At 36.9% G+C, this 66,305-nt stretch overlaps 4 protein-coding genes across 11 annotated transcripts in view; 3 read left to right on the forward strand and 1 right to left on the reverse strand.

Annotated features, from left to right (window-relative positions):
* LOC110826034 (transcription termination factor MTERF15, mitochondrial-like) overlaps positions 1 to 4,162 on the forward strand; it is an 8,972-nt gene extending 4,810 nt beyond the window's left edge. Inside the window, exons 3-4 of one of the 3 annotated variants that reach the window (XR_002541976.2) lie at positions 711 to 831; positions 3,660 to 4,162. The gene's annotated coding sequence lies outside the window, so the exon portion shown is untranslated. The remainder of the gene's footprint in view (positions 1 to 710; positions 832 to 3,659) is intronic. The other 2 variants (XR_002541977.2, XM_022056613.2) reach the window with 2 other exon arrangements.
* A 937-nt stretch (positions 4,163 to 5,099) lies between these two features.
* On the forward strand, positions 5,100 to 7,260 carry LOC110826033 (uncharacterized). Its single transcript, XM_022056612.2, has one exon. It carries the CDS (start codon positions 5,516 to 5,518, stop codon positions 6,635 to 6,637), a length of 1,122 nt encoding a protein of 373 aa, XP_021912304.2. The 5' UTR covers positions 5,100 to 5,515; the 3' UTR covers positions 6,638 to 7,260.
* Positions 7,261 to 29,886: 22,626 nt separating this feature from the next.
* Positions 29,887 to 50,659, forward strand: ALY3 (DNA binding protein). 6 transcript variants are annotated; one of them, XR_015818020.1, is made up of 21 exons: positions 29,887 to 30,041; positions 31,079 to 31,211; positions 34,227 to 34,325; positions 34,556 to 34,618; positions 35,135 to 35,212; positions 35,997 to 36,177; positions 36,462 to 36,721; positions 36,801 to 37,176; positions 37,705 to 37,782; positions 38,751 to 38,968; positions 39,092 to 39,154; positions 44,588 to 44,911; positions 45,001 to 45,179; positions 45,275 to 45,557; positions 46,284 to 46,526; positions 47,091 to 47,243; positions 48,105 to 48,248; positions 48,338 to 48,565; positions 48,976 to 49,242; positions 49,349 to 49,585; positions 50,099 to 50,236. XR_015818020.1 is itself a non-coding variant. In XM_088216538.1 (21 exons), the coding sequence occupies exons 2-21, from the start codon at positions 31,107 to 31,109 to the stop codon at positions 50,261 to 50,263; spliced, it is 3,432 nt and encodes a 1,143-aa protein (XP_088072664.1). In that variant the 5' UTR covers positions 29,887 to 30,041; positions 31,079 to 31,106; the 3' UTR covers positions 50,264 to 50,659. The 6 variants fall into 6 exon arrangements, 5 of the variants coding, with proteins under 5 accessions (XP_088072664.1, XP_088072660.1, XP_088072663.1 ...); XM_088216538.1 differs by lacking the exon at positions 49,349 to 49,585 and having other exon boundaries at positions 36,462 to 36,554; positions 36,630 to 36,721; positions 50,099 to 50,659; XM_088216534.1 differs by lacking the exon at positions 49,349 to 49,585 and having other exon boundaries at positions 50,099 to 50,659.
* Positions 50,660 to 51,864: 1,205 nt separating this feature from the next.
* LOC110819934 (E3 ubiquitin-protein ligase) lies at positions 51,865 to 54,077 on the reverse strand. Its single transcript, XM_022049288.2, has 5 exons — positions 53,802 to 54,077; positions 53,535 to 53,689; positions 52,535 to 52,593; positions 52,348 to 52,455; positions 51,865 to 52,246 (listed from the first exon to the last, which is right to left on the reverse strand). Exons 1-5 carry the CDS (start codon positions 53,912 to 53,914, stop codon positions 52,193 to 52,195), a joined length of 489 nt encoding a protein of 162 aa, XP_021904980.1. The 5' UTR covers positions 53,915 to 54,077; the 3' UTR covers positions 51,865 to 52,192.
* Between the last annotated feature and the right edge of the window lie 12,228 nt (positions 54,078 to 66,305).

The raw sequence follows: 66,305 nt of genomic DNA on the forward strand, positions 1-66,305 counted from the left end.
CGCGTTTAAGGAGAAAATGAATGTGAACCGTCCATCGTAATTTGATCTTGACCGTCCGATCACATTTAAAAAGGGAACAAATCCGGGCCGTTCACGCGCGCGAGCTCGATCCTGTGTCGTTCGATAGCGAAGGACGCGGATCGGCCGCGTGGCATCCCACGTGACACCGATGTCAGCATGCCTCGTCACGCGGCGTGCTCCAGCTCGTCGAGGTTGCTGAATGGGCGGTTTTACATTGCATAATTTTTTCTATTTGCACTATGACTCTCTGTGTCTAATCTTTCTTTTAAAAACACTCCCCGAACCAAAATTTTTACCAATTTTTTTCAAAATTATTTTCGATTTCATCCATAACCTATTTTTTCCATAAATTCAACAAAAATTAAAATAAATTAATTTAAAAATAAATTTTTATATATTTTGAAATGTTAAAATTGATTTCGGGACAAATTTTGGATCTGGGTATTACACAGAAGGTTAGAAGCTCATCCTTTTGTTGGTATTGCTGGTAATATCTGTATTATCATCCATAGTTACATTATGATTTTTACGTATTAAATGACTTTTAACATTTGGGAGATTGGGAGAGGAGAAAAGTAGTCTAATGAGAAAGCAACTGAGTAGACATTTTTGGGGTTTCTGTTAACATTTCTAGGCTTGAATCTCGTTGAGGGAATTGATTTGCTAATTCTTATTTTTTCGTTTGTCAGATTCCAGAAAATTTAGTAACTCACATTCAAAGAAATCTAGTAATGTGAATAAAAATTTTCCTATGTTAATGAGGTTGCTTCAAGTAAAGATGGAGAAAATGCCGGCAAAAGTAGGCAGCAGGTGAGTGATGTTATTGTTCAGATTTCAGATAAGAACTTTGGTTAACTTATTTTAGCAAATGAAATATTTCTAGCTTTTAATGCTTCATCTTAGGCATAATTATCTGATTTCTCAAGCTTTTTTTGAAAGAGGAATTCCTCAAACTTTAAGCAGTAATTCTCATCGCGATTTAACTTGTTATCTTGAGTTCTTCTCTTTGGGCTTAGTTTCACATGGTGAGCCAAGTAGTGTCTTTGGAAATGGGTTTTCCTATACAGTGCTAGATATAGTTCTTTCTGGGTGGAGTTTCTTTTGCTTCAGAATTTGTTTGTTTTGATAGGCTTAAAGGGGTTTGATTTAGCATTTTTTTTTATGGTTTAATAGAGATTATAAAATCTCTAATTGTTTGCAGTCATGAAGATATTCGTCTACTAACTGCAGAGTACTTAGTATCTTGAAATAGAAATGCTTATCAATCATCTAGAGAACAGAATACTTAGTATCTTGGAATAGAAACGCTTGTCAATCATCTAGAGAGTCAGTCATCTCTTAACTGAACAAGCTCTCCCATTTTTGTTGTGTAAATATGTAGTTTACACTTGTCAGCAAAAAATCCACCACTACTTTTCCCATTTTCCAATATGATTCTATCTATGGCTAGCAGGGTGTTTAGAGATGCCCATTAGCACCTCAGACTGACTCACCTACTTGGTAAACTAAAGAAAGGAACTTATGAGAACATCTTAAGCCCAAGAAACTCCTGTGAATTTTGGCTTTGAATAACATCATAACTTATCATCCGCAGATCTAGAAAACAGGATGAGAAGAAAATTTAACTACATTATGGGACTTACTGTCATTGACAAAACAATTGACAATGTTATCTCTAGCGCTAAATTTTAGCTTGATTGGGTGAATTGATATTAATCTTCGGGTTTTGGAAGTTTGCTATCTCCGAAGTTGGAATGTGGAATATGTTTTTGTGGCTTAATTAATCATGATGAGACAAAGAAGGAAAGAACAGAAAGATTGTAACTGTTCCAGATTTTTTGTAATCATGGTTTGAGCTATAACCAAAGCAAAGAGATAATGTAGCTTCTCTTGATAAGACGATTTTACACAATTCAGGTGTATGTATCCAGTTTATGTGATCTGTACGATCAAATCCCCTATATAAACGTAAAAATATTGCTTGCATTCGCTTCAACATTTAGGCCTTGATATAGGTGTAGTCAACGAGGTTAGCAGATCAACCCATATGCTATACATGTTATATTTTTTTGATAGAGATCTAAATCCCTATGCGGAATAGATAAAGGGATCCCTTGAAAGACATGTTTAGCCCAAAGTGAGGTGAAGAAAATAATAGTGTCCAAAAAAATGTGGTATGGTTGACAATGATGCTTGAAAATTTTTGAGTTCCTTTGCAATCATATAATGTAACTGGTAAACTGCAAAACTGTGTATTCATTTATTATATGGATCATGTTACAATTTTGGATATGTATTTGTATCCAATAGCGAAGTGCCAATGGTTATTACACTGTTCTGCGACCTATTTAAGAATATATTTTTGCATAAATTTAGAGAATGTATCTATTTACATCATTTATGTTATTCAGATTATATAATAAATTTATATTAATACTCCCCGTATAAAATCTCTCTAAGAAATCTCCAACATTCATTCGATCAACATATACTGTAAAGTCCTTTATATAAAACCTATTGGAAGTAGCTATTTCTACCACGAGGCAGCACCATTTTGTATTCTTTTGTCTTTAGTTCATAGTGGACCTGTTAGGCTGTGGTTTATGCAATGGGAGGTGATGTCTCCCTTCTATTGTTGGTAGAGTTTGATCCCAATGATAGTGCATCACAATTCACAAGTTACTTCGCCAGTTAAGCAAATTTGCAGCTACCACATGGAAACAAGATTGCTAACTTTTTTCTTTACCTTTCGCATAGAAAATTAAAATTAGTTAAGTACGAAAAAAGCTACAGTTGAGTGAGTCATGCAAGATTTTGTCAAGGAACATATAACTGAACAAAACGATATCTTAAAACCTACCAATAAATTCTTTTCACCCTAGTTGTTGTTGAAGGTATAATTCAAAATTTATTTTGTTTTTTGATTTTTAGACTATGTTGCTGTGTTGGTTAGTCGTGTCCCTGACTTTTAGCATTTTCAGATGATGTTGTTTTACTACTTGTTTGAGATAATGCCTGTTACATGTGGGTTGCTAATTGCTGAGTATGGTTGAGATTTTTTACCTCTGTCAGTTGTAAGAAAGCCTATATAACAGACACCTTCAGTTCTGAAAAAATATACAACAATTCTAAGGATTTCTTAAATTGATTCTCGCCCTTCATTGATATTTTTGCTTACTGGAATTACTGCAATCATTATTTCTTCTACTTTCACTTCTGTTTTATATTTTGTTGCTGTACAGGTCTTCTAAATTCCCAACAGTTGTGCTTTTTTTGTCAAAATTTTTTCTTCTCCCTTACTTTTTCATTTCCCTTTCTGAACCTTGCTGTTGATTTTTAGTAAATTCATCTTTGAAAGGGTATAGTCACTATAATCTAAGTTACTATAAAAAAATCACTACAATCTAAATATAACTATTAAGTTATTGTTCCATGAAAGTGTCTTGCCAGTCCAGAAATATTAAATGACATGAATGCTTTTGTTCAACGGTTCCATGTTAATCTGTGATATATGCCAATAAGGTTATCAAACAGAGAATTTTGGATATTGCATTGAGTTTTCATTCAGTCAGATGCATGCAAAGTTGGTTTTGGAAGGAATTATTCTAACATGTTAATTATTTTTTTAATGCACGCAGAAGAGAAAATTGTCGGATATGTTAGGACCGCAGTGGAGCAAGGAAGAGCTTGAGCATTTTTATAAAGCATATCGTAAGTATGGGAGAGACTGGAACCAAATTTTTGATGATGCTGCAGAATTTTGTTAAAGATTGTGTATGGGGATAAAACTTCAATTTCACTTGAGAACATGTTTCTGTTGGACAATTTCACAGCTCGATGTTTGAAGCTTTTTCGTATTGCATGGATGGTTATGATGATTATTTATCAATCCATTATTATAGCATCTATTTGTTTTCTTTTTTGTTCTGTTGGGTTTTGCGGGTGGCTGGTAACCGCTCTGCGGAAATGGTAGAAGCCCTGTAATCTGTCTTTGTAAATGGTAGAAGCCCTGTAATTCTCTAACTGCAAATGGGATTTGATTTTGATAGTGGAGGTTGATGATGTTCATATAGAGTTGAATTTGTAATACTACTAGCAGTTTGTGTAAGAATAAGAAGTGCAGTTGAATTACTTCTCGGAATCGTGTTGTTGTTTCTTTCTTTATTATTTTTTCTTTTAAAATTATTCAAAATTCTTTCTAATTATAACAACTAGTATTGTAGAATATGTATTAGACTAATAGTAAAATTAAAAATTCTTGATTTTCCTAATTTTAATTGAAATATATATGTTTATAGAGTTAAATTAAAATATTAATAAAAAATGTATGATTTGTAGAACTGAAGATATGAGTAAATTTAACTTTCTCATATATTGATTATATAAATTATAACTAATTCTTATATATTAAATAATTATGATTTAATAATTAGAGATGAGAGAACTAAATATTAAATTACTTGCATTTTAAACCGTTTGTTTTAAAAAAAAAAAAATAAAGAATAAAATATTTATTAAAAAAAAGTAAGTAGTGTAGTTTATAACCAAAAAAAAAAAAACCCTAAAGATTAAAAATAATTAAACATGTTAAAAAATTAAATATTCCCACTTAATGTAAAAAAAAAAGAAAAAAAAAAGTGCATGTAATTATTTGTTTGTTTATTTATTTTTGCTTAAATTGGATTATTTAATAAACATTTTAAAAGATAATAAAATAAATATTTAAGATTATCTATAAACCAACTTTTTTTTAAATACAAGGATTTAAATAAAAAGATATATAAATAATTAATAAAGTTTAATTTTATTGAAAATATAAAATTTTATTATTTTATGAATGTATTATAAATTTAATAATAATTATCATATATTATTTAATTAAATAAAATTTAAAATTTAATTTATTATTATGTTAATTATCTATTCTGATTATAAATCTATAGATTTATTAGTATTTATTAAGCTCAAGGATTAATGTGGTTCTAAATTTGGTTTATATATATAGAAAAAAACATGGTGTAATCGTCAATCTTTTTTTATTAATTTATTAAATTTCTAGCAAAAAAAAAAAAGTTGGATTAAATTTGAAAACCTAAATCTTCCTCTCAAAGCATCTTCCCAAATGATAGAGGCGATGTTCTGTAATAATATTAAGAATGCGTCTAACTTCACAGTTTTACCTAGGGTTTCTTAACGGTTAGAATCTACGAGACCGTGAGTACCTCTTTAGTTCGCGGAGCGGAGCCCACGGCGTGTCCTCAAGATTCGTAAGTTGCTCTGCTTCAAATCTCAAAAACTTCATGTAAATAAATTTTGATTTGTTGCCGGAAAAGCTGGGAAAATCAGTTTGTGTTAGTCAGTGTAGGTTGTTTCCTGAATACTTGTTTGATCCTCCTCAAGTTAATGTGTAAATCGAAGTATTGCGAAATAGGAGGAGTGTTTTTCTTAATTTCAAAAAGCATGACTCAAATGATTGGTTTTAATTAGTAGTAAGATGCTACTTCAAGTGAGATGTGCACTTGCAGCTTCAAAGATTTATGAATTAACTCGCGTCCCTGTTAAATTCATTTCAAGCAATGTAAATCAGGACTCTTTTACGGTATCTTATCTTGTTAACTCATGTGGTTTATCACCTGCATCTGCATTGTTAGCTTCCAAGAAAGTTCATTTTGAAACCCCAGATAAGCCGGATTTAGTTATCAGCTTTTTTAAAAAGCATGGATTCTCCCAAACTCAAATCTCAAATTTAGTAAGAAAACTCCCGAGTGTGCTGTTGTGTAAGCCCGGGAAGACACTCTTGCCCAAGTTAAACTTCTTTTATTCTCAAGGTTTCTCACGCACTGACCTTGCTAGAATATTGTCAAGGGACCCTATTATCTTGAAAAGAAGTTTAAATGCCTGTATCATTCGCAATTTTAACTTCTACAAGAAATTGATTCATTACAATGATAAAATTATCCAAGCTTCTAAGCGTCATCCGGGCATTCTTTATGAGAATTTTCAGTCAGTTGAGCCTGTTATTGCACTTCTGAGAGAACATGGGGTTCCGCAACTGAATATCCAGGATCTACTGGTTTCCCGGCCTGAATTTTTCAGAAGACGGCAGGATGTATTCAGAAAGGTTGTCGAAAAAGTGAAGGAAATGGGCTTTGACCCTTCGAAAGCTACCTTTGTTTCAGCTGTCCAAGCATTGACTCAGATGAGCAGATCAACATGGGATAGTAAATGGAACCTTTATAGGGATTTGGGTTGGTCTGACAAAGAGGTTGCTTTAGCTTTTGGGAGGATCCCACAGTGTATGATGCTATCTGCAGATAATATTAAGAGAACTGTGGATTTTTATGTGAATAAGATGGGTGTGGAGTCTTCATTTTTAGCCAAGCGTCCCTTTCTTCTCTCTTTGAGCTTCGAGAAGAGAATTGTTCCGCGGTATTCAGTTTTTGAGGTTTTATCATCCAAAGGTTTGATCCAGAAAGGCTTTAATGTGATTTCATTTTTTGAGTCCCCTGAAAAAGAGTTTCTTAAGAAGTTTGTAATTCGGTATGAGGATGAAACTCCTCATTTGTCAAAGCTATATCAGGAAAAATTAGGTTCTCCTAGAGCTTGTTGTTCTTAGGTGGTGAAGTTAGATGTTGTGCTTTGTTTTCACCGCTCAATGATGATGATGATAACATTATTGCTGATGTGGTGGACCACTAGCTTTCAGCTGTAATAATATCTCTTGAGAAGCATTCATGTGTAGAAATCAGGTTTCAAGAGGAAATCAGGAATGCAGGTAGAAAAGGCAAATCAATTCCGGATTATCCTTGAATGCGTGAATCTATTCAGTGAAAGGATTGACATAACGTTTAAAGCAGAAAAGCAGATTTTGTTGTGGAGAATGAATGTTGATTGCATTTTGAGTGCTTATTATACTAGAACGTGGAGATTCTTCGCTGTCCGATGCCTAACTAATCATTAGGAGTGACTCTGTAGAATACCAAATTTCCAAGAACTCTTTTGTGCTTGTCTGTTCTGCTAGTAATTTGATTTTACAGGCATCAAATATTTCAAAGTTCCTCGAGCCTTTGGAAGAGTTGTTTTGCAAATTTTCAGGATAACAGTAAGCAGCATGTATGGCATCTGCCGGCAGATGGAAAAAGATTTATCTTTGTGGTGGCTTCTTATACATGGTAATTCCTCTTGTGATGTTCCAGAGTTTGCCAAATTTTAACAAAGAATAGATTGCTTTGCCTTGCAGAGGTCAGTTCAAGCATTTAATTAAATTCTAATGCATCTCTGGAGTATGGACTGCAATGAACAACTATGTTGGTGAACTTATTTTCTGCCCTGGTTAGAAGTGAACTCCAGGAAAAGTTGTCAAGGAGAAAACAAAATTGAATTGAATCTGGCAGAGAAGTGATACTACACCGTGTATAAATAACAAGGAAGTCCACATCGAAGTGGGCAAAGAAGAAAAGGTCTAAAATAAAGGATCAAAGTTGAATTTTTTCTGATTAAATATTGGATTATAATAGGAAAAAATTGGTGTCTAATCTTGTATTTGTACTTTTTTTTTTCCCCCAAATTAGAATTAGTATAAATAATGTTTTTTTAAAAAAAAAATATGTTGACACAAACAATTAGGCAATCCAAGAGGTGGTGAATTGGATTTTTAAAAAATGTCATTAATGTGAATTTAAATTGAGAATTATAAAAATATGTAGAAAACTAATCCAACTTAACAAGTAATGGATGCTTGAGAAAAATTACTTTAGTGTTATTTAAACTCTCAAATTAAGTGTCCTTAAATTTGTGATGAGATGAACAATTAAATATAATTTATGTTATGATAATAAATTCAAGAATAAGAGCAACTATAATACCAAGTATATTTGACGAATAAAAAGATAAATTCGCAAGACCGAATTAATCACTTCAAATAAAAAAATAATTCCCAAGTTGTAAAAAAAAAAAAATTAATTATGTAAATTTAAGAGGTAAAGGTAGAGAAATTGTGAACTCGATTTTTATAAAGATTCAATTACTTACTTACATGTACTTATATAGTCTCTCAAGTCATCAACTTATATATTTTTTCATTTTCTTGTGAGTGTTTGTTTTTTAGGTGTCTAGTTTTACCAACCTCTTACAAATGTTTGTTTATCTTGATGCTAAACTTCACAATTAAGTGTTTCTCTCAAATATTAAACTCCCAATCTTTACCAACACATCTTTCTACAAAACCATTAAGAATATAGAACAAAACATTCAAACCTTTTTCCCATTAAAAGAAAAATTACAAGTTGGAGATTAAGAAGATATAAAAATATTTTTTTTTTTTTCAAGATTTGCCTCAAGGAATTTTTGATTTTCAAGAGTTTTGCTCATAAGAAATTTTTCTTAATTAAATATCTTTTCAAAGCTTCAAGTATATGAAAGAGTAAAAGTTCAAATGATCTATTCAATGAAGTTAAAGCTTAAAGAGAATAAGAACAAAATTAAAATGATTAATCAAGTTTAAACTCTAAAGTCTCCATATAAGGATAGCAAGATAAAGTATAAAAATATTTTAAGTTATAAACTTAAGATAAAATAAATGATATTTTCTTTTCAAGATTCAAATTTAGTTTATCAAAAATCATCTGAAATATTTTTAGAGTATTAAAATTAAATTAACTATTAGAAACATAAAAAAATATTTTTAAATATTAAAAGTATTCAGCATGATATATAAAAATGTATATCATAAAATATATGTTAATACATATATGATCTTCACATCGTCACATATTTCTTCAAAATAAGTTTCACATTGTCACATACCTTCTCACAATGAGTCTCGCATGTTTGGACATTTGACTTAATGGTTCAATTATTTTAAAATAGTTATTTATCCAAAATTTCTTTCAATTCTTTTTTCTCAAAATTTTTTTTTTAATATTTTTCACATAAAAATTCATAAAATTTTGGCTTAAAATTCTTTTTTTTACAATGTAACTCAAATTTTTCAAAAATTCTTTAAAAGAGTTCAAAAATCATATTTAAAATATTTTTTATATGGAGAACTTTAAGAATAAAATTTATAAAGACTTTAAGTTTGACTTTTTCAATATCCATCAAAAAATTCTTGAGCTAAAAAATTGAAAACACCTACTTCAATTCATATTTTTCAAGTGCATTCATGTAATCTCCAAGTGTCACTTCTTTCATCTTCTCACTTTCTTTTTATTTATATATATATGATATAATACCCAAAATTAATTTGTAATATTCAAATTTTATGTATAAAATTAAAATTTTAATTTTATAAATTATTATTTAATGTAAAATAAAGAAAAAAATAGGTGGAGGATGAAATTGAAAATAATTTTGGGAGAAAATTGTAAAAATTTGGATTATGGAGGTATTTTGGACAGAAAAATCAGAAACAAGAGGTCAAAATATAATTTAAGAAAAATGTGTCACGTAGGATGCCTAGTCATTAGCCCCGATGAATCGGAACGTGTCGCTTGGCAAGGCACGCTGACGCGGTGTCACGCGGGAGGCCATGCTGGCGATCCACGTGCCCGCGATCGAACAGTCCATATTTGTTCTCGCACGCGTGGACAGTCCGGATTCGTCCCCTCCTCAGATGCGATCGGATAGTCACAATGAACGGTTTATATCCACTTCTTATTTAAACACGATCAGACAGCTCAGATCAAATCGCGATGAATGGTTCGGATTCACTTCCTATTTAAACGCGATCGGACGATTCATATTAAACGCGATGGATGACCCATATTAAAAGAAGACGGATATAAATACTTTTCTTCAAACCAAACTCCAACCCTAGCTGCCAGACCCCCCCGCCGGAGAAGAAGAGCCAGTTGCGGGAAAGGGAGTCGATCGCCGCCCGCCGACGTGCTGGAACCACTTTCGACTACCAAAAGACGTAAAAAAAATGTGCTCGAAATTCAATTTTGAACACCCCCATAGCCAAATCGGGGCAAAAAGACTAACGAGTGAGCCGAAAACTGCGGATAAAGTTCGGCGGCGCTGCCGTGGGAAAAAGCAAAAGCGGCCTCCGATGAGACTCTTTTCGATTCTTGTTTCGTGTAATTTTTTCACCATTGTAATCACCATTCCTTTTTCTAGAGGTTGACTGAAGCAAACTATCCAACAACGAAGGTGAGCCGAAGGAACCGCCGCACCGAAAAACTACGCCATTGGTAAGTTTCAGTTTTTCGACTTTTTTCGGCCAACTAAGGCCCCTTAACATGTTTTATCGCAAGGAAATGTATAAAATCGGCCGAAAACGGCCAACCCGAGGTAAATCGCCGTCGTCGCGGGCGACAGTGTCGTTGCCGGACCACAGAGAGCCGCCATGACAAAATTCTGAAATTAGTCAAGAGGGGTTTCTAACACTGATTTTGAATTTTTTTTAGTATTTCTAGGTACTTGAAGCGTGTTTTAATCTTTGAAGAAAAATTCAGGGAACTCGGAGACCGCCAGTAGGTACAGCAGACATCAATTTGAGTAAGAATCCCTCACCTTATTTCCTGTCATAGGAATTAAAGTCTAATTATAAGTAATGTGGTATTTTGCGTAATTTAAAAATATCGATAATTAAAAGTTATTAATGGAGTCAGAACCGGTTATTTATTACTATTTGTCATGTTTCACTGATTGATTGATTTTACAATTTCGAATGCATGATAATACACTATAATTTGATTGTATTTCTTTGATGCATGTATTGCTTGTTTTACGTAATTTATAGTTAAATAGGAAACTGAAAATTAAAGGTAAACAGAAAATTGTTTGATTAAGTGAATGGATAAATGGTAACTTTACTGGATATCCTGAGAGATGGTGAACGGACCAGATACATAGGGAACCCTACCATGAACGTTGACTCATACCGGACGGGTATCGAGGATTGGTAATTTGGCACTCATACCGAACGAGGTATGATGATGACTCGTTTCACCCTCATACCGGATGGGGTATTGAGAGATGGTATTTTTTGGCGCTCATACCGAACGGGGTATGGGGACGGCCTGTTAGTTGAAGATATTGAAAAATAATTCATGAATAGTGGGGACATTCCTATGGACCCCCATAGATACCAGTAGGTTGATAAATGAGAAAGTTGTTATTCCGACTGATTGAATATGAAATTATGATATTGTTTATATTATTGATTCTGTAGTTCGGTTTTGAAAATCTCGCTACGGTAAGTATGCGGTAAATAATTTTATTTATGATAAATGAATTTTACTTAAATTAAAAGCTCCATTAGTTATTTTTATGATTACTACCAACCTTCATTTCTGTGTCGGTGAGTAGTGTGATATTCTTACTGGGTATCCCGAATTATTGTGTAAGGAATGTAAACCTTAATTTATTATTTCGCTTCCGTATTCAATTCATAATTTATTTTCTTTTAAGTTCATGGGTTGTTACATACGAAAATAATATTCAAGTTTTACTCTATTTTTTTATTTTTGATACAAATATTTATTTAAAAAGTTAATTTAAATCAATATTAGTAATAAATTATATATTTGTCATTTCATTAAAATCAATGCATGTCTTAAAAAAAATATTTTTTCTTAAGAAAACTTTTAACAATTGTTCGAGTAAAAAATTAATAGTGAATAAAATTTAATTAAAAATAATAATAAAAGTAATAAAATAATTAATTTGAGTTTGGATTAAGTAGTAAAATTTTCAAAAAATTAGATTAGATGCTATGATACAACATTGTTTCCTTTGTCCCTTACCGCTCTCCATATGAAAGGTATCGTGACTTGGAATCCACTTCTCAGTCGCACAGATGCATTTCATTTGTGAAAGTTCTTACTCCCAAAATATAGGGAGAAATGAGAGAAACAATTCACTAAAAGAACAGGTCAGTTTAGTTAATTCCCTGTTTCACTTTGAATCTGACCTCCGTGCCTAATTTTCTCTACATGACCACTATTATCAACCATGTCAAATACTGTTTCATACCCTTGACCTGCTCTACTCTAATGCACATACGACATTTTCAATTTATTCCCAACACTTCTCAATCTTATCAGCACCGCTCAAATTCGTATCAACTGAAGCAAATCAAGACTCTTTTATAGTCTCTTACCTCAAGAATTCATGTGGATTCTCTTTGAAATCTGTTATTTCAGCTTCAAAATACATCAATCTCAAAACCTTTGATAAGTCTAGCTCTATCCCTGCATTCCTCACCAATCATGGCTTCTTAAAAAGCCAAATCATGAACCTCATCAAGAAATGCTCAACAATATTAACTTACAATTCTGATAATCTTTTATTTAATTTCTTCAATCCAAAGGCTTTTTAGTTATTGATATTGCGCATATTTTTACATCTAACCCTACTCTCTTTCGTGGAAAGTTAAAGGATCAAATAGTCTCTCATTTTGATTTGATTATAGATTTGTTTCACTCTACCGAGGAAGCCCTTGTTGTTATTACACGCTTACCACATATTCTTTTTCTCAAGAAAACTTTTAACAATTGTCCGAGTAGAAAATTAATAAAGAACAAAAATTAATTAAAAAAACTAATTAAAGTAAGTAACAAAATAATTAATTTGAGTTTGAATTAAATCATAACAAAAGTAAAATTTTAAAAAAATTAGATTAAACACTATGATACAACACCGTTTCCTTCATCCCTTACCTCTCTCTGTGTGAAGGGTTTTATGACTTGGAATCCACTTCTCAGTCGCACAGCTGCATTTCATTTGTGAAAGTTCCCGCTCCCAAAATATAAGAAGAAATGAGAGAAGTAATTCTCTCAAAGAACAGGTCAATTTGGTTAATTTCATGCTTTACTTTAAATCTGACCTCCATGCCTTATTTTTTCTACAGGACTGTTATTCTCAACCATGTCGAACATTGTTTCATACCCTTGTCCCGCTCCATCCTAATGCACATACGACCTTTTAAATTTATTCCCAACACTTTCTCAATCTAATTAGTACCACTCAATTTCATATCAACTAAGGCAAATCAAGACTCTTTTACAGTCTCTTACCTCATGAATTCAATGTGGATTCTCTTTAAAATATGTTATTTTAGCTTCAAAATACATCAATGTCAAAACCTTTGATAAGTCTGGCTCTGTCGTTGTATTCCTCACCAATCATAACTTCTCAAAAAACCAAATCATGAACCTTGTTAAGAAATACCCAGCAGTATTAGCTTGCATTTTCAATAATCTTTTGTTTAATTTTTCAATCTAAAGGCTTTTCACTTGTTAATATTGTGCATATTTTTGTTTAACCCTACTCTCTTACGTAGAAGGTTAAAGGATCAAATAATCCCTCATTTTGACTTGACTATAGATTTGTTTTACTTTACCGAAAAAATCATTGTTGCTGTTAAGTGCTTCCCGCATATTTTTTTTTGCGATTTTAAGACTTACGTTGCACCTCGTGATGATGTCCCAAGGTGCAATGACATTTCTACATCTATGATTCTCATATTTCTGCCTTTTCGAGCTGATACTGATAAAGATAATTTTTATAAGTTTAAAGAAATTATAAAGATGGCGAAAGAAATGAGGATTAATACTTTGAAATCACAGTTTGTTTTAGCAATTGTTGCAGTAAGTATAGTGAGAAAGACTAAGTGGGGAAGAAAGGTTAAGCTATATATAAAATGGGTTTTGTCAAATGAGGAGATTTTGTCAGCATTTGGTAAATTTTCATATTTTATGATTGCATCTGAGAACAAGATCATGGCAATAATTGAGTTTGTTGTGAATGAAATGGGGTTTAGATATTCAAAAATCATCAAACAGCTTGTTATTGTTTCATTGAGCTTGAAGAATATGATCATTTGTAGGGTCGCAGTTGTTCAATATATGATGTCTAAGGGGATGATTCATAAGAAGCATCCTTGTAGTCTCACTTATCTAGAGTGAACTAAAAAAGATTTCCTGCAGAGATTTGTTTACTCTTGTGATGAACCTCCTGAACTACTTAAGGTTTATAAAGAGAAGATGGATTTTCCTATTTGAAGGGTAAACTCATGAACAAACTTCGTTTTTTTTATGTTTTATTGTTGCTTTGGAAATGGTCAAATATTGAAATAATGCAGCTACGCTCATTAGTGTACATTTTGATTTTCACTTTGTTCTCTCTTTCTTTTTGACTAGGAATTGCTAGAATATGGTATATGAATGAAGGAAATTAAGTTCATTTAGTTGTTTTGATTAGTTCTTTCTCATATATTGTTCATTTTCTATCTTCATGATATATTTTTGGGCTTAAGGGTTAATATCTTATGGAGATTTTAGTTCTTGGCTTTATCCTCCATGTCATCAATTTCTTCTTCTTCTTATCTCTTTCTTTCCTTTTTCTTTGGTGGGTGGTTAATGGTTGTGGATTGAACACTTGCACAAATGGTTCTAGATTTGAATCCAAAAAGTTAGAAGCTCATGCTTTTGTTGGTACTGCTAGTAATATTTGTATTACCATCCATAGTTACATTATGACTTTTAGGTATTAAATGACTTTTAACATTTGGGAGATTGGGAGAGGAGAAAATTAGTCTACCGAAAAAGTAACTGAGTGAACATTTTGGGGGTTTTTACTAACATTTCTAGGCTTGAATCTCATTGAGGGAATTTATAACACCCAAAGATTTTTCTTTTGTTTTTATTTTTATTTTATTTTAATTTAATTTGGAATTTTGTTTATTTTATTTTATTTTAATAATTAATTTATAAGATTTTAATTTAATTTAATTTAATAGAAATAATAATAATAATAATAATAATAAGGGAAAATATTATTTTTGGGATTTAATTGAAATTGAATTTAGGAAAAAGGGGTGAAAATTTGGATTCTATGGGTGTTTTTGAAAAGAAAATAAAAAATCAGGGGTCAAAACGCAATTTAGAAAAATAGTGCCACGTCAGCAGCCCCAGTCAACCAAGACACGCCAAGTGGCAGGGACGCTGACGCGGGAAGCCACGCAGGACGAAGACACGTAGGCAATCCACGTGCGCGCGATCGGACGGTCCAGATCCGTTCCCGCACTCACGAACGGCCTAGATCGAAAGCGCGCATGGACGGCCCAATCTCACGCGTGCGGACAGTCCAGATTTGATCACGCATGGACGGCCCAGATCGCATCGCGATGGACGGTCTAGATTTATTTCTAATTTAATCGCGATCGGACGGACCAGATTAAATCATGATGGACAACCCAGATTAATAAGGAAAAGTTATAAATAATCACATCCACACCCAACCCCAAACCCTATCTGCCAGAACCCTCGCCGGAGAAGACGACCCAGCCACCGGAGGAACCGGCCGCCGCCACCCGCCGCCGCACCAGAGGATTTTCTGGCCGCCAAATAAGGTAAAATTTCTCCCCTTAGCTCGTTTTTCGATACTGAACCTCCATGTGGCCAAATCGGAGCCAAACTACCAGCCAATTGGCCGAAAAACACCGCCGAAGTCCAGCGGCGTCGCTGCGGATTTCTTCAATTTTTGCCTTCAATGAGGCCCTTTCCGGTTCTCGTTTGATGTAATTTTAATACCACTATGACCACCGTCCTTTTCTCTATAGGTTGATTGGAGTAAAATACTAAATCGCAACTCGTGCCGGAGGAGCCGCCATACCGAAAGCTTCGCCGCCGGTAAGTCTCGATTTTCTGGAATTTTTTGGTCCACCGAGGGCCCTAAGGGTGTTTTATCACAGGAAACAATGCAAGTTTGGTCGAATTCGGCCAAAAACGGCCGGAAACGACCAACCCGAAGCGGATCGCCGTCGCCTGTCGCCGTAGCCGGAATTTTAAAATTGACCGAAAGAGCCCAGGGTCTGATTTGGGGTTTTTTGGGGACATGTGCAGGTACCGGAAGTGTGTTTCAGTTTTCGAAAAAAAATTCAGGGAATCTAGGGACTGCCCGTAGGCGCAGTGAGAACCCGATTTCAGACTCCAAATAAGTAAGGATCTCTCACCCTATTTTCTATCACAGTATTAAAGCTTAATAAATGATTAAACGATATTTTATGAATTTGTAGATATGTATAATTAATTAAGATTGCTAATAGGGCCCGAACCTGATGTATTTGTCGGTCTGTTTCGGTATGTGAATTTATAAGTGGATAAGTCGACAGCCTCACTAGATATCCTGGGAGATGGTGGACGGACTGGGTCCATAGAGAACCCTATCGGGAACGTGGTCTCTCATATCGGACCGGGTATGAAGATTTTATGTGTTTTGGCGCCCATACCAGACGGGGTATAGGGACGACCCGTTTCACCCTCATACCGGACGGGGTATTGAGGTTTATGGTTTTGGTGCCCATACCAGACAGGGTATGGGAACGACCCTGGAATTAAGTTATTAATGTGAATGGTTTACGTGTAGCGGGGACCCTCTATGGATCTCCATGAATACTAGTAGGCTGAGAAAAAAGGAAATTTATTGCCTGATGATTAAAATACAAAAGTATGACATGTACTATTATACAGATTATGTATGAATTCATGATATTTATGATGTTATTGTTTCCATAGGTCGTTTTCATGAATCTCACTGAGGGAAGTAGACAGTAAAAGTTTTTATTATTGATAAATAAGTTTGTTATAAATTATGCTCCATTGGTCGTTTTTATTTTCTACCAACCTTTACTTCTGTGACAGTGAGATAGTGTGATGTCTTTACTGGACTAGTGTAGCTCATTCCTTACTTAACCATTTCAGATTAGGAGGACTTGGTTTCCGAACCCGTTCTGCAAGAAGACGGCGAGTAGAAGCATAAGAATTTATTAGTTTTCCTTATAGTATTCATTCATAGTATTTTCTTTAGTTAGTTTATTCTTTCATACGTTTAATTCGTTTTGGTTATTGTATAAGAGATGTTAATCATAATCTATTTTATTTCGCTTCCGCACTTGAAATAAATTTATACATTTCCTTTTTATTTCCGGGGCCATTACAGTTGGTATCAGAGCCGCGTTTCTCGGATCTATCCCTTACACAATAATACTTAGAGGAATACCAAACTGAGAATTATTACTCAACCCTTCCTTGTGAAATGCAGGTGCAGAGAGATGAGGAGAGGGAAACCCCCATTAAACCGAGCAGCCCGGGATGATTCGCTTCGGGAAGATGTTGACAGAATATTTGAGATGCTCGAAAGGATCATTGCTGCTCAGCAAGGTCGAGATGAGAGAAGGGAATTACCCGACCCTCCCCCACTACCACAGTTTGAGCCACCGTTGTAGTGAGCGAATCCCGAGCCACTCCAACAAGAGCCTATTCCTCTATAGTACCACCCGGCACTATCGCCGCAGTATAATCTGGTGCCTCAGCCATAGTATTGCCCGGCACCGCCACAGTATAATCTAGTGCCCCCACTATATCAGCAGGTGCCACCATAGGGCCCCCCAGTCTATCCTTAGCCCAGCCCAATCCCTATTCCACGGGACTCAACTCATTCCCTGATTGACCCGGGCTACGAAGAGAGGTACAGGAGACTAAACCCTTCCACTTTTGCAGGGGAGTCCTCTTTCAAAGATGCCCAGTACTGGTTCGCGGAGACAGAGAAGGCTTTCAAGACCTTAGGAGTGGTTCCTGAGCAGAGGGTTACTCTTGCTTCCGACATGCTGATGGGGGAAGCAGATCGTTGGTGGGAGCTCAAGCAGACCACCCTGCCTACGCCTGTCACTTGGGAGCAGTTCCTAGCAACCTTTCATGCTGAGTACCTCCCCGAGCACATTCGACATTTAAAGGAGACAGAGTTTGTTCAGCTAGTCCAGGAAAACATGACAGTGTCGGAGTATGCTCATAAGTTCCTAGAGCTGGGCCGATACTCCCCTGAGACATTGATGGATGAGGGCAGAAAGGCCAGGAGATTCCAGTGGGACCTCCACCCAGAGATCAAGCGACACTTGTTGGTACTAGAGCTCAAGACATATTCAACCGTTTTTGCAAAGGCACAGATCGTAGAGATGAGTTTCAACACCCTTTCCCACTCATCAGAGAGTCACAGACCCTCAGCTCCACCCCGCAGACCAGCACCTACTGTATCTGTCCAACAAATTAAGAGGCCCAAACCGATGATCCAGGCTCCTCCTTAGGCTCCAGGAGCAGCACGTGCCAAGATCTATCAGCACTGCGGGAGAAATCACGGGGACCGATCATGCTATCACCTCAACAACACCTGTCGCATATGTGGTAGTGCCCAGCACTATGTGAGAGAGTGCCCGAGGAACCAGAACCAAGGAAGACCTCCTTTTTAGGGCAGGGTTTACAACCTCACACAGCATGATGCCAACGCCGACCCGGACGTGGTACAAGGTAAGTCCAAGAAGGAAATTTATATCCAAGAGATTCCGGTAGTCTGAGACTTTCCAGATGTGTTTCCGGACAAACTGCCAGTGGACAGGGAAGTTGAGTTCACTATAGACCTACAACCAGGCACCCAGCCCATTTCGGTTGCTCCTTACCGCATGAGCCGCGTTGAGATGGAAGAGCTGAGGAAACATATCACTGAATTGCAAGACAGTGGTTTTATTAGACACAGTGTGTCTCCTTGGGGTGCCGGAGTCACGTTTGCCAGAAAGGGAGATAGAACGTTGAGACTGTATATTGATTACAGATGATTGAATAAGGTCACAATCAAGAACAAATATCCCCTCCCTAGAATTGACAACCTATTCGATCAGCTGCAGGGTGCGCAGGTCTTCTCTAAAATAAACCTGCGATCAGGTTACCATCAGGTGAAAATAAGAACAGAAGACATCCTCAAAACGGCCTTCGAACCAGGTACGGACATTATGAGTTACTGGTCATGCCATTTAGGTTAACCAACGCCCCGGCCATCTTTATGGATATGATGAACAAGGTCTTCAGAGAATTCTTGAATCAATTTGTTATTGTGTTCATCGATAAAATCTTGGTATACTTAAAAAGCAGAGAAGAGCATGCTCACCATCTAGCCCAAGTTTTGCAGGTCCTCAGAAAGAAGAAGCTATATACAAAGTTGAGTAAGTGTGGATTCTGGCTTGAGCAGACCGCCTTCCTAGGACACATCATATCGAAGGAAGGAGTATCAGTGAATCCCGAAAAAGTTGAAGCAGTACTATCCTGGGAAAAGTTGACATCAGTCAAGGAGATTCGTAGCCTCCTGGGAATGGCAGGTTATTACCGCAGGTTCGTCGAAGGATTCTCTAGTCTAGCGGCTCCCTTAACCCGACTCACAAAGAAGAATGTCAAGTTTGAGTGGAATAAGGACTGTGAGAGAAGTTTTTCGAAATTAAAGAAGCGGCTGACCACTGCACCCGTACTAGCTTTACCGAGTGGATCGGGGGGATATACAGTTTATAGTGATGCCTCCTATCTAGGCCTGGGTTGTATCCTGATGCAGTATGAGAATGTCATAACCTATGGGTCCAGACAGTTAAAGAATCATGAGAAGAATTACCTCACCAATGACTTGGAACTTGCCGCAATTATACACGCCTTGAAAATCTGACGCAATTATTTATACAGAAAGACCTTCCAAATCTATACCGATCGTAAGAGTCTGAAGCACATATTCACTCAAAAGGATCTCAACATGCGTCAGAGAAGGTGGATGAAACTCCTTAAAGACTATAATTATGATATCTTGTATCATCCGGGTAAGAGCAACGTGGTGGCAGATGCCCTCAACAGGAAAAGTACAGGTATCTTAACCCACTTAACGGTTTCAAAACGCAGGCAAATTGGGGCTACACAACAGGTTCGGCTTCAGGACCTGAAGAGAGTCGCATGTTTGGGCCGCCTGACCGTCCAGCCCGAGTTAATACAGAGAATAAGGGAAGCTCAGTCAGTCGACTCCACCTTAGTAGCCCGTAAGAATGATGCAGAACAGAGAGCGAGCTCAGAATTCTGAGTCTCTACTGATGGGTTACTCCGGTTCCAGGACAGGGTGTGTGTTCCAGACGATAGTGAGTTAAAGAGAGACATCGTAACAGAGTCCCATAGATCCAAGTTTGTCATGCATCTTGGAAGCACCAAAATGTACCAAAGCATGCGACCTCGATTTTGGTGGAATGGGATGAAGAGGAACATAACTGACTTTGTATCTAAATGCTTGGTATGTCAGCGGGTCAAGACAGAGTATCAACACGCAGGCGAGTTACTTCAACCCTTACCGATCCCGGAGTGGAAGTGGGAACATATCACCATGGATTTCGTAACGGGATTACCCAAGACACGTTCAGGACATGACGCCATCTGGGTAATTGTTGACTGGCTTACCAAGTCTTCCTAATTCTTGGCCATCAGGATGACCGATCCCTTGGACAAGTTGGCAAGAATGTATATCTGGGAAATAGTCATATTGCATGGAGTTCCAGTGACAGTGGTATCCGACAGGGACCCCAGGTTCACTTCTCGATTTTGGAGTAGCTTTCAGCAGGCCATGGAAACAAAGCTGTCTCTCAGTACTGCTTTCCATCCTCAGACGGATGGACAATCAGAAAGGACAATCCGTATACTTGAGGATATGCTCCGAGCTTGTGTTCTTGACTCTGGAGGCCATTGGGACGACCATCTACCCCTGATAGAATTACCTACAACAACAGTTACTAAGCGAGCATTGGCATGGCTCCGTATGAGGCGTTATATGGGCGTCCATGCAGATCACCAATTTGTTGGAAAGAAGTGGACGATAGAAAATTGTTCGGCTCGGAGTTGGTGGAGGAGACCACGTCTAAAATAGTTAAAATCAGAAAGAACATTCAAACGGCTCAGAGTTATGCGGACACCCGGAGAAGAGATTTAGCGTTTGAACAAGGCGACCGGTTGTTCCTTAAGGTCACTCCTTTCAAAGGAATTAGTAGGTTCGGCAGGAGGGGAAAACTGAACCCCCGATTTATTGGGGCATATGAAGTCTTGGACAGGATTGGTACTGCCGCCTACAGACTAGCACTGCCTCCAGAGCTCTCCAAGGTCCACAATGTGTTCTATGTATCCATGCTATATAAGTACAACCCGAACCCCTCTCATGTCTTGACTCATGAACCGCTTCCACTTCAAGAGGACTTAACTTATGAGGAAGTACCAGTTGGTATCACAGATCGAAAGAGCAGAATACTCCGCAACCAGAAAATATCATTTGTAAAGGTAGTGTGGCAGAACCACTCGTCAAGGGAGGCTACCTGGGAGCTAGAATAAGACTTTATAGCCTAGTATCCCCACTTGTTCGACCAAGAGTAAGATGTAAATTTGGGAGACTAAATTTCTTTAAGGGGGGAGAGTTGTAACACCCAAAGATTTTTCTTTTGTTTTTATTTTTATTTTATTTTAATTTAATTTGGAATTTTGTTTATTTTATTTTATTTTAATAATTAATTTATAAGGTTTTAATTTAATTTAATTTAATTTAATAGAAATAATAATAATAATAATAATAAAAAGGGGTAAAATTATTTTTGGGATTTAATTGAAATTGAATTTGGGAAAAAGGGGTGAAAATTTAGATTCTTGGGGTGTTTTTGAAAAGAAAATAAAAAACGGGAGGTCAAAACGCAATTTAACAAAATAACGTCACGTCAGCAGCCGCGTCAGCAGCCCAGTCAACAGCTCCGGCCAACCAGGACACGCCGCGTGGCAGGGACACTAACGCAGGAAGCCACGCGGGACGGAGACACGTGGGCAATCCGCGTGCACGCGATCGGACGGCCCAGATCCGTTCTCGCACGTACGGACGACCCAAATCTCACGCGTGCGGAAGGTCTAGATTTGATCACGCACGGAAGGTCCAGATCGCATCGCGATTGACGGCCCAGATTAATTTCCAATTTAATCGCGATCGGACTCCTGAACGTGCCTTGGGCAATCCCGTTACGAAGTCCATGGCGATATGTTCCCACTTCCACTCCGGGACCAGTAAGGGCTGAAGTAACCCGCCTGGGCATTGATGCTCTGCCTTGACCTGCTGACATACCAAGCATTTAGATACAAAGTCAGCTATGTCTCTCTTCATCTCATTCCACCAAAACCGGGGTTGCATGCTTTGATACATTTTGGTGTTTTCGGGAATCTAGGGATTGTCCGTAGGCGCAATGAGAACCCAATTTCAGACTCCGAAACAAATAAGGATCTCTCACCCTATTTTCTATCACAGTATTAAAACTTAATAAATGATTAAACGGTATTTTATGAATTTGTAGATATGTATAATTAATTAAGATTGCTAATGGGGCCCGAACTTAATGTATTTGTCGGTCTGTTTCTGTTTGATGTATTTTACAGTCTAAATGCAGCATAGTATCTGATGTCAACTTTTCCCAGTCAAGTATTGCTTTAACCTTTACTTTTGTGACATTGAGATAGTGTGATGTCTTTATTGGGCTAGTGTAGCTCATTCCTTACTTAACCATTTCAGATTAGGAGGACTTGGTTCCCGAGCTCGTTCTGTAATAAGTCGGCGAGTAGAAGCATAAGAATTTATTAGTTTTCCTTATAGTATTCATTCATAATATTTCATTTAGTTAATTTATTCTTTCATACGTTTAATTCGTTTTGGTTATTGTGTGAGGGATGTTAATCATAATCTATTTTATTTCGCTTCCGCATTTAAAATAAATTTATACATTTCTTTTTTATTTACGGGGCCATTACAGAATTGATTTGCTAATTCTTATTTTCTCATTCATATGGTTCCAAAAAATTGAGTAACTCATGTTCATAGCCCTGTCAAGGAAATCTAGGAATGTGAATAAAAATTTTTTCCATGTTAATGAGGTTACTTATAGTAAAGATGAAGAAAATGTCAGCAAAAGTAGGCAGTGAATGGGTGTTGTTGTTGTTCAGATTTCATAAGAGAACTTTGGTTTACTTATTCTAGTGAATGAAATATTTAACATGTAAAAGATGTTCCCATTGAGGAGTAGGAGGGTGAAGAAAATTTTAGGTTAAATTCGACCAGCTTATAGGGTATAGTGTTTCTTGTTTTAATTGGTTGTTCCTTATTAAAAGTCTCTAATGTCATATAGTAGGTGTTTATAAATAGTTTTTGGTCAAGATAATGTTGACATCCCATACATGGATTAAGTTGTTAAAATTGTTTGTTTGATGATAGCCCTACTTGCATAAGAAAAAACAGTAAAAATATAGATTTAGTTTGTTCTTTCCTTTGAGTGTAAAGGACCCACATATTTAAAATTCAAATTTAACTCTCCCTATTCATTAAACTTGTTGCTATTTAAATGTAAAAACTTCAAGTGATCAGTTCCTATTTTAAAGCAGCTAATAGAAAATGGGATAGTGGAGTAGTGGGATAATAGCTGATGACGGTGGTGGCACGTTTAGAGGCGTTGACTGATTATTCTGCATTCTTCTTCTTCTTATGATTTTCTTCTCTTATTCGGTGGAGGTATTTCGGATTTGGGATGGGCTTTTTGGCGGACCTTATGGGAGGTGTTGATTAATTCTTCTTCTTTTGTTCAGTGCAGGTATTTGGGATTTGGGATGGGATTTCTGGTGGACCTTTTGGGATGCCCATTTATGGGTTTATCATATTTCTAGGCTTGAATTTCGTTGAGGGAATTGATTTGCTAAATTTTATTTTCTCGTTTGTCAGGCTCCAGAAATTTGAGTAACTCTCGTTCAAGAAAATCTAGGAACATGAATAAAAAATTCTCCTATGTTAATGAGGCTGCTTCTAGTAAAGATGGAGAATATGCCAATAAAAGTAGGCAATGAGTGGGTGTTGTTGTTGTTCAGATTTCAGAGGAGAACTTTAGTTTACTTATTTTAGCAAATTAAATATTTAACATATAGAAAATATTCCCATTTGAGGAGTAGGAAGGTGAAGAAGATTTTAGGTTAAATTTGACCAGCTTCTAGGGGTATAGTGTTTTTTGTTTTGATTGGTTTTTCTCACTGAAAGTCTTTAATGACACATAGTAGATGTTTATAAATAGCTCTTGGTCAAAACAATGTTAACATTCCATACATGGATTGAGTTGCTATAATTGTTTGTTTGATAATAGTCCTACTTGCATAAGAAAAAAATATTAAAAATATAGATTTAATTTGTTCTTTACTTTGGGGGTAAAGGAAATCGCATATTTAAAATGTGAATTCGACTCTCCCTATTCATTAAACTTGTTATTTAAATATAAAAACTTCAAGTGATCAGTTCCTATTTCTAAGCAACTAATAGGAAATGGGATAATGGAGTAGTGAGATAACAGCTGATGGTGGTGGTGGCACGTTTAGAGGTGTTGACCGATTATTCTACATTCTTCTTCTTATGTTTTTCTTCTTTTGTTCAGTGCAGGTATTTTGGATTTGGGATGGGCTTTCTGGCGAACCTTATGGGAGGTGCTAATTAATTCTTCTTCATTTTTTTTTCTTTTATTTTTTTTCTTTTGTTCAATGCAGGTATTTGGGATTTGGGATGGGATTTCTGGTGGACCTTTTGGGCTGCCCATTTACGGGTTTATCATATTTCTAGGCTTGAATCTCATTGAGGGAATTGATTTACTAATTCTTATTTTCTCGTTTGTCAGGCTCCAGAAAATTAAGTAACTCTCGTTCAAGAAAATCTAGGAATATGGATAAAAAATTCTTCTATGTTAATGAGGTTGCTTCTAATAAAGATGGAGAAAATGCCAATAAAAGTAGGCAGTGAGTGGATGTTGTTGTTGTTCAAATTTTAGAGGAGAACTTTGATTTACTTATTTTGGCAAATGAAATATTTAACATGTAGAAGATGTTCCCATTGAGGAGTAGGAGGGTAAAGAAGACTTCAGGTTAAATTCGGCCAACTTATAAGGTTATAGCGCTTCTCGTCTTAATTGAATTTTTCTCACTAAAAGTCTCTAATGACACATTTAGGTTTTTATAAATAGTTTTTGGTCAAGAATGTTGACGTTCCATACATGGATTGAGTTGCTATAACTTTTTGTTTGATAATAACCCTACTTGGATAAGAAAAAATACTAAAAATATAGATTTAATTTGTTCTTTGCTTCAGGTGCAAAGGAAACCACATATTTAATATACAAATTCGACTCTCCCTATTCATTAAACTTGTTGTTATTTAAATACAAAAGCTTTAAGTGATCAGTTCCTATTTCTAAGCAATTAATAGAAAATGGGATAATGGAATAGTGGGATAACAGTTGATGGTGGTGGTGGCTTGTTTGGAGGTGTTGACCGATTATTCTGTATTCTTCTTCTTCTGTTTTTCTTCTTTTGTTTAGTGCAAGTATTTCGAATTTGGGATGGGCTTACTGGTGGACCTTATGGGAGGTGCTGACTGATTCTTCTACATTCTTCTTTTTCTATTTTTCTTCTTTTGTTTAGTGCAAGTATTTTGGATTTGGGATAAGCTTTCTGGAGGACCTTCTAGGAGGTTCTGACCGAATCTTCTATATTTTTATTCTTATTATTATTATTCTTCTATTACTTTTCTTCTTTTGTTCAGTGCAGGTATTTTGGATTTGGGATGGACTTTCTGGTGGACCTTTTAGGCTGCCCGTTTGTGGGTTTATCACATTTTTAGGCTTGAATCTCATTGAGGGAATTAATTTACTAATTCTTATTTTCTCGTTTGTCAGGTTCTAGAAAATTGAGTAACTCCTGTCTAAGAAAATCTAGGAATGTGAATAAAAAATTATCCTATGTTAATGAGGTTACTTCCAGTAAAGATGGAAAAAATGCTGACAAAAGTAGGAGTGTTGTTGTTGTTCAGATTTCAGAGGAGAACTTTGGTTTACTTATTTTAGCAAATGAAATATTTAGCATGTAGAAGATGTTTCCATTGAGGAGTAGGAGGGTGAAGAAGATTTTAGGTTAACTTGGCTAATAAAGTCATGTTTACTGTGGGTAAATGGCTAAAATTTAAAATCCCTAGGATTTTGAGCTTATAGGGGTATAATGTTTCTTATCCTAATTGGTTTTTCCTCACTGAAAGCCTTTAATGATACATATTAGCTGCTTATAAATAGTTTTTAGTTAAGACAAAGTTGACATTTCGTACATGGATTGAGTTGTTATAACTGTTTGATTGATAATAACCATACTTGCATAAAAAAAAAGTTGAGCTTTTCCAATGTTGTAGTTTTGATTTAGTTGCTCAGTAAGAAATTGAAACGAATTAGTTAATTTCATATTAACTAACATTAGTAATCCTAAATGTTTAACTTGGGAATGGAGGAGGCTAATTTGTAGGTGTAATGGAGGTGATGTTGTTATCACTTAGAAATATCACCACTCTGGTGTAAGTAAATTTTACTTACATTCATAGACTGACCAAAATATGAGCAAAATGTTTGTAATATTTACAGATAAACATTAAGATTAGACTTTATCATCACTCCAAAAAGTAATTTATACTCTGTTAATGAGGAAAAAAAATAATGGATAGGTCAAATAAATTTTCATATTATATATTGATTACAATTATTAACACTTTAATCAAATTAAAATTTTACATATTAAAAGACATGTTTAGTCCAAAGTGAGGTGAAGAAAATAATAATGTCTAAAAAAATGTGGTATGGTTGACAATGATGATTGAAAATTTTTGAGTTCCTTTGCAATCATATAATGTAACTGGTAAACTGTAAAACTGTGTATTCATATATTGTATGGTTCATATTCCAATTTTGGAAATGTATTTGTCTCCAATAGCAAAGAGCCGGTGGTTATTATACTATTTCGCGACCTATTTAATAATATATTTTTGTATAAACTTAGAAAATATATCTATTTACAATATCTATGCTATTCAGATCATGTAATAAATTTATATGTCAATACTCCCCGTATGAAATCTCCAAAAGAAATCTCTGACATTCATTTGATCAACATATATTGTGAAGTCCTTTATATAAAACCTATTGGAAGTAGCAGTTTTTACCACATGACAACATCATTTTGTATTCTTTTGTCTTTAGTTCGTAGTGGGTTTGTTAGGTTATGGTTTATGCAGTTACAGAGATGCTGGGTTTGCAGGGATGTTGGGAATTGAATGAATTGAAGTGGGAATTGAATAAGTTGAACTAGGAATTGTTGGTAGAAGAGTTGTTGGCATTGGTGGCAATTTCACTTTTGGTGCTGTAGGAAATGTGTTGGGTTTGTAGGGATGTTGGGAATTGAAGTAGGAATTGTTGGTAAAGGAGTTGTTGACATTGGTGGCAATGTCACTTTTAGTGCTGTGGGAAATGAAGGTAAGAGTTTATCAGGGTGCTTGGCAATAGCGACAAGGTGGTCTCCGGCATAGTTGGTTGAGTAGGTAGTGTTGGCAGTGAAGCAGATGGCAAATGTGATAATGTAGGTAATGAAGGCAAAGGTGTTATTGGTGTTGTAAGCAGGGCTAGTGGCAGAGGTAAAGCTGGGGCGCCAGGTGGTGAGCAACTAGGCTCATGTCAAATCTTGTCAATAATAACAAGGTAACATTCAAAACAAACATGAAGCAATGTCTTGGTATAGCCATTACATTTGTTAGATAAAGGAAATTATGTATGTTTCTTTGGATGGAAGTGATAACATTAGATTATAAGAATTTATAGAGAAGATTTGATTGATGAGTTCATGAAATTTGATGTGATTTAGGTGGAGGACCTTTGGTTAGTTTAACCTCTTAACAAGAATCCAAGTCTTTATTCAAAGACTTAATACCCAAAAGAACTAGAGGGATGACCTAATGCATTTGGGACCGTTAATTTCAAACCGTGTCATGAAATTAAATAATGGTAAATCCAAATATACCATTAATTCTTACAAATTAAAATTTAATTATTCATTTAACCATCATTCATTGACCTAATTTTTTTAAACTAGTGTCCAACCAAATGATTCATTTAATTATTCAATTAATACTATTAATTTTATTGTTAAAGGACAAGTTATTCCATTGTATTTACTAATAATAAACAATTTAATTAAATTGATTCATTTACTTATAATAAATAATGAAATGAAAATCCGTTATTTAAACTTATTTAATTTTTATATCCAACAACTTATGTTGGTTGTGCAAAATTTTTAGTTTTAAGTAAAACAAAATAATAAATTTTTATTTCTAATGATATTAGTATCAAATTGTAAAAAAATCTAGTGTTCGATTCTTAAGCAAAATGTTTAGTTGAATATGATTAAAAATATTAGATATTTAAATGAAATAATACTAATGGAACCTAACCATACATGCCCTCCAATTATATCTTCCAAATCGTCCACAATAACAATCCATCCTTCTCCCCCAAAGGGCGATTTTAGTAAATAACCAAATATAACACTTGGGTTAAGAGTTAAGTTGGCAATTTTTCTTACATCTCCCCCTCCCAGAGCCCAGGTATCATATACGCCTCCAAAATAAAGAGCCTTGAATACTAGAAGAAAAGCACCTATACCTAACAAAATTAAGTGAATACCTAAAATTGTGGTCATTTTATTTCTATCTTTCTATACATAATCGAAAAATGAAAAAGATTCTTCAAGAGTCTCAGGTCCCAGAAATGCATGATAAATACCGCCAAAGCCCAAAACTGCGGAGAAAATTAAGTGAACTACTCCAGATACAAAGTATGGAAATGTGTCTATAACTTCTCTCACAGGACCTACCCCCCGGCCTAGAGTCGCTAGGTGGGGAAGTAAAATTAATCATCGTTCATACATGGGCTTTTCTGGTACAAAATGAGCCACTTCAAATAGGTTCATTGCTCCGACCCAGAATACGATTAATCCAGCATGGGCTACATGAGCTTCCAATAATTTACTAGATAAATTTATAAGTCGGGCATTCCCGGCCCACCAAGCGAAACCAGTAGTTTCTTGGTCACGACCAGCTAAAGCTAAAGTTCCATTAAAGAGCATTTCCACGTGGTAAAACCTTTTAGTTCCATGATAGCAAATTTTATATCTTTTTATATGTATTTATTTTACTTAAAATTAATAAATAATTATTTATTAGATACTCGCTATTTATAAAAAAAAATTATTACTCGAAAAGATAATTTAAGCAAACAACAATTAAAAAGTAATTGTTTTGATATTGTTTTTAATGCATATTACTCAGAAGAGGAAGCAAAATTAAAGAGAAAAAAAAAGATTAGTTTACATTTCGTTGAATAAAAGAGAGAAAACTAGAGGGTATGACCACTTTTGGTTTCTAGACATCTCTAAGAAATAGAATTTTATAGCGCTAATTACTTTAATTTACTATTTTTTTTAAGAGTATCGAGTTAAATATATAATGTTAAATTTAGTATATAATTTTTTTTATGAATGACTTATTTATTTTTATAACTCATGCAGCAAAATTTAAATTGATTGAATGAATTAAATATTGGTTAAAATTATTATCATTAAAAAATAATATAAACTTATTATATTACTATGTATATATTTAATAGATTATTATATATATATATATTAGAATTTAACAATAAATTCAAATATTAACTAATCGTTTTTATCTCAATTAAAAAAATATAATCATATAAATAACTTGCAATAACAAATCAAATTTAATTATTATAATTTTATTAATAAAATAAAATTTTAAATTTATTAAATTAAATATCATTAGTGAACAACGGTCAATTAATAATATATTAAAAATAATAAATAATATATTTTTAATAAAATTTAAATTCATAATTTTATAATAACACACTAAATTTTAAAATATATATTATTGCATGTAATAAATGTTTTTGCCAATTATACATGATATTTTACAACGTATTTTCGTAATTAAATCTTCTTTTTTGTTTTTAAAATTTACTAAAGGCTCTCTCCTAGTTGGAATTACCAACGGTTCAGATTGAAGTCTGATGCCACATGTACGGTGAAATCTAAGCTGTAGGTCCACCGTTTACTGAAGGAGCTATAGCACCCCATGAGCCAAATTGTGATTTGCATTTTTATTTTTATTTTTTATTTTAAAGTTTTCGCGGTTATATCCCCAAATTTCTCTCTTCATCTGCATCATCTTCTTCGTCTTCAGTAATCGTCAGTCACCAATCGCCACACACAAATTCGCACTCGCATCGATTGCTGGTTAGTTTCCTCTGTTCGATCTCTTTCGCGTTCGCTTTCTCTCTCAATGGCCAGAAAGTGTCATAGCATTTGATTGGCAAGCACACACATTTTGCTTGCAGTGATCTCTGGTTTGTTCTCTGCATAAACGCGCGTGTATTTCTGCATCTCTTTGTTGTTTCCTTCAATCAGGCGTGCAAAAAGGAAAATTTTGAAGTTTTTTTTTCGATAAGTGATTGCCATCTGTTCGGTGACTGAAAAGTTTTTGAATCGGGTTGGACAGGTTGCTGATTTCGTTTTTTGAATTTCATGTTCTTTTTCCGAAAAACTGATCGAACTGAAACATAAAGTTTGTATATGATGCTGAGTCGAGTGGTTTTTGTTATCTGGTGCGAATTTGGCTGGATTTCATTTTTGAGAAGCTAATTGTTTTTCTTCGTTTCTTTTGTTTTACTGCTGCTCTGGAAATGGTCAAACCTTGAAATAATGCAGCTACGCTTTAATCCATCAGTGTATATTTTGATTTTCACTTTGCGTTCTCTTTCTTTTTGACTGGGAGTTGCTAGAGTATGGTATATGGACGAAGGAAATTAAGTTTATTTGATTGTTTTGATTTGTTCGTACTTATATATTGTTCATTTTGTGTTTCTCTTCATGATATATTTTGGGGGTTAATCGTTAATCTCTTCTGGAGATTTTAGTTGTTGGCTTCATTCTCCATGCCATCAATTTCTTCTTCTCTCTCTCTCTTGCTTTTTCTTTGGTGGGTGTTGGTGGATGTGGGAGTTAGCACTTCCGCAAATGGTCCTAGATTTAAATTCAGAAGGTTAGAAGCTCATGCTTTTGTTGGTACTGGTGGTAATGTCTGTATTACCTCATAGTTATATTATAGCTTTTATGTATTAAATGACTTTTAACATTTGGGAGACTGGGATAGGGGAAAAGTAGTCTACCAGAAAAGCAACTGAGTGAACATTTTTGGGGTTTCTGTTAAGATTTCTGGGCTTGAAGTTCGTTGAGAGAATTGATTTGCTAATTCTTATTTTCTCAATTTTCAGGTTCCAAAAAATTGAGTAACTCACATTCATGGCTCCGTCAAGGAAATCTAGAAATGTGAATAAAAAATTTTCCTATGTTAATGAGGTTGCTTCCAGTAAAGATGGAGAAAATGTCAGCAAAAGTAGGCAGCGGGTGAGTGCTGTTGTTGTTCAGATTTCAGAGGAGAACTTTGGTTTACTTACTTTAGCAAATGAAATATTTCTAATTATTAATGCTTCATCTTAGGCATAATTATCTGAGTTTCTCAAACTTTAAGCAGTAATTCTAATTGTCATTTAACTTGTTATCTTGAATACTTCTCTTTGGGCTTGGATTCACATGGCAACCGAAATAGTGTCTTTGGAAATGGGCTTTCCTGTACAATGCTAGATATAGTTCTTTCTAGGGGGAGTTTTTTTTTTTCCTTCAGAATTTGTTTATTTTGATAGGCTTAAAAGGAGGTTTGATTTAGTTCCTTTTTTTTTTCTTTTTTGGGTTTAATAGAGATTATAAAATCTCTACCAGTTTTTTCTATTTTTTTTACATGCTTGATATACAATTAAGAACTCATAAGTTCAATAATTTATGAACACATTTTTAGAAAAAAAAAATTGAGGTATAACTTTTCTTAATGAGAGGTTATAAACTCTCCAAACATTGTTGGTTGACCAGATAAAAGAACCAGGTATTTCTTAACAAGTTTAAAGATAATATTCCTATACGATCTGTTATATTTTTCATTAAGGGTATCATTTTTTGTCATTTGCACAGAATTGACAGCTTGTAGTTTCCATCGTTTCTGAAATTTAAAAAATTAATACGACTTATAAGCTTGTGTTACCCAAATTATTTCAATAATTTATTTAAAAACTATATCATGGTATTTACTGTTGCAGAATTTAAAAGCTATACTTAAAAAAGAGAAAAAAAAAAAGAACTTTAGGCTCTTGTAAAATAAGGTGAACAGACATTCTTGCAATGTTTTCACTCCTATAACTCCTTTTTAGGCTTCCATCCAATTGTCTAAAATGATTGCAGTCATGAAGATAGTCGTTTAGTAACTGCAGTCTACTTACTATCTTGAAATAGAAACACTTATCAATTATTTGTGGAGTCAGTCAACTCTTGACTGATTAACGAGCTCTCTCATTTTTGTTTTGTGTAAATATGTAGTTTACACTTCTCAGAAAAAAATGCACCACTACTTTTCCCATTTTCCTATATGATTCTATCTTCGCACGAAAACGGAATTGGCTACCCTGCTTGCTGATGCCCATAAGCACCTCAGACTCACTTACCAAAGAAAGGAAATTATGAGAACATTTTAAGCCCAAGAGAACAAGCACCTCCACGGTACTTTATAAGAAACTTCCGTGGATTTTGGCTTTGAATAACATCATCACTTATCATCACCACATCTAGACAACAGGACGAAGAGAAAATATAACTACATTATGGGACTTACTGTCATTGATAAAACAATTGACAATATTATCTGTAGCGCTAAATTTTAGCATGATAAGGTGAATCGATGTTAATTTTCGGGTTTTGGAAGCTTGCCATCTCTGAAGTTGGAATGTGGAATATGTTCTTGTTGCTTAATTAAGCATGATGAGACAAAGAAGGGAAGAAAGAAAGATTCTAACTGTTCCAGATTTTCTGTAATCATGGTTTGGGCTATAACCAAAGCAAAGAGATACGTAGCTTCTGTTGATTAGATGGTTTTACACAATTCAGGTGTATTTGTCCAGCTTATGTGATTTGTACAATCAACTCTGCTATTTAAGACTAAATAAATTGCTTGCAGTTACTTCAATATTTAGGCCTTGAAATAGGCATAGTCAATGAGGTTAGCATATCAACCCATGTACTGTACATGCTATATTTTTTTGATAGAGACTAACCCATATGCGAAATAGATAAAGGTGTCCCTTTAAGAGACAGGTTTAACCCAAAGTGAGTTGAAGAAAATAATAATGCCCAAAAAGATGTGGTATGGTTGACAATGATGCTTGAAAATTTTTGAGTTCTTACAATCATTTAACGTAACTGGTAAACTGCAAAACTTTTTTTTTTTTTAAAGTAGTAACTGTATGCATTTATATGTTATATGGTTCATCTTCTATGTATGGAAATCTATTTGTATCCAATACGAGAGCTAATGGTTATTATACTGTTCTACAGCCTATTTAAGAATGTATTTTTGCACAAATTATGCATAAACTTAAAGAATCTATCTATTAACAATATTTATGCTATTCAGGTGATGTAATAAATTTATATGTTAATACTCCCCGTATGAAATTTCCAACATATTCCCCTTAAGAAATCTCTGACATTCACTCGATCAGCATATATTGTGAACACCTTTATATAAAACCTATTGGAAGTAGCAATTTCTACCACGTGGCAGCACCATTTTGTATTTCTGTTGTCTTTAGTTCATAGCGGGCCTGTTAGGCTGTGGTTTTTGTAATGGGAGGTGACCTCTCCCTTCTATTGACCTTTTTGATCCTATTGTTGTTAGAGTTTGATCCCAATGATAGTGCATCGCAATTCACAAGTTACTTCGCCAGTTAAGCTAATTGGCAGCTACCACATGGGGACAAAGATTGCTAACTTTTTTCGTTACATTTCCCATAGAAAATTTGTTGTATGAAAAAAGCTACAGTTGAGTGAGTCATGTAAGAGTTTGTCAAGGAACATATAACTGAACAAAAGGGTATCTTAAAACTTAACAATAAATTCTTTTCAATCTAGTTGGGTATTTTTTTATTCAAACTTTTTTTTTTGTCCTAACTTTTTCATTTATTGCTTTTTCGTTTCCCTTTCCGAGCCTTGTTGGTTTTTAGTAAATTCATCTTTGAGAGAGTATAATCAATACAATCTAAGTTACTCTTAAAGAATCAAAACAATTTAAATGTAACTAATGAGTTATTGTTCTATATAAGTGCATGAACTGTCTCACCAGTCCAGAAATATTAAATATCATAAATGCTTTTGTTCAATGGTTCCATGTCTCCTAATGATAATCTATGATATATGCCAATAAGATTATCAAGTGGGGAATTTTAGATATTGCATTGAGGTTTCATTCAGTTAGATGCATGCAAAGTTGGTTTTGTAAGAATCATTCTAACTCGTAAATTATTGTTTTAATGCATGCAGAAGAGAAAATTGTCAGATATGTTAGGACCGCAATGGAGCAAGGAAGAGCTTGAGCGTTTTTATGAAGCATATCGTAAGTATGGAAGAGATTGGAAGAAGGTTGGTACCAAATTTTTGATGATGGTACAGTATTTTTATTAAATAATTTTTCTGGGGAAAACCCCCCCATAAAACTTCAATTTCATTTGAGAATGTTGGACGTGTTTCCATTGGACACTTTCATGGTTTGATGTTTGAAGGTTTTCAGTGTTGCGTGGATGGTTATGATGATTATTTATCGTTGCATTATTGTGACATATCTTTGTTTTGTGTTTTGTTGGGTTTTGCAGGTGGCTGGTATTGTGCGTAACCGGTCTGCGGAAATGGTAGAAGCCCTTTATACAATGAATAGAGTAAGCATGGCCTTAATTGTCAGAACAGCACCTGTAGTTTATCTTTCTTTCTGTCAGAATTTTCAAACTCGTATTTGATTTGCTTCCACAGACACTGCCCGGCATTACTATCAAAATTCTTTTACTTCTTAAAAACTTTACTCGTATTATTGTACTATATACTGACAGCTTTTTGACCAAAATGGTGGCGCATACTCAATCAGTTTGGTGTTTCTGCCTTTTTGTAGTTCCTTGAAGTATGGAGCTCATCAGCTTGAATTTGGTTTCATCTGAAACACTCAACAGAGTTTTTGATTTTTATTTTTAAGAAGTTTAATTAGGAATTTCGTTTGATCTAAATTGCAATTTGAAAATCCATTGCGGTTCAATTACTAAATGAAGAAATTTGGTTCTCTAAACAAGTTAAGATGTATATTATAAACGGCATTTATTAGCTTTATTGATCTTTCTTGGTAGCCTATTCATTTTTCTGAAGGACAAGTAATTGGTTGTTGCTGACAAGTTGTGTATTCTTAGGCTTACTTATCTCTTCCAGAGGGTACTGCTTCTGTGATTGGACTGATTGCCATGATGACTGATCACTACTCCGTTCTGGTAAATTCCTTGTTTGATTTATTGAGGTTTCTTGAATTTCTAAATTGACCTTAGGTTTCCAAAATATCATCATGGGGACATCTTAACCTTCAAAGACATTCATATCCTCATTTATTTTCTGTTTAATGCTTCATAAAACATATTAAACAGAGTTATGCTCGTAAAATTTTTGTAACTATACCTGACAATCAGTCCAAGTGGAACAATGTTTTTCTGGAGATGGAGAATATGCAAAAATTGTGAATAAAATTGGTTGTCAAGGTGATATGTAATTTCCAATAAATCTAAGAAATCTAAAGAAATATCTATTGAAAGGCGATAATGAATCATTCTTATACATTGATGGTTAAGTTTTGGCCAACTGAGAGGTGAACACTTCACTTCTGTTAAGATTACATGGTTTTAAGATCATCAGGGGAGTTAGTTATAGTGAGGAATTTACAAAAAATTATACTTTTGATGGAGCAAATATTATTTTGCAGATTGATGATTTTAAGTGCCGTGTCAGTGTGATTTGAAGTTCCTTTTCCATGTGATTCCTTGTTGAGTGGATTCTATTGGAGATTGATTTAACTCGTTTCTTTGTCGATTAGTCTGCAAGTGCTGATCTTCTATTAATATAATTTTTGAACTTTGTTCTTCTCAGTTCCTGCGAGTTTGAATAGAAATGTGTAAGGTGTCTGATTATGAGGAACATTTTTGAAAATTTAGGTAAATTTAATTGGTATAACACATGATACAGTTGTATGTATGGAACTGAATTCCTTGGATCTTGAACTGGCAGGGAGGAAGTGACAGCGAACAAGAAAGCAATGAGGACATAGGAACATCTCGAAAACCTCAGAAACGTGCTCGAGTGAAATCGCGGGAGCAGACTTCTAAAGGATCAGAGGGCCCGCTTTCTGATCGGTTGCAGTTCCAGTCAGCTTCTGGCTGCCTGTCATTGCTGAAGAAGAGACGCACCGGTGTGAAATCTCTGTCCATCTCTTCTCTCTCCCCTTCTGTTACTCTCTCTCTCTCTCTCTCTGTGTGTGTTCATGCATATATTCTATTATATTGGACTTTGTTTTTTGAAGTTGATTGCATTCCATTGCTCTCAGCATGCTGTTTTTACGCAATTTTTTGCATGGTTAAATTTGTGAACTTGAAACTAGGTTCCTAAAATGCATGGTAGCATATCTTTTTATCAGTCTTTGGAAGAGAGATTTATTTTTCCCTTTACTTGTTGACATTCTGTATTTTGTTTTAGGGAGTGTGCCTCGTGTCGTTGGAAAAAGGACTCCTCGTGTCCCAATTTCATGCTCTCATGGTAAAGAGAGTGGGGAGAGGTATTCTATGCCAGGTAGGCAAGGTTTGAAAATGAAGGTGAATGCTAGTGATGATGATGTTGCTCATGAGATAGCATTAGCGTTGACAGAGGCTTCACAAAGAGGTGGCTCTCCCCAAGTTTCTCACACACCCAAAAGAAAAACAAAGACCCCCTCTCCTGTTCAAAAGGGTGAAAAAATGGTAATCACTATTTTAACTGCTTCTTGTGCATTTTATATTATTGCTAAAATTATGAACCAATTTCTTATTGTATGTGCAGCATACTGAATCAGATATGACAGGTACCAAGCTTCGTGGTAGCGAAATGGATGAGGGTGGTTATGAATTAAGCTTAGGAAGCACTGAAGCTGATAATGGAGATTATGCTGGAGATAGAAGCTACTTGATGAGTACTGATGGTCCTGGCACAATAGAAGTTCAACAAAAGGGAAGGAGATATCATGGGAAGAAACGAGAAGTTGAAGACAGTGCAAACAATCATTTGGATGACATAAAGGAAGCCTGCAGTGGGACAGAAGGAGAGAAACTGAGTCCTGGCAAGGGGAAATTTGAAGCAGACACCGTGGATGGGAAAACTACAAAGGCCTCCAATAAGGGCTTAAGGAAGAGAAGTAAGAAGGTTCTCTTCATTCAAGGTATATTAGAATTTAGGCTAGGTAGCCTTCCATGTCTTTTTCTTTCCTTTCTCATTTCCCTTCATAATTAATGCTGTTCAATGTTGTTATGCCTTTAAGTGAAGCTTTATGATGCCTGTTTTCTCCCATAGATGCTTTACCATCAGTTTACATGAATCTTTGATTTTTATTTAACATGAAATGGTGATCTATACTCTTGTTATACTGAGGATTAATGCTGGTTTTATCTTCTATAAATGGATATTTAATGCTCCTTGGCCCTAGCACATTGTCTTTTTATCTTGAAGATAATGTTGTTTACTGGTTATTGGTTGAGACATACAAGAAACCAAACTGATGTTTTGTATTCTTTCAAAATTGGAATAGAAGATAGTTGTTACGCCAATTTCAATATATTCTTGCATGATTGAAGTCCACAATCTTGATTGAGTTATTTTCACCTGCTATATTTTTCCCTTTAATAATATGTTTGTTTCATTGAGGAAATTGTATAACTCTGTTAATTTCTTGAATCTCCTATTTTTGCAGATGAGGGCTCTGCTTTTGATGCCCTCCAGACTTTGGCAGATCTGTCCTTGATGATGCCAGAAACTACTCCTGACACTGGTAAGATGACTACATGTTTTGATCAGTAATCTAGGTGAAAATTTTAACAAGACAAGTCCATAACTTGAAGTGGCTATTCAATATTCGTCAGTTTTATTGATTATTTTATATTATCTCTGTATGCGAGGATTCAGACATTTCTTTGGATGTGAAAGTTGGTTATAACTGGAAGTTAGAATTAAGTTGCTACTCCAATATGATGACTCTTGCATACTAGGAGGGGATAATATATCTTATTTTGCAATCAAACAGTAGTATTTGGTTATCAGTTTTTTTTGGGTCCAGAAGCAAAGATCTTATTGTTTCATCTGCATCAATTTCTGTTTTATACTTATTGTGAGACATATTTAGATGGGTCCAAATTTTTGCCTACTTTGGCAATCAGCCTTATTAAAAAAACTGAATGATCTTCTGCTAATTTTGCCATTGCTGCCAAATATAGACATGAATCAGGTTAGTCAAGTCATTCAACTCATAACCTTGTTAAGGAAATGAATGGAAGAGTGGTATTGTGGTGTGGCTAACAAAACTTTCATCTTTCTGGGAAGTTTTACCATAGAAAGCAGATTTGCTTCTGAAGTGCAATCTTTATCATTTGTTTAAAACTCTCCGACCCACCAAGTTGTAGTTTGATATATTTGATAGAAAGAAGGGATGGGTTGGAAGGGGAGCACCCGGGGGGGCAAGGGGTGCACAACATTCTTAAATTTTCTTTTGTATTTATTGTCTGCTTCTTTTTAATCTAAGTCCTGATTTTGATGTTGACCGTCCTTTTTCTTCAGAAAATTCTTAATCGTGTCTCTCAAGCTTTCCTGGAATTTTACCGATCTTTTACTCCCTTTTAGTTGACTTCTAGATATGTCACTAAATATTAGTTCTTACGTTATCCTTGTCAAAGCAAATGATTATCTTGGTTTTTATTCTAGTTCAATCAAAACATGAAAACTTTGCTTGTTATCTTTTTTTAGAATCTTCCATTCAAGTCAAGGAAGAGAAGACAGGTAACAATGAAGAGTACAAACTAAAAGGGAATAGTTCTATTCCTGGAGTTAAAGCGGGTGCCATCAAAGCATCCAAAGTCGGAAAATTCTTTGAGAATGATATTCATGCTCCTACTGAAGCAAAGGGAATCAATCTGGGCAATTCTGTTAGGCGAAAAAGGAGGCAGAAGTCCTTGCCGTCAAAAGTAAGAATGTATTGTTTGTTCATGGACATTAATTTCCTTTTTTTCTTTACCTTGAGTGGAGACATTTTATAAAAGCATTTGGTTAGTGGCATGAAATATGACGATGTGCAAGTTGCTTTCTAGTTGCAGATTCGTCAATATGAAGCTCCTACAACTTCTCAATTTGCTGAATCCCCAAATATTGAGGTATTTAGTTTCTTTTTATCTTGAGAAAATAGAGAAAATTTCCTCCTTGATCTTCTTTGACATTATTTTAGTCATAGAAGCACATGGAGGTTAGAGCTTACAAGCTACTAGAAAATAAACCCTAGTGCAGGTAATCAAATTTTTATCTACTCAGCATTTTTTAAAAAAGTGGATATTAGCTGTTTATCCTTTTTGGGTGCAATTTTTATCTAATAGTCGTTCTTCTTTCTCTAAACGGTGGCTTCTCAAATTTGGTGCAAGTTGTTTGCTTTGGAGAGAATTAGGTTTCCACTCACTCTTGGGGGGTTTTTATTTGCCTATTTCAGGGCTTGGGTGAAGAATAAAGGCCATAAGATGCTATGGAGAGGGACAATCTTTGCTGGATATTGTGCTTTAGAGCTGGAGCTTAATAACATAATTTTAGCTTCTGTGCTAATACTACACACTATTTGGGATAAAATGATTCTATATGACCTTTTAGTTGGCTAAGGCACAGGGTTTTTCCAAGTTTGCCTCTGTCTATTATGCGAAGGAATTGGGAGATTATCTTACATTGAATCTGGTCTTTTTTTTCCTGTTTTTCTTCTTCTTCTTTTTATTTGTCTTTATTTCCATTTGAGGATGTGATATCCGCTTGCATCCAGGTCGTTCTTAAGACAAACTTTCTAATGGAAAAAAAGCACTCTCTTTGTTTAAAATCTTGTCCGAGTGTCTGAGAGGTATGACGACAATTTTTTTAGTTAAAGGAGTGGCTGAGGTTTCAAGAGATTATCCTGTTTGGGAAGATGCGTGAAAAGGATGGAGTCTTGGCATTTGAAACTTGGCGCGTAAAAACCCGTTGTCATTGGCTAAGTGGCTTTGGCATTTTCCTTTTGAATCCCCTTCTTTGTGTTTTATGTCCTTTATCTGGGTTTGGATTGTGGATCATCTAAGGCCAAAATCATGAATCAAACATGTTAATTTCTTGATGGATATCTGATGTAGCATAGTGGAATAAGATTTAGAGCAGTAGTTAAAAGAAAAGAAAAGAAAAGAATCCAATTTATAATCTAAATAGTCGATAATGCCAATTTATGACCACAATTAAAGAGTTGTTAGATGCTTAATCAATGAGAGAATATCAATAATTTTTGTTCACTACAGTCTTCTAAACAATGTGAATTCCCCATGTATTTTCATACTTATATTTAAAAAAAAAGTGAATCCTTTATGTATTTATAGGATGTTTGTATAATGTAATAGGAGTAGAATAATAGAAAAACAATAACAAAATGAGATTTTTAACTAAATAAGAAATAAGATAGTTATTTCTCTATAAAAATAAAAAAACTAGATAAGAGATACAATTTCTAAACTATCCTTAGTAGTTCCCGATTAAGTTGATTACCTGTTGTAATACCTCAAAATTATAATTACATAAATCTTTTATAATGTTGAAATATGTTCATTCTAGAATATTCCTATATTATATGATTCTCTTCCACTTGGAAACTTGACCTTAAGTTTTGAAATGTTGAAGTAGCAAAAAATTGAAACCTTGGGACATACGTAAAACACGGTGCATCTAGGTTGTAGTGTGAGTTCCTGGACGTTTTCGAAGATCTCCAAGATTATTGTAATTATGTATGATATTTGGTTAGTTGTTGAATACGTGAGCTGTAATAGAGATTTTAGGAGCTTTAGTTAGCTTCTTCTTAATTAGGAAGATTATTTTCCTCTTTTGTACCCTAGAAGGGATATGTACCTTTGCATAATAATCGATCCAACCATCCCATAAACTTTCACTCTCTTCTGTTGTATCTTTTTTTCTCTCACTATCTTTAGAATCCTACTCTGCCAACTTTTCCCAATTACTTTGGGTTCCCAATTTCAGAGATCAGAATTGAGAACTGAAATGAGCCCAAGAGAACCTGTATCATGAACCAACTATAAAAATTCCATATATAGATTGCAAGACGGTTAGCGATCCTGTTAAACCGTATTTAGCCTAGTAAGGTCTATTAGTAGGTGACCAATGTCCATTAGCTGTTATCTGAGTCCTTTGCCAAAGGGTGTAATAACCTTGCTTATAGTATATTCATCCTCTCTTCCATGAAATAGAAGGCTTAAGAGACATTCTTAACTTGATCATTTTGATCAAATGGATAAATAAACATTAATTTACTTTCCAAATACTCAATCTGCTTTAAAAGTGAGTATAAAGCATGAATTTGACCAAACTAGCCTGGAATCAGGAATAGTTTGGAGCTAGGTGAATCAGATTGGGTGAAGTAGACTTGTTAAATCTTATTGAAGAAGTCGAGCTGGACAATCTCAGTTGAAGTTCATGAGGTCCACATGTTGGTCTTAATTCATTAGAGAGAGTTGGCTTTTCAATTGAAGACTTGTTGTTGGGTAATGATTACATATTGGTGCTTGGTATTACCTATGACAGCTGAGAAGGTGATAAGCCGAAGAAAGTGATCTGCCAAATTTGCAGAATGTGCAGTTGGTTTTTGGGAAGTAAACATTTGAGGTTTGGTGGGATGGTCAAGCAGCAGCCTTTTTGTCATCCATCTCCATTTAGTGGCAAGAGTTTGGGAGGAGGCCAATGGTTGCTGTATAGTTTTGCTTTTCCTGTGAGTTTGTGTTTTTGGGTGGTATTTGGGATGTGAAGTACTTGGTGACGCTATCCTCTTATTGACCCTTGGAGTTTGAGGGTCAACTAAAAAATTTGAGATTCGTTCTCCAAATGCAAATTCATTCTGTTCCTGGAGTTCCTACAATGTTGGATAGCACATGTAAGCACTAATATCTTCTTCCAAAGAATTGACAATCACGTCATTACCATAGATATTTCAACATCTCATACTGCATAGGCTGGATCATTCTCGGTAGGGCTTGTTTTTTTGTCTGTAAAATAACCCATCTTCCCACGGCCCCAAATGTACATACAAACCACTTGAGACCATCTTAAGAACTTGTTACCATTCAAGCAAATAGTGATGATTTGAACAGAGTGAGACTCAGAGTTGGGTCGGAGTTTATTATCTTTTGACAAGGTTGCAGCAAGGGAGGATAGTGATGCAGTGGCTGATTTGGAGGAAATGTTAGACATAGTGCTTTTGAGGATTGCTACAGTTGGGAAAGCAGGGAGAAAACAAGGGAATGAGTAGAGAACAGAGAAGGGGGAAAAGAAAAAGAAAAGAACAGGGGTGATAGAGAAGAGAGGGATTGGGAAATAAGGGCAGGAGCAGAGGAAAAAATCAGCTAGTAATTGATAGCTCTTGTACCGTCTAGATTGAGAGAATGTGGGGGGTAGTTTCTCTGTTATTAGGCTTCTCTAACAATACTTAACACATTGTCAATTATAGAAGATACAAGAAGTTAAACTAGGAAAGAGAATATATTTGCTTTAAGAGCATTCCTAACATAAACTATCTAAAGATACAATAGTTGACTAATAATATTTGCAGCTAATATCCTATTGAGAGTTGTGGAATAAAAGACCACAATCTTATATTTTCTGACAATTTTTTTTGTTGAGATAAAAAGAAGTATATTGTGTATAAGGCACGAAGGGGGTGCTGCCCCTATACAAAAATTTACATGTCTAATAGAACATCAAAAACTTTCCCAAAATCATCCCATCCATAAACATCATAGCTTAAGATTAGAGATCCAAAAGTATGTATCCACCTATCCCTAATCCTACCCAAGTTCACTATACACCTATCAAAAATTCTATTGTTCTTCTCTTTCCACACCACCCAAAAGATAGTTAAGAGAATTTATTTTACAATTTTTTTGATTTCTTACATATCGCACCCCAATCTCAAAGTTCATTTTTCACTGTGTCCCCAATAATCCAATTGATACCCAATAAACTATACATCATATTCCATATATTCTATGTCACTGGACACCACAGAAGAAGATGATTGTAAGATTCAGCTGCTACTTTTCACAAATAACAACTATTAACCATAATGTGACCCCTTCTCGTCAACTTGCAATAGTGAGGATGCATTCCCGGTCCGGTTCTCATGCAAAAAAAGTGATTCTCGGTGGCGCTCTCACATCCATATCTGCGAAGCTGGAAATCTCACACTATCACCCTCATTATTGGCCAAATAATGATAAAAGGACTTGACTTTATACCATCTTTCTTTAATTTCCACACGGCCTTATCCTTGTAGTCATCAAGGTGAGCATCAGTAAGTAATTGAATGAATCTAGTGAACTCATCAATCTTCCAATCATTAAGATTTCTGACAAGATTCATGTCCCACCCACTCCTCCCATCAACACCTCTGAAAACCTCTTCCACCACCACATTCTTCCTTAAGGCTAAAGCATAAATTCCTGGAAATTGCTCCCTAAGTTTACCCCTCCCAATCCACTCACCCTCCCAAAACCTAATGATATTGTCCTTCCTCAGATTCCACTGAATACAATCAAGAAAGTCTTTCTTCCCCATACTAATCTTCCTCCAAAGCCCAACACCATGAGGTCTAGCAATCTCCCCACCACTCCTCCCCACAACATCCCCCCACCTCGCACCAATGACCCTGCACCACAACCTCCCTCCTCGGATAAGTATCTCCTCAGCCAGTTGCCATGTAAGGGCCTATTTTCCAAGACAATAAAAATGAGATAATTTAAGCAAGCAATACCACTCACAGGATCATCTTAGAAATCTTAACTAAGTCTAATATATAGCCTATGAGATCAAGAGGAAAAAATTGTAAAATCAAACCCATGCAGGACAACAAATAAATGAGTATACTAGGTGTCCCAAGTCTGGGACAGATTGATGTTGTGAAATAACTCATGCAACACACACAGATTAAAGTAAAAGTTGAAAGCGAAAGAGGGAAGATAGAGAGTCTAATTTAGTTCAGCAGTTTGCCTATATCGATGGATCCACCTGTGAAATTTTTATTATTTGGAACTTCACTTGTGCAAGCTGAGGTTTTTCCTTTATATAGTGGAGGACAAAACTCAAATTTACAAGAATGCTACCGCATAAAAAAAAATTTCCCTGGCTCCAAAATACTCCTTTACTGGGACCTACTTGTGAACAGTAAATACTCTCAATATGAGCAATAGTCAAAAATTGGGAAATAATGTTTAGACCAAATCCTGATTATCATTGCTAATACAATGTGATATCTAAGAATTTTGTTTAAGGTTTTGGGTTCTAGAAATTGTAATCATTCATCCTCTTAGGAAGGTTTCTTTGTAGTTTGTTTTATATATGCATTTACTTGCATAAGTTCATGTTACTTTTTCCATTCATTGTTCTTGATATTACAAGTTTATTTTCTGTCAATTCTGCCAACCAAATCCGGCAAATTTTTTACTGTCTCATGAATCTTTGTTCCAAATTTTGTCTTGACTGATTCTTGTTTGGTTTGTGATTTTACTATGTGCCACTGCTAATGATTGTAGGTGACTGATGAAATAAACAAGCATGTCAATAAAGGCAAACGTTCTCATGGTGTTGCACCTCCAAAACAAGGGAGGTTAATCAAAACTTCTGAGGGTACATCTTCAAGTAATGATCATGGAACAGAAGCTGAAGTTTCAGCTCCATCAACTATGCAAAATGTATCTGCAAACCCAGTCAATTTACCTACAAAAATTAGGAGTAGACGGAAGGTAGAAATGCAGAAACCATCGCTGAAGGGAGATAAGAAATCTTCTGAGAATACTGTGAATGACCAGTCTGAAGTGTCTATTCCTCCATCTCATTACAAGACTCTCAATCTTAAGGTTAATTTTCATTCATTTACATTTCCACCGTGTTAGTTTCTTGCATCTTAATCTTGTATTAAATTCGATAATGTATTTTTTAACTACAGGAAAAGCTTTCAAATTGTCTATCTCGGCAGCAAGCACGGAGATGGTGTGTTTTTGAATGGCTCTATAGTGCAATTGACTACCCATGGTTTGCTAAAAGGGAATTTGTTGAGTATTTGGATCATGTGGGATTGGGTCATGTCCCAAGGTTAACTCGTGTTGAATGGGGTGTCATAAGGAGGTTCTTGCCTTATAACTACAGGCTTTTTATTTGTATTTCTTATCTGATAAGTTTTTAGCAACATGGTGCTTATTTACTTTTTATGTTAATGTCAGTTCTCTTGGCAAACCAAGAAGATTTTCTGAGCAATTTCTGAAGGAAGAGAAAGAAAAGCTCTATCAATACCGGGAATCTGTTAGAAAACATTATGCTGAACTTCATGCAGGTTCTAGGGAAGGTCTTCCAACTGATTTAGCCCGACCTTTAAAAGTTGGTCAGGGTGTTGTTTCTCTTCATCCAAAAGCAAGAGAGATTCACGATGGCAGTGTACTCACTGTTGACCATAGTAGGTACAGAATTCAGTTTGACCGGCCTGAGCTGGGGGTGGAATTTGTCCAGGTACTTTTTATGTTAATGCCTGTAGATTGTTTTTTCCTTACTGATACTTGGGGTTTGCACTATATGGATATTACTATAGATAGCTTCACTCGCAAGACGTTGCAATAATAGCTACATGAGGTATCAATATTTGTAACAGATTGTCCTGACCTCTTCAAATTGATAAAATGCTTTCCCCAATATTTTTTTACAAGGGTTGCACCCTGTTGGTGCCCTTTGAATGTATCACATTTTTTCTTTAAAAAAAATACTTTCCCCAATATTTTTGTACAGGGGTTGCACCCCGTCGGTGCCCTTTGAATGTATCACATTTTTTCTTTTAAAAAAATACTTTCCCTAATAAAACTGCCTGCCAGTTAAAGAATGGAATAAACTAAACAAGTATGTCAAGAAAGTTAATCTGTAAACAAAAATTGCCTAAAGGTGCTATGACAGTGTGCCTTCATCCATGATAGAACTTGTACATAGTACTTGAGAAAATTACCAGCAGTGGAACTGGAATATGAAATTACTTACTTTATCATGGATGCTTAGAGTACAAAATTTAAAGAATTACATTATGATTTTTTGGCAGATTGCATTTGTTTCTCGTTAGTAACTGTTTTTTTGGCTAGATAAACTGCCAAAAAAAGGCTTGAACCTGAGTGTCCTCTATGTTTTTCTTTGTTCTTTATCTTAAGGCACTTGCTCCATTCATGTTTTTCTATTATACTTCTTTTGGTGTAGGATATTGATTGCATGCCTTTAAACCCATTGGAAAACTTGCCCGCATCTCTTATGAGGCAAAGTATCAGTTTTGATCGATTTGCCGAGAATTTTAATGACCTAAAAATGAATGGACAACCAATAGAAAGAATAACTGAAGGATATCTAAAATTTGCCGCATGTGAGAACCTGGAGAACATCAGTAGTCCTCCTCCTATTTCTCCCTCAGCTTGTCATCTTAGCAGTTCATTACAGCTGCAAAAGGTCAGTTAGCTTTGCATCTTCTTCAACTCTAGGTGGACATATAGATGAGGATGATTGTTTATTGTTATTTATGAATTTAAATTCCCAAGTCATCTTTTGTTTTTTCATTATGAGAACCCAAAAAGCACAATTTATAATTTATTCTCATGTTGTATATCTTTTTCTAGGAGTTGCTATATGAGTCACTTTATATGATCTCGATCGCTGTGTGTGTCTCTGTGGCAAAGCCAGTGTCTAATTTCGTGACCTCAATAGTGTTGAGTTTCTCAAAGTGAAGGTGATTGTCATATTTTATCTTGGAAAGAACCTGGAGTAACACCGTCCAAAGGATACACATGCAGCATATCATTATTCTAAAATCTACATTTGGCTGCAAGTCCCTATCTATCTTTCTAAACTAGGGTTGCAGTTTCATCAATGTTTAGCTCCATTCCTCTCTTCTTTAACCATCTCTGATCAGAGCTTTTATTTATTTATTTGTAGTTTTGTTGCTGTAGCTACAGCTGTGTAAATCTCTAGACCCTGAATTATTCTGCCCATTTGATCAAAACCTGTTTTGGATAGGGTGGTCAGCCAGGTTCAAATTTGCAAGTCAAGGATGAAATTGTTAACATACAGCAAGCATTAAATTCTCAGTCTTCTAATCTTGCACAGATCCAGGCCAGGGAAGCTGACGTGCAAGCTCTTTCTGAACTAACTCGTGCTCTTGACAAAAAGGTTCTGCCCTTTTTAGTAATTTGCCTTAGATGTGTCTGCTCAGTCATTTTAAGTAGCTTAGTTAAATTTATTTTTTTCATGCATTGATATTATTAACTTTGGATTGATGAACACTATTGTCATATTTGATTGCCATTTTTAGGGTGTTCCTCTTTTGACCAATTTAGCTAGTTTACAATTTTATCTCCATTTTCTGTCGGCCTTTTCTTTTACTTAAAATCAAAATTTCCATCTTCTATAAATTTGCAATAGCAGCATGGATACTTATATAATCGTATGAGATGAAGATAAAATGGTTGAATTGAAAGAGAGGTAATGCGGGATTCATCAAGAATATTTTACCATTAAATTGTAAACGAAGAGGAACAAACTTTTGGTACCTGAATATTACAAAGATGTGATTGTTGAGGAGTTGAAACCCATAAAAGCTAAAGAATTCATTCATCAAGGATCATTCAAGCAATGTAACCTATTACTAAGCCTAAATTCATGGTCAGAGAAGGATATTCTGATGAAGTATAAAGAAATAAGAAATGTAATCTTCTCCTTTGGGCTATTATGTCTCAATTTAATTGCAAAATCTTGATTTGCTTGTGCTTCCTTAAATGGAATTGTATATTTTAAATTTTAATTTGAGTCCACCCAAAACAAAGATGTGAATTTTCATTTAAGATTTTCTCAACTTTAGAGAAGGATTGTTGATAGCCAATCTTATTTATTTGAAGATAGGCCTAATATTTTAGTTGCATCCCTTGTAGCCTATATTATGTTCTGTCATGAATTTGTTATCTGAACCTGATAGAAATCCTATTCAATGTCCATTGGTATGAGTAAACTGACGGGTCATGTAAGAATCTGTAGGAGGCTGTGGTTTCAGAGTTGAAGCGCATGAATGATGAGGTGATGGAAAGCCAAAAAGATGGACACAACTCTCTCAAGGACTCGGAATCCTTCAAGAAGCAATATGCTGCAGTTCTGTTTCAGCTGAGCGAAGTCAATGAACAGGTATGATTCTTCTTAAACCAATCATCAAAATCTATATGCCAAGTATTTCTAATCTATGCAACAGTTGTTTGACATGATTGCACGTGTAGGTTTCTTCTGCTCTCTTCCGCTTGAGGCAAAGAAACACTTATCAAGGGTATCAAGGGAATTCATCATATATATGGTTGCAACCTACACATACTTTAGGTGACCCTGGTAGTCAGCCAAGCTCATTTGATCGTTCTGCTTCTCATCCCCAAGAACCTGGATCTCATGTGGCTGAAATTGTTGAAAGTTCAAGAACGAAAGCCCAAACAATGGTTGATGCTGCTCTACAGGTCCTTATTGGCCATCTAACTTTACATACCTGGCTGGTCCCTTTTTTTCAGATATTATGCCTGCAAGTGCATAATGTTTAATGACTACTGCTAATGCTTTCTCATGCATCCTTTCTAATTTGTGACTATTATTTGTTGTTAAACAAATTATATAACTGGCTGTCAGTCTTCTGATTTTGAGGTCTGCATCCTTTATAACCATAAAATGGTCATCGCACTATTGGCTCCCAGTTTATTTCAAATAAATTAAAACTCATCCAGGCATCCTAGGTTCATGATGATTTAATAGTTTCGTTCTTCAATCATTGGGTATTCTCATATAAGGGATCTAGTTGACAGCACAGAGTGGCTGCTCCAATATTTTAAATTCAGCATGCCATGTCTCTGAGTACACATGTTACCTGTTTCAGGCGGTGGCTTCATTGAAAAATGAGCAAAGTAATATTGACAGGATTGAGGAAGCTATAGATTTTGTAAATAATCAGCTTTCAATGGATAATATACCTGCAAACCCGGTTCAGAGGACAGCTTCTCAGGATGAGCCAACTCCCTGCATATCCAATCCATTAGCAACTACCAATACAGCTGATTCTCGGGTGAATATATCTGATCAAAATGAGGCACAAATACCTTCGGAACTTATTGGACGCTGTGTAGCTACTCTGCTCATGATTCAGGTAAATTCTAATAATGGTTTCGTGAACTTTTGCTGCAAGTAATTTACTTTTATGTAGACATGATAAATTTCAGAATGTCTGAATCAGAAAGTTGGATATCATGCAGCTTTCCGATGGGCTGTTTCTGCAGGTCATATGCCTGGCACTTTGTTTTGACATCTATGCCTCTTTGATATCACCAAGTTGAAAATGATCAAATGAAATTATTATGTTGAAGATTATGGTAACTTCGAGTTAAAATTTGGAAATATTAGCATCAGTAAACACATTTTAAGAGTGGGATGGATCTTTTATAAGAGTGCTATAGGCTGCTGATTTATGAAACCAAGCGGACAGCTTCATGGTTAGTGAATGAGGCATGGCAGCTGGTTTTACTTGTTCGATCTCTTTTCCCTTGAAGTTTTGCTTACCTCTTAAAAAATAACCCTATCTTTTTTATATAAAAAATAAAATTAAAAAAGATTGTTTGTATTATCAAATATTAGTTTATTGAAAAATCATTAGCATCATGATAAATTGGTTTACTTATTTGTTGAAGTCATCATATTATGTTAACTATTTAGTTAAATGAAACAACATTTACGATTTCGCAGAAACAGAACCTATGTTCTCAGTTTGACCAATTTGAATTGATTTTTGAACTTCTAAATACATATCTTGATTTTGGAAGTTCATGAAAATGTTTGTTTTTATATTGATATATATATATATATATATATATATTTGTATATATTTACATAGATGGACTTTTTTTCCTATCTTGACATGAGTTCTATAGTTACATTTGACTGCCATGCCAAGCAAATTTGCAATTTTAAACATAATCATATGGCTCTTTGCACAATGAAATTTGCAGAAGTGTACAGAAAGACAGTTTCCACCGGGTGAAGTCGCGCAGGTTCTAGATTCGGCTGTCACCAGTTTGCAGCCATGTTGTTCACAGAACCTTCCAATTTATGCAGAGATTCAGAAATGCATGGGAATTATTAGAAACCAGATATTAGCACTTATACCTACTTAACCTTTGATACCTGATTGCTTGATTTTGTTGTCTGTAAAGTCCTGTAATATTGAATAGAACTCTGTATCATTTTCAATTATTCAATGCAATTTCCACGTAAAAATTTTCTTATATGTTTTATGTTTTATGAGGCGCCTGCATCAAGAACGAGGGAATGTATCAAGATGTGAAGCTAACAGCTCTCCTCTTGCATATTGTAATATGTATCTACTGGGCCTATTGTATGATAAAATGTTCTTTTTTTCTTTTGGGTTTAATAGATGTTACATGATTTGTAAATTTTCATTAGTTTAAGAAGGATTCCAGATAGTTTTGAGTATGATATTTGTAAGTAATTTTTAGGATGCCCCATGGATGGATGACCTATATTAATAAAATTATCACTTATTTTAATCAGTTTAAGGATATAGTTTTCGCGGTTAAGAATATGTATGGATATTACTATATTACATCTTATGTTATTGAATTCTAATTATTTAATTTCATATTATGAATATTTCAAATATATGTTAAGAATATTATTTTCTTATAAGTTTTTTTCGGAGGATGAGTAAATGGTGGAGTATGTTTTTGTTCATGTTTCATTTTATGAAATTCTCATTCAGAGAACGAATAAATCAAAATAATAGAAAGTGACTTTCAGTTGTTTGATTATTGTACTTTTGATATACTCTTTGTTAGTTTAGAATGTTTACTATTTATTTTTCTAAAGAGATTGAAGACTACAATTTAACACTACTTCTATGAATCTCATACGACTAGGGTAATTTTTACATTGATGTTTTGAGTTGTGGGAGCCTTAAATGTATGCATGTCAAGCTAAGAATTACTCACAGCGGGTTTTGGGTGGTAATCCAAATGGATGTTGATACAATAATAAATGTGTATATAACACTAATAAATATACTTGACCCAAAATTTAGAAATACCAATATTCTTGTGGTGGTATTATATATAGGTGAAGGAAAATATAGATTTACTTGGAAGTATTTGATATAAAGCAAATTACATATATATGTATATATATCCCCTTTATACATGCATACCTTAATTTATGTTATTCAAGTTCAGCAGATGACCATATATGGATTAGAATTGAAAAAACATGTAACATATACACACACATACATGAATGCACATACCAAATAACCTTTAAAGACATGTTTGCATTGCAAGAAATTTTTAATTATAAAAAAAGACCAACATAATTACTTCATGATCCAAACATTAGTTTTAATTTACATTTATAACCCCATGATATTGTGAGTCATGTGCATAATCACACTCTAAAACATAAGTACAAAAAATTTGTAACAAAATCATTTTTCATACATAGCATTAGAACTTTAGAAAGTATTTGCTAATTTAAATGATTTTGTCTCATGAACGAATTAAATTCACTTAAATTCGTTTAATAGATCAGACATATTAGTTAGTTATATATATTTATGTAAAACATAGATAATATGTGAAATTCAATATATGTATTTAATATAGGATTCCTTACATCCGACCAGCAGGCAGATGATAATTCTCCAATACCTTAGTGATTGAACAAAAATTAATAAAGAGAGAAATACAGAGGAAAGAAAACAAACAAATTGAAACATAAATGGAGGGGAATTACTTCAACCAATAGGATCTACATTCAAATCCACTTCCACCACAATCAATCTGTTAGGAGGGTACGAAATACAGAGTGATCTAAAGATACAAAGCAAAAAAAATGAATTTTTCAAGGGAGAAAAAATTTAGAGGATGGTGAATAAGCTAAGTTTAGACCCCTTCAACCTTCAAGAGGATTGACAATTCTATTTTTCCATTGACAAAATTCTGTTTCATTTGATTAGACCTACAGCTCATTTCTTCAGTTGATCAGCTATTAAAAGTCTAAGAAATTCAGGTAACACCTAAAACTAAAACTAAAAATTACAATTTCAACTTCTTGGATTTTTTCAATGTGGCATTTGCATCATCCACCAACTGTAACAAAATGAAATTTCCCACCATGTAAGAGTTGAAGCCAAGGCGAAAACAAACAGAGAAAAACAAAGCAAATACCAGAAGCATCAATAAGAAATAACCTTCTGTTTTTTGTTTTTCTTCTCTGCTTTCTTCCCCTTCTTTTTCTCCTTTTTCCTTTTCTTCTTCTTGTGCTCAGACTTCTGCACTTTTGCTTCTTCGGAAGATTCCTGTGAATGCCCTCCAAAGTATTAGAGAGGAACAGAATAGGTTTGCCAATGGTGATCACGAAATACCAAACAAACAAACCTCAAAGTCAGCAAAGGAGGTTACATGCCGAATTGTTTTTCCTGACGTTGAAGACCCACCTGGTATATCAGAAAAACTTAGGAAATCAGACATTGATTTTGATTTCACAACAATTCGGTTAAAACCATCTTTTAATGACAGAGAAACAAGTGTATCAGAATATCAACTCCATAGCCCCTGAAAATCAATTAGTAGTACCAACCTCATTTGGTTGATATAACTGTCCATATCAAATCATCAGATCAGGCATTCAGTAACTTTTTGATGTATCATTGAATCAACACTCAATATCATGGCCCCTACAGGCCCATCCCATTTAGAAGCAAAGAGACACAAGCAGTTCAAAAAACATGAACTGTTATACAATCTGATATACATCGTCCTAATCAGCATTCACCACCTCATAAGATGAATCTAAATCTGATTCGTTTGAAATATGAACCGAGGAAATAGATGCACAGTTTTATACTTGACACGAGGGAAAGAAGCATGAACGGACTAGGCTAAGGAGGGTGTCACTACCAAGCCTCCACATTTCCACCTCTTAGACTACAGAACAGAGAAATGCTATCTATTAAAAAAGGAAAAGCAATATAAATTGATCAATGATTTCCATTTCAAGTACTAGTGGAGGCACCATCTTGGAGAGATAATATAATTTCCTGACTAAGCAACAGGCTTGGCTTGATATTAACGAACTGACATCAACTACAACAATCAATTTGTTACCTATAAAGCAAAGCAATCCCATATTCTAGCCCTCAACATAAACAATCTCACGTCCAAACAGTTTACTTTGAAGCAAATTCCAAATCCCTTGTACTCATATGGTGTATCAATATCCCCAAATTTTGACCATATCTTGACCTAGAATGTTACAAAATCCAAAACTTCCAAGTTGCAACAAAATTTTTGTACCGAGTCAAACTAAATGCAACAAAAATAAGTTTCTTTTTTTTCAAATTAAACAAAAAAAATGTAATGCGAAACACACAAAAACCTGATATGACGGTGTCTTTGGCGTTTTTAACGGCCAATTCAATAAGATCGGGGTCAATCGAGGCTAACCCATTAGGTTCTTGAAGTTTCCTTTCAAGAAACTTGGCTAGAGCGGCTGCCTTGTTCGTTGTCATGGGTCCACCAGGATGTGCCAATCTGTATATATACATATATTATATTACAAATCCATTAAATCGATTTTTATCGTCAATAGTCTTCTTCTCCTTCTAAGAAGAATGATTAATAGATGAAAGCAATATTTATGTACCTGGATTGAGAATGAGACGAAGTGGGCAAAGAAGGGAGAGGGGCAAATTTGCTCCCTCTCAGAGCTCTTCTTTCTTCCTCGCTTAGTTCCTCTACTCCTCTCGCCATGGCCATGGCTATGGCTATGGCTGTGGCTGTGGCTGTGGCTATCTGTCCGCCTGTCTGGTGAGCGGCTCTAGAAGTTTGAAATTTAGTCAATGGCGTCGTTTAAACTGATTTTGCCCCTTCTTTGTCGAAAGAAAGTTTCTTTTTTGGCAGAAAGAAAATTTTGTTCTACTCTGGTTCCCACCCAAGCCAAACAAATACTGTAATTCCCATTTGTAATTTTATCAACAACAACAAAAACAGCAATTATTATTTTCTTCTCTTTTCATCATTATTTTTCCATTTTTGGAGTTTTTAATCATCTTTTTTCTTTTTTTCCCCAATTTCCTCTTCTCCAACCTCTTCCTGTAACACCTCGAGCTCGAAATTTAGTCTCATAATAACAAAATTTATTCTAAATAATAATTATAAAAATTGATAATTTTAATTTTTTTTAGAATTTATGAGTTATATGCATCTTGAACATGTTTGAAACAATTTTCAAAAAGTCAGGGCTAAATTGTAGATAAGGAGAGAGTATATTTGAAAGGAAAATTAAAAAATATGAGTTAAATCATAAAAAAGAGAAATGCAACCATGTAGGATGGTCACGTCAGCAGCACGACGAATCGTCGTGCGCCACGTGACGAACACGCCAGCATGGTTCCACATGGGAAGCCACGCAAGTCCTAATCCATTGGCCTGACACGCGGGTCGAACAGTTCAAGGCCACTCCCACGTGTATGAATGGTCGAGATCGATTCCCTAAATAGGCTCGATTGAACGGCCCACGTGTCTCTAATTGGACGGTCCAGATCAGTTCCTCCATTAGGCACGATCGGATAGCCTTCACTGTTCTAAGTATCCCCGAACAGACGACTCAGATCAAGAAAAGAGGAGTATTTAAACTCCTCTTCCACTGAAACCCTAACTTTAGCCGCACACTAGTTCACCAGAGAAGAAGAAAAAGGGCGGGCCGAGGAGAAGTCGGTCGCCGTCGCCGTCGCACCGAAGACCCAAATTGATGCTGATAAGCGCAATTTTCCCTCATTCGTCCTGTTTTTTCATTCTAAACTATCCAAAATCCTTCTTGATGCAGGAAAACCCAAGGGGAAGCCAAAAACAGAGGGCAGAGCTCGGCTGAGCTGCCGCACCCCAAACTGAAAAACACTCTAATGAGCCCGAACCCTTTTTTTGTTCCTTCCATTTCTCGACCCTAAGCCATCTAACATGCTTTTCAATGTAGGGTAGTTGAAGGAAATTTGCGACCGTGATCAAGAAGTGGCAGAGCTCGGCGGAGCCACAACACCAGAAAGCCAGAACCACTGGTAAGCTTCGATTTTCTCCTATTTTTCACCAACAGACGCCACCTAACCACAAATTGAGCAAGTTTTCACCTATAACTGGCTGAAACTAGCCTGACCTGTAACGACCCCGGAAATTTAGAATGGAATGTATATTCAAAATATCAAATGTGGAAGCGAAGTCAAAAATTCGATTAACATCCCTTACACTAAAACAAAAAACGTGCTCACAATATAAAAGATCAAACTACCTAAAGGAGAAACTTGAAAGTAAAAGCTACGAATATGACTATGGAGTCTTTAGGCGTCCCCTTCGTCGTCCTCATGCGGAACCAGCTCGGGAACAATGTCTTCCTGATCTGAAATGATTTAATAAGGAATGAGCTACACTAGCCCAGTAAAGACATCACGATATCTCACCGTCACGGAGGTAAAGATGGGTAGAAAACACAAAAAGACCAATGGAGCATAATTTACAACAAAACCTTTTATCAATAATAAAACCTTTACCATTTACTTACCTCGGTGAAATTCATAAAACAATATACGAAAGCAATAACATCATCATCATCATGAAATCATATATAAACTGTATAACGTAATACTTATCAAGCCTTTCGTAATTCAATCGTTACACAATATATTTTCCTCATTTACCAGCCCACTAGTATCCATGGGGATCCATAGGGGTCCCGCTACCCGTTAACCCTTAACACTTAAAATCATATTCCAGGGCCGTCCTCATACCCCGTCCGGTATGGGCGCCAAAACTATAAACCTCATTACCCCGTCCGGTATGAGGGTGAAACGGGCCATCCCCATACCCCGTCCGGTATGGGCGCCAAAACACATAAGATCTCCATACCCCGTCCGGTATGGGAGACCACAATCCCGATAGGGTTTCCTACGGACCCGGTCCGTCCACCATCTCCCAGGATATCTAGTCAGGCTGACCACATTATACGATTACCCATTTACATAATCTTTGATTCTCATTTTCCTCGGTCAGCATCATCAATCCACATACAAACAAACAAAACGGTAATTTACGCCAAACGGACAACATACAGCATCAATATCCCAGTCATTCAATCCATAGTCAATAAAACAGTAAAATATGCACACGAAACTATAAAATGAAAACATCAAATCTCATACTGCATTTAAAACTGTAAAACAGGCCAAATAACAGTTAAACGACAAACACACTAGACTCGGGCTCCATTAGCGACCTTAAGCAATTTCACACATTCGTTGATTCAAGAAATACCGTTTTATCATTATTGAACTTTAATACCGTGATAGGAAATAGGGTGAGGGGTCCTTACTTGTTTCGGGGTCCGAACACGGCTTTATAGTGCGCCTACAGGCTGTCCCTAATTTTTTCTGAATTTTTTCCGGGAAACTGAAACGCACTACTGGTACCTGTACGTGTTCCAAAAAATCCCAAATTAGGCCCAGGGCCCCTTTCAGCCAATATCGCAATTCCGGCACGGTGGCTCCGCCGTGCTCCGGCGACGGCACCGCCGCTTGCAGTGGCAATTCACCTCGGTTTGGCTGTTTTTGACCAAATTCGGCCACACTTGCATCGATCCTTGCGATTAAACAACTCTAGGGCCCTCGGGGGGCCAAAAAATTACGGAAAACTGAAGCTTACCGGCGGCGGTGCTCTCGGGTGCGGCCGCTCTCTGGTGAAGTTCATGTTTTGGTGATTCGGCTCTGATCAACCTGTAGAGAAAAGAATGGTGATCACGGTGATATAAAAATTGCATTAAACGGAGGCCGGGAAGGGCCTCATCGGAAGCAAAAACTGAGGAGGGACGCGGCGGCGCCGCTGGGTTTCGGCCGTGTTTTCCGGCCGTTTGGCCGGGATTTTGGCTCCGATTTGGCCACAGGGGAAATCAGCGTGGAAAAACGAGTAAGGTATGAAATTTACCTCGATCGACGGTCGGAAGTCCCTCCGGTGCGGCGGCGGGTGGCGGCGGCCGGCTTCTGGTTCGTCTTCTCCGGCGAGGGCAGGCGGCTAGGGTTTTGTGGTCTGGTGTGGGGGTCTTATTTATACCCTTTTGCCTTTTGATCTCAGCCGTCCATTTTGATTTAATCTGGGCCGTCCGTTTTTTATTGAATCTGGGCCGTCCGTGCGATTGCATCTGGGCCGTCCGATCGCACATACGCGGATCGCCAACGTGGTCCGTCCCAGATCGATGTGGTCTTGCCACGTGGCAGGTCCCGGTTGGCCGGGACTGCTGACTGGGTCTGCTGACGTGGCCCTCTTTTTTTTTTCTTCAATTTCCCGGGCGCTACAACTCTCCCCCCCTTAAAGAAATTTGGTCCCCAAATTTGCCTCGTTACTCTTGATCGAACAGATGGGGATATTGGGCCCTAAATTCTTATTCCAGTTCCCAAGTAGCATCCCTGGGCGTGTGGTTCTGCCACACGACTTTTACAAATGATATTTCCCGGTTGCGGAGTATTCTGCTCTCTCGGTCCGTGATACCGACCGGTACTTCTTCATAAGACAAGTCCTCTCGGAGTGGAAGCGGTTCATGAACCAAGACATGAGAAGGGTCCGGATTGTACTTACGTAGCATAGATACGTGAAACACATTATGAACCCGGGAGAGCTCAGGAGGCAGTGCAAGTCTGTAGGCAGTGGTACCAATCTTGTCTAAAATTTCAAATGGTCCAATATATCTGGGGTTTAATTTTCCCCTCCTGCCGAACCTATTAATTCCCTTGAAGGGGGTGACTTTAAGAAACACCCGGTCGCCTTTCTCAAAGGCCAGGACTCTCCTCTGGGTATCAGCATAACTCTTCTGCCTACTCTGAGCTGTCTGGATGTTCTTCTTGATCTTAACTATCTTGGACGTGGTTTCTTCTACCAAATCCGGGCCAAACAATCTTCTATCGCCCACTTCCTCCCAACAAATCGGTGACCTTCACGGACGCCCGTATAGCGCCTCGTATGGGGCCATGTCGATGCTTGCTTGGTAACTGTTGTTGTAAGCAAACTCTATCAGAGGTAGGTGGTCATCCCAATGGCCCCCGGAATCAAGAACACAAGCTCGGGGCATATCCTCCAGCGTACGAATTGTCCTCTCTGATTTTCCATCGGTTTGGGGGTGGAAGGCAGTACTAAGAGACAGCTTTGTTCCCATAGCTTGCTGGAAACTATTCCAAAAGCGAGAAGTGAATCTGGGATCCTTGTCGGATACCACTGTCACTAGAACTCTATGCAGTCTGACTATCTCCCGGATATACATTCTTGCCAACTTGTCCAAAGAATCAGTCATTTTGATGGCCAGGAAATGGGAAGACTTAGTGAGTCGGTCAACAATTACCCATATAGCATCATGTCCCGATCGTGCCTTGGGTAGTCCCGATACGAAGTCCATGGTGATGTGTTCCCACTTCCACTATGGAATCGATAAAGGCTGAAGTAACCCGCCTGGGCGTTGATGTTCTGCTTTGACCTGCTGACATACCAAGCACTTAGATACAAAGTCGGCTATATATCTCTTCATCCCATTCCACCAGAACCGAGGTCGCATAGTTTGGTACATTTTCGTACTTCCTAGATGCATGGCGAACCTTGAACTATGGGACTCTGTCATGATGTCTCTTTTTAACTCACTGTCGTCTGGGACACACACTCTGTCCTTGAAACGAATCAATCCGTCGGCAGAGATCTGAAATTCTGAGCTCATTCCATGTTCTGCATCCTTCTTGCGGGTTACTAGGGTGGGGTCGACTGACTGGGCTTCCTTTATTCTTTGGATTAACTCGGGTTGGACTGCTAGGTGACCCAAACATGTGACTCTCTTCAGATCTCGCAGGCGAACCTGCTGTGTAGCCCCAATGGACCTACATTCTGAAACTATCAGATGGGCTAAGGTGCCTGCACTTTTCCTGCTGAGGGCATCGGCCACTACGTTGCCCTTACCTGGATGGTATAGGATGTCACAATCATAGTCCTTGAGGAGTTCCATCCACCTTCTCTGACGCATGTTGAGATCCTTTTGAGTGAAGATGTGCTTCAAACTCTTATGATCGGTGTAGATCTGAAATGTCTCTCCATACAAATAATGGCGCCAGGTTTTCAAGGCGTGTATGATTGCGGCAAGCTCCAAGTCATGGGTAGGATAGTTCTTCTCATGATTCTTTAGCTGTCTAGACCCATATGCTATAACCTTTCCATGCTGCATTAGGACACAACCCAGGCCCAGATAGGAGGCATCACTATAAACTGTGTACCCTCATGATCCACTCGGTAGAGCCAGCACTGGTGCAGTAGTCAGTCGCTTCTTCAACTCTGAAAAACTCATTTCACAGTTCTCATTCCATTCAAACTTTGCATTCTTCTTTGTGAGTCGGGTTAGAAGAGCTGCTAGACTAGAGAACCCTTCGACAAACCGGCGGTAATAACCTGCCATCCCTAGGAAACTACGAATTTCCTTAACTGTTGTCAGCCTTTCCCAACCAAGTACCGCTTCAACCTTTTCGGGGTTCACCGAGACCCCTTCCTTCGATATAACATGTCCTAGGAAGGCGGTTTGCTCGAGCCAAAATCCACACTTGCTCAACTTCGCATACAACTTCTTTTCCCTGAGTACCTGTAGGACTTGGACAAGATGATGAGCATGTTCTTCCCTACTTTTTGAGTAGACTAAGATATCATCGATGAACACGATGACAAATTGATCCAAGAATTCTCTGAAGATCTTGTTCATTAGATCCATAAAGATGGCCGGGGCGTTGGTTAGCCCAAACGGCATAACCAGGAACTCATAGTGTCCGTACCTGGTTCGGAATGCCGTCTTGGGGATGTCTTCTGCTCTCACTTTTACCTGATGATAACCTGATCGTAGATCTATTTTAAAAAAGACCTGTGCACCCTGCAACTGATCGAAAAGGTCATCAATCCGGGGAAGAGAGTACTTGTTCTTAATTGTTACCTTGTTTATCCTTCTGTAATCAATGCACAGTCTCAACGTTCCATCTCCTTTCTTTGCAAAAGTAACCCCGACACCCCATGGAGAAACGCTGTGTCTAATGAAGCCACTGTTTTGTAGCTCAGTGATCTGTTTCCTTAGTTCTTCCATCTCGATGCGGCTCATTTGGTAAGGAGCTACCGAGATGGGCTGGGTTCCTAGCTGTAAGTCTATGGTGAACTCGACCTCTCTGTCCCCTGGTAGACCGGGCAGTTCATCCGAAAATACGTCTGGAAAGTCTCGAACTACTGGAATCTCTTGGATACAAACTTCTTTCTTGGGTTTACCATGTACCACGTCCGGGTCTGCGTCGGCATCCTTCTAGGTAAGGTTGTAAACTCTGCCCTGGATTGGAGGCCTCCCTTGATTCTGGTTCCTAGGGCACTCCCTTGCATAGTGCTGGGCACTGCCGCATATGCGACAGGTGTTGTTGAGGCGGTAGCAGGGTCGGTCCCCATGATCCCTGCCGCAGTACTGGTAGATCTTCCCACGTGCTGCCCCCGTAGCCTGAGGAGGGGCCTGGACGGCGGGTCTGGGCCTCTTACTGGGTTGGACATGCATAGTAGGTGCTGGCCTGCAGAGCGGGGCTGAGGGTCGGGAACTTCCCGCTAGCTGAGGGCGGGTGTCGAAGCTCCTTTCTATGATCTACGCCTTTGCCAGGACTGCCGAATATGTCTCGAGCTCCATCACCAGTAAGTGCTGTCTGATCTCCGGGCGGAGACCCCACTGGAATTTCCTGGCCTTTCGGCCCTCATCCAACAATGTCTCCGGGGCATGTCGGCCCAGCTCCAGGAACTTACGGGCATACTCCGACACTGTCATATTTTCCTGGACCAATTGAGCAAATTCCATTTCCTTTAGATGTTGGATGTGTTTAGGGAGATACTCCGCATGGAAAGCCGCTAGGAACTGCTCCCAAGTAACTGGTGCAGGCAGGGTGGCCCGCTTGAGCTCCCACCAGCGTACTGCTTCCCCTACCAGCATGTAGGAGGCAATGGCAGCCCTCTGCTCAGGAACTACTCCCAGGGTCTCGAAAGCTCTCTCAGTCTCTGCCAGCCAGTATTGGGCCTCTTCGAAAGAGGATCCCCCTAAAAAAGTAGAAGGGTTCAGTCTTCTGTACCTCTCTCTGAAGCCGGGATCGATCAAGGAAGGAGCGGGGTCCCGAGGTAGAGGGACTGAGGCCGGCTGAGGGTGAACTGGGGGACCCTGTGGTGGCGCCTGCTGATGTGGTGGGGGCACTGGAATGTGCTGTGGCGGCACCTGTTGGTACTGTGGCTGTGGTACCGGGTCGTACCGCGGCTGTGGTGCCGGGTGGTACTGTGGAGGAACAGGCTCCTGCCGGGTGGCTCGGGATCAGCCTGCTGTAGCGGGGGCTCAACTTGCGCTAGCAGAGGAGGTCCCAGTAACTCCCTTCTCTCATCTTGCCTTCGCTGGGCAGCTGCGAGAGCCTCCACCATCTCGAATAGTCTATCTAAATCCTCCCGAAGTGAATTATCTGGGGTCGCTCGGTTTAGTGGGGGCCTTCCTCTCCTCATTCCCGTGTACCTGCATTCACAAGGAATGATTGAGTAACGATATATCGGTGAGTATTTCTCAAAGGCACTATTGTGTAAGGGATGGGTCCGAGGAAATGCGGCTCTGATACCAACTGTAACGGCCCAGGAAATTTAGAATGGAATGTATATTAAAAATATCAAATGCGGAAGCGAAGTCAAAAATTCGATTAACATTCCTTACACTAAAACTAAAAATGTGCTCACAATATAAAAGATCAAACTACCTAAAGGAGAAACTTGAAAGTAAAAGCTACGAATATGACTATGGGGTCTTTAGGCGTCCCCTTCGTCGTCCTCCTGCGGAACCGGCTCGGGAACAATGTCTTCCTGATCTGAAATGATTTAATAAGGAATGAGCTACACTAGCCCAGTAAAGACATCACGATATCTCACCGTCACGGAGGTAAAGGTGGGTAGAAAATACAAAAAGACCAATGGAGCATAATTTACAACAAAACCTTTTATCAATAATAAAACCTTTACCATTTACTTACCTCGGTGAAATTCATAAAACAATATACGAAAGCAATAACATCATCATCATCATGAAATCATATATAAATTGTATAACGTAATACTTATCAAGTCTTTCGTAATTCAATCATTACACAATATATTTTCCTCATTTACCAGCCCACTAGTATCCATGGGGATCCATAGGGGTCCCGCTACCCGTTAACCCTTAACGCTTGAAATCATATTCCAGGGCCGTCCTCATACCCCGTCCGGTATGGGCGCCAAAACTATAAACCTCATTACCCCGTCCGGTATGAGGGTGAAACGGGCCGTCCCCATACCCCGTCCGGTATAGCCACCAAAACACGTAAGATCTCCATACCCCGTCCGGTATGGGAGACCACAATCCCGGTAGGGTTCCCTACGGACCCGGTCCGTCCACCATCTCCCAGGATATCTAGTCAGGCTGACCACATTATACGATTACCCATTTACATAATCTTTGATTCTCATTTTCCTCGGTCAGCATCATCAATCCACATACAAACAAACAAAACGGTAATTTACGCCAAACAAACAACATACAGCATCAATATCCCAGTCATTCAATCCATAGTCAATAAAATAGTAAAATATGCACACGAAACTATAAAATGAAAACATCAAATCTCATACTGCATTTAAAACTGTAAAACAGGCCAAATAACAGTTAAATGACAAACACACTAGACTCGGGCTCCATTAGCGACCTTAAGCAATTTCACACATTCGTTGATTCAAGAAATACCGTTTTATCATTATTGAACTTTAATACCATGATAGGAAATAGGGTGAGGGGTCCTTACTTGTTTCGGAGTCCGAACACGGCTTTACAGTGCGCCTACAGGCTGTCCCTAATTTTTCCTGAATTTTTCCCGGGGAACTGAAACGCACTACTGGTACCTGTACGTGTTCCAAAAAATCCCAAATTAGGCCCAGGGCCCCTTTCGGCCAATATCGTAATTCCGGCACGGAGACTCCGCCGCTTGCGGCGGCGATTAGCCTCGGTTTGGCCGTTTCCAGCCGAATTCGGCCACACTTGCATCGATCCTTATGATTAAACAACTCTAGGGCCCTCGGGGGGCCAAAAAATTACGGAAAACCGAAGCTTACCGGCGGCGGTGCTCTCGGGTGCGGCGGCTCGCCGGTGAAGTTCGTGTTTTTGTGATTCGGCTCCGATCAACCTGTAAAGAAAAGAATGGTGATCACGGTGATATAAAAATTGCATTAAACGGAGGCCAGGAAGGGCCTCATCGGAGGCAAAAACCGAGGAGGGGCGCGGTGGCGCCGCTGGGTTTCGGCCGTGTTTTCCGGCCGTTTGACCGGGATTTTGGCTCTGATTTGGCCACAGGGGAAATTAGCGTGGAAAAACGAGTCGGAGGTATGAAATTTACCTCGATCGACGGTCGGAAGTCCCTCCGGTGCGGCGGCGGGTGGCGGCGGCCGGCTTCTGGTTCGTCTTCTCCGGCGAGGGCAGGCGGCTAGGGTTTTGTGGTCTGGTGTGGGGGTCTTATTTATACCCTTTTGCCTTTTGATCTCAGCCGTCCATTTTGATTTAATCTGGACCGTCCGTTTTTGATTGAATCTGGGCCGTCTGTGCGATTACATCTAGGCCGTCCGATCGCGCATACGCGGATCGCCAACGTGGCCCATCCCGGATCGACGTGGTCTTGCCACGTGGCAGGTCCCGGTTGGCCGGGACTGCTGACTGGGTCTGCTGACGTGGCCCCCCCCCCCCCCCCTTTTTTTTTCTTCAATTTCCCGGGCGCTACATGACCGAGAGGAGGAGTTGCCGCAGAAGGTAAAATTGGCGGCGGAGCACGGCGGCGGCGCCGTGCCGGAACCCAAAACCAGCCCCCGGTGAGAGTTTTGGCCCTTTTTGGTCCTTTTTATGTATTTCTACATTATTTGATGTAAGTTTTGATTTTATGACGAAAAATTCAAGAAATCCAAGAACCGGGAAGTGTAATGAAAAATGTAGTATTTCGGACACTGACCCAATATAAGAATCTCTCACCCTTTCTCATGTTATGGTTAAATTAAAGTCAAATTAATAATAACTAGAAAATTATAAATGGTTGACAACCCCTTGATTAATTGAATACAGGTTGCCGATGGAGTCAGTAACCGGTTAATTTATAATTATCCCTATCTTATATGTGTTGTCTATTTGATGTTATATTACCTTAATTGTTTACCCTTCGTTTTATCTTAGTGTACTTCAATTTATTTTCATTTTTATTATCTATTCAATTTACTCAAACTGTTTCCATTTTTATTCCGTTATATCAGTTTAAAACTAATGCCTTATTTATGTCTCTGGAACCATTGGGTTTTAATTTATATCGGTTATTAATTGATCGTTTCGTTTTCTTATAATTGTGAAATGTGAGTTTTGCACGTATTTGGTGACTAGATAGTAATGAAAACTTGTATGTGTAAGCAACATTATTAAATTAAAGGGTTTACCAGGTGTCGTGAGAAAGGGTATACGGACCTGGTACATAGGGTAAACCTTAGCATGGACATTACCTTCAGTCGAACGGGGTTGAAAAGTCCTATACCAGAAAGGGTTGGAAATTGTTTAAATTATAATCATTACTGCACGAGGTATTGAGGTGGAGGTATGTTTGGCGCCCATTACTGGATGGGGTATGGAGACGATCGTTTGATTTATTGAATGAATGTTTCGTTCACGTGTAGTAGAGATCCCTATGGACCTCCAACGGTACCAATAAGTAAGTAAAAATGGTAAATGTTAATTACTATTGGTATTTTAGAATGCATAAAATGAATTATTATTCTAATTCTTATCTCTATAAATGGCATTTGGGAATTTATAGGTAATGAAGAATTAATATTTTCAGTTAAATAAATTTATTTAAGAAAGAAAAATGAGCTCCATTGGTTATTTTAAGATTTATACAAGCTTTTGATTTTTTGTATCAGTGGTAAGGTGTTGATATTCTTATGAGCTAGTGTAGCTCATCCTTTTGTTATTAACTATTTCATATTAGAACGACCAAGACCCGGATACTAAATAACAAGAAAATTAGATAGAATGTTGCCTCCTATTTTCCCCAATTGTGCAGCAAAGATTGATCACATGGGTTCTTTGAATTACATTTTTTTTATTTATGTTCTTTAAGGATATTCATGTAGCTCTATTAAGCATTTTAACCAAACTGTGATCACATAAGTTTTTCGAATTACATTTTTTTATTTATGTTATTTAGGGGTATTCTCGTAACCCTATTGTGCATTTTAACTAAACTGTGCAAGGAACATAACCCTAAATTCTAAACTGCTTCTGCAAATTAATAAATTTCAATATTATTTTACTACCCATATTTTCGGCCTTTACAGTTAGTATCAAAACTGCGTTCCTCAGAACTATTCCTTGCACATAAGGTTAGAGTAATTCAATACAACCCGAATCTTAAATCTTTGTTGTGAAATGTAGGTACAAAAATATGAGAAGATGAAGACCTTGGCTTAATAGAGCATCCTATGAGGGATCACTTGGAAAGGATATTGATCGGCTCTCCAAAATGCTTGAATGACTCATCTCTGCCTAGTAGGCTAGGGAAGAGAGAAGAGAGTTGTCTAATCCCCCTCTATTACTGCCACATTATGGGCTACCTGCACACCGAAAGGATCTAGTACCACCATGGTATAACTCTGCTTATCCACAGTATCATCCGAGACCACCACAGTACAATCTGGTGCCCTTACCATACAACTAGGTGCCGCCACAAGGCCACCGAGTTTCTCCCCAATATAATCCTGTTCCCCTTCAGCAGGACCCAACTCCACCCATGATGGACTCGACCTACATCAAGAGTTACAAGAGACTTAATCCATCTATTTTTCTAGGGGCATCTACTTTTGAAGAAGCTGAATACTACTAGCACAAACAGAAAAGGTCTTCGCGATCCTTGGAGTAGTTCCCGAGTAGAAGGTTATTCTTGCCACTTACATGCTCGTAGGTGAGGCAGGGCATTGGTGGCAACTGAAGCAGGTTACTCTACCCACTTTAATCACCTAGGAATAGTTTCTGACAACATTCAATGTT

This window comes from Carica papaya, chromosome 3 (genome assembly GCF_054855325.1).
Source record: "Carica papaya isolate Zhongbai chromosome 3, ASM5485532v1, whole genome shotgun sequence".
Classification (NCBI taxonomy): domain Eukaryota; kingdom Viridiplantae; phylum Streptophyta; class Magnoliopsida; order Brassicales; family Caricaceae; genus Carica; species Carica papaya.

Coding starts and splice junctions, on each gene's coding strand:
- LOC110826033 (XM_022056612.2), top strand. CDS start 5,516: ATGCTACTTCAAGTGAGATGTGCACTTGCAGCTTCAAAGATTTATGAA.
- ALY3 (XM_088216534.1), top strand. CDS start 31,107: ATGGCTCCGTCAAGGAAATCTAGAAATGTGAATAAAAAATTTTCCTAT. Junction 44,912..45,000: donor ACAAGACTCTCAATCTTAAG/GTTAATTTTCAT, acceptor TTTTAACTACAG/GAAAAGCTTTCAAATTGTCT. Junction 49,243..50,098: donor CTACTCTGCTCATGATTCAG/GTAAATTCTAAT, acceptor TGAAATTTGCAG/AAGTGTACAGAAAGACAGTT.
- LOC110819934 (XM_022049288.2), bottom strand. CDS start 53,914: ATGGCCATGGCGAGAGGAGTAGAGGAACTAAGCGAGGAAGAAAGAAGA. Junction 52,594..53,534: donor CAAAGACACCGTCATATCAG/GTTTTTGTGTGT, acceptor CTGATATACCAG/GTGGGTCTTCAACGTCAGGA. Junction 52,456..52,534: donor CCTCCTTTGCTGACTTTGAG/GTTTGTTTGTTT, acceptor GGGCATTCACAG/GAATCTTCCGAAGAAGCAAA.